The sequence below is a fragment of the Sciurus carolinensis genome, chromosome 11 (assembly GCF_902686445.1).
Source record: "Sciurus carolinensis chromosome 11, mSciCar1.2, whole genome shotgun sequence".
Lineage (NCBI taxonomy): Eukaryota > Metazoa > Chordata > Mammalia > Rodentia > Sciuridae > Sciurus > Sciurus carolinensis.
Genome location: NC_062223.1, coordinates 14,140,164 through 14,212,252, shown reverse-complemented (window position 1 = coordinate 14,212,252; position 72,089 = coordinate 14,140,164). Strand labels below are relative to the sequence as shown.

Sequence of the window (72,089 nt, the reverse complement as noted above, 5' to 3'; positions counted from 1 at the left end):
ATCTCTGCCCTTTTGACTTCCAAATCAGGAGCCTCTCTCACTGGAGGCATGGAGGACCTGTGTACCTATCTCAGAAAATTGTTCTGTATTGGGCAAATCAGGACCAGACATTGAAAGCTGTGTGCTTGCCATGTAGCTACAGGCACTGGGCTGGTGCAACAAGATGGTGACTATTAGCACACCTAGCAGGGATACCTCAGATGCAACCAAGCCTGCAGAGCCCTTGATGATGATTTTTGAGGACTTGGTTGATATCCTGATTGTAAGTGGCCATGTCCCAAGTTGGTGGCTGCAGCAGTGGCTAACCTATAGATACCTTGATAATGAGCTTCTAGTCTCTGGCAAGTGTCCAGGATGAAAGCTGCCCCAACTAAAGATGGTGACATCAGTGTGAGGAATAATCCAAGATGGCAGCAGAGGCATCCCAATATGCTGGTATATGGGGAACTGCAATGTGGTGCTGAGTCCACTGGGGCTGTCTGGTGCTAGAGATCCCCATGGGATGGCCCTGGGCCAGTGCTCGCCCCTGTTGAGAACAGGGTGACATCTGTGCAGCCATCTTGGGTAAACAGACCATTTCGTGAACTGGCCTGTAAACCCCACCCCCATAGGAAAGGGGCGCTCAAACACTAAGGAATGAAGAACTGTCTTAATCACCAGGATGCCGCTTACAGGACAAACAGGATGTGCTGGGGCCCTGGGTTTTGCATAAGTTCACCCCTTCCCTCCTCCCTTCTTCCTCCAGGACCTTTCAGTTCTGGTGGGACCCAATGAGATTCAAATAGATCAGCGGGACCCAACCAAAGGGGACAAATGTTTAGCTGTTCAAATGTTAACCAATTATGTATACAGGTCTTGTGTGTGAATGCTTGAAAATCTCTTAAATAGAGTGCTTTCTCACCCCTCTAGGCTGCTCCCCACTCAGCCATTGTAGTGGTCTGAGAGGCTGATTGCAGTCCAAGCTCAAGCTTGCAATAAAACCTTGTGTGTCTTGCATTACCGCGTGTACACTTTGACTCTCTGGGGATCAGTCGATATTGGACCCTAACATCCCCCATCTTTCTTGACCCAATAATTTATTACCTACAATGACTGTCTTTTTTTTCCCCTAGCCTCAATCCCCTCTCCGAAAATGCAGACATTATTGCTATAAGGGAAAGTGGATAGTGACCACTTTGGCTGCTTCAAGCTGAGAGGAGGTGACATGGGGCAAGTGGTTTGGGTTTTCTTTGTAGGAAAGTTTTGGGTCACTTGAGGGCTCCATGACAGAAGTCTGGTTCAGAAATAACAGGATATAAATTTATCTGTGGGGGGAGGGGTGAGTATTTCTATGAGAAAAACAATAATATATGAGCACTAGAATAAGATTAATACAAAATAAATGTTGCAACATCTAGAACTTGTCAATGAATATCATGAAGGTGATAGAAACCATTAATCTCTCACTAGGAGCTGCAAGAACTTGAACTTGTTCTCATAACTAGGCTGGTAAAGACATGGCTTTTATTTGGCAATGTAAGTCTTTAATGTTGCCAAAGTTACCACAACACTTAGTTTAGTAATATCACAAATGACCCCATAAGATGTAGTCAAGCTACCTAGTGTCATCTGATTTTTACAAAATACCTTTTTCTTGACATAACCTCTGTTCTTAGTAGAGATCCCTTTATTTCTGTTAAGTACGGCTAAATAAGTTTAGTTAGGACATTTATGTGCCACGTCACATCTTTTAGACCAACATGAGGGATAAATTTTGGGGCTAGATAATCATACTAGAAAAACATAGATACACAGATCAAGTTTGCCTATGTAGGAGGTTAGAAAGATTTATAGGTCTCAAATTCACTGGACTGCAGACTTGGGCTCAAGATGGGTCTTAAAGGATCAGTTAGTGGAAACATGGGCCTATTGCTCTGATTCACAGTCTTCTGGAATATTCTGTACTTTGATCAGCTCTGATTCAACTCTCCTCTTCCTCTCACTGTCCAGCCTCAGCTGGGTCTCTGGTTCAATGCTTAGCCACTCAGGACCTGCCCAGCCCTGTCACACATCTCCCAACCACTTCATCACTGATAATCTGGCTGTTTCTAGCCATGTTTGTACTATATTTATCCAATGATGGGTATTTTCTGTCTTGGCAATCATTTTCAATAGTTTGATCTGGAATGTTCCCCAAAGGCTCATGTGCTAAAGCTGAAACCAGTCTTGAAAATCAGAATTGGGTCCTTGTTCCCCAGTGTTGAAGATTAAACACCCAAGTAACTCTGAGGCAAGAAAACTAGTTTTATTTAAAGAATAACACAGAGAGAGGGGGTTGAGAGACCTGCCTCTTTCTCTTTTCAGATTTTACATTTCCTTTCTTCTCACCCCTCTTCTTTTCTCTTCCCTATGTGGTTACCAAAAGGCAGGAAGGGAGCTGCAGGAGGTGATTTCCTGTGTTGAAAAATGCGATCTTTCCCTTCCTCTTATTATCTTGACATTGTGACCAAAAGTCAGGAAAGGACCACCCAGGAGGTATTCATTAACAACTCCTTGCTGGGAAGAACAATTTCCTGGAGGCAGAGGTAACCTCGGTACCAGGTTGTGAGGACAGGAAGTGTTGTGGAGGTATTACCATTATATTTCCTTTCAAATTAAACCCCATGTTTCCAGCCCAATGGTTCATTACTGAAACTCTCTTTCCATTGCCTATCTCATTTCCCCCCTTTGATTAAGGGAAGCCTTAGTGCTGAAAGGGGAAATGGGCGATGACAACTCCGGCTGCTTCAAGTGAAGGAGGTGGTGATGTGGGGAAAGCAGCCTTGGTTTCCCTTTTATGCTTGTTTTGGGTCAGTTGAGGGGTCCATGGTAAAAGTCTGGTTCAGAAAGAAAAGTTGTCAAGTCATCTGGGAGTTGGGTGCTTCTATGAGACAAACGAAAAGATGAGAGTACTACTGGAATGAGATTAATAAAAAAAATAAGTGTTGTAGCATCTGGAACACGTCAGTGAATATCATGATGATGATAGAAACCAGTAATTTTCACCAACAGGTGCAAGAACTAAGAAGTTGTTCCCATGACAAGGCCATTGAGAACATGGCCTCTATTTGGGAATGTAAATCTGTAATGATATTAGTCACATTGCCAAAGTTATCAGGAATATAAACATAACACTTAGTTTTTCTTATGTCAAAGATGCCCCCATAAGATATATTTAAGCTATCTAAAGTAATCTGATTTCTGTAAAATACCTTTCTATTGGCATAACCACTGTGTTTAGCCAAAGATCCCTTTATTTCTTTTTTAAATCTGTTCTAATTAATTATAAATGACAGCAGAATGAATTTTGGCACATCATATATAGATGGAGTATAACTTTTCATTTGTCTGGTTGTACATGATGTAGAGTTACACTGGTCATGTAATCACATATGCACATAGGGTAATGTTCGATTCATTCTACTATTATTGCTACCTCCCATACTACACCCCCTCCATTCACGCCCTTCTGTCTAATCCAAAGTACATCTCTTTCCCTAGCCTCCTGCCCCTTTGTGAATTAACATCCATGTATTGGAGATAACATTTGGCTTTTGGTTTTGTGGAATTGGCTTATTTCACTTTGCATGATATTCTCCATTTCCATTCATTTACCAGCATATGCCATAATTTCATTCTTCTTTAAACCTGAATAATATTCCACTGTGTATATATGCCACAGTTTCACTATCAATTCATTCTTGAAGGGTATCTAGGTTGATTCCATAGTTTAGATATTGTAAATTGAGCTGCCATAAGCATTGATTTGACTGTGTGATTGTAGTATGCTGACTTTAAGTCCTCTGGGTAAAAACTGAGTAGGAGAACTGGGTCAAATGGTGGTTCCAAGTTTTCTGAGGAATACTGTTTTCCATAGTTGCACCATTTTGCAGTCCCACCACCAATGTATTAGCATTCCTTTTTCCCAGTACCCTTGCCAACATTTATTGTTGCTTGTATTCTTGACCATTTGCCATCCTGAATGGAGTGAGAGAGAATCTCAGTGTAGTGTGTGTGTGTGTGTGTGTGTGTGTGTGTGTGTACCACAGAATGAACTCAGGTGCACTCAACCACTGACCTTCATCCTCTGCTCCTTTTTATTTATTTATTTGTTTATTTGGTATTTTATTTATAGACAAGGTCTCCCTGAGTCTTTTAGCACCTCACTGTTGCTAAGGCTGGCTTTGAACTCATGATCCTAATGCCTCAGCCTCCTGAGCTTCTGGGACTGTGCACATGTGTCCCATGCCTGCTTCAGTGTAGTTTTGATTTGCATTTCTCTGGTTGCTAGAGATGTTGAATATTTTTTTATATATTTGTCGATGGATTGTATTTTTTCCTCTGTGAAGTGTCTGTTCAGTTTCTTAGCCCATTTATTGATTGGTTTACTTGATTTTTTGGTGTTGTTTTGAGTTCTTTATATGTCCTGGAGATTAATGCTCTGAGATGTGTGTGGAAAAGATTTTCTCACATTCTGTAGGTTTTCTCTTCATGTTATTGACTGTTCCCATTGCATCCCATTTATTGATTCTTGATTTTTCTTTTTGTGCTTTAGGAGTCATGTTAAGGAAGTCAGTTCCTAAGTCAACATGTGGAAATTTGGGCCTACATTTTCTCCTATTAGGTGAAGGGTCTCCACTCTAGTGCCAAAGTCCTTGATCCACTTTGAGTTTTGTGCAGGAATTGGAGTTTAATTTCATTTTGCTTCATATGGATTTGCAGTTTTCCCAGCATCGTTTGTTGAAGAGGTTATCATTTCTCCAATGTATGTTTTTGGTGCCTTTGATTAGTATGAGATAATTATATTCATGTGAGTTTGTCCCTGTGTTTTCTATTCTGTATCATTGGTCTGTGTTTCAGTTTTGGTGCCAATACCATGCCGTTTTTGTTACTATGGCTCTATAGTAGAATTCTTACATTCTTAAGGTCTGCATTGTGATGTCTCCTGCTTCACTTTTCTTGCTAAGGATTGTTTTGGCTATTCTGGGTCTCTTTCCAAGTGAATTTCATGATTGCTTTTTCTAGTTCTATGAAGAATGTCATTGGGATTTTAATAGGAATTGCATTAAATCTGGATAACTCTTTTGGTAGTATGGCCATTTTGACAATGTTAATTCTGCCTATCCAAGAGCCTGGGAGCTCTTTCCATCTTCTAAGGCCTTCTTCAATTTCTTACTGTAGTTTTCATTGTAGAGGTCTTTCACCTCTTTTGTTAGATTGATTCCCATTTCATAGAGGCTATTGTGAATGGGGCACTCTTCCTAATTTCTGCTTTAGTGGATCACTGATGTACAGTAATGCATTTGATTTATTGTTGTTACTTTTATATCCTGCTACTTTGTTGAATTCATTTCTTAGTTCAAGGAGTTTTCTGGTGAAATTTTTTGGATCTTTTAAATATAGAATCATGTCATCAGCAAATATTGATAACTTAAGTTCTTCTTTTCCTATTCCTTTTAATTTCTTTGGTCTGTATAATTGCTCTGGCTAATATTTCAAGCATGATGTTGAATATAAGTGGTGAGCAAGGGCAACCCTGCCTTGTACCAGTTTTTAAAGGGAATATTTTCAATTTTTATCCATTTAGAATGATGTTGGCCATGGGTTTAGCATAGATATCCTTTACAATGATGAGGTATGTTCCTACTCTCCCTATTTTTTCTAGTGTTTTGAGCATGAAGGCATGCTGCATTTTATCAAATTCTTTCTCAGCATCTATTGAAATAATCATATGATTCTTAACCTTCAGTCCATTGATGTGATGAATTGCATTTATTGATTTCTGGATATTGAATCAGCCTTACATCCCTGCAATGAACCCCACCTGATCATGGTGCACTATCTTTTTAATATGTTTTTGTATGCATTTTGCTGGAATTTTGTTAAGGATTTCTGTGTCTATGTTCATCAGAAATACTGGTGTAGGGGCTAGGATTGTGATAGTGGTAGAGCACTTGCCTTGCATGTGTGAGGCACTGGGTCGATTCTCAGGACTGCATGCAAATAAATAAAGGTTCATCAACAATTAATGAAAATGTTTTTTTTTTTTTTAAATAAGAAATATCGGTCTAAAAGTTTTCTTTCCTTGATGTATCTTTGTCTCGTTTGGTTGTCAGGGTGATACTGGCTTCATAAAATGAGTTTGTAAGGGTTTCCTGTTCTCTATTTCATGGAATACTTTGAGGAGTATTGATTTTAGTTCTTCTTTGAAGGTTGTGTAGAACTCAGCTGAGAATTCATCTGGTCTGGGGCTTTTCTTGGTTGGTAGGCTTTTGATGGTTTCTTCTATTTCATTGCTTGAAATTGATCTATTTTAATTGTGTATGTCCTCCTGGTTCAGTTTGGGAAGATCATATGTCTCTAAAATTTAATCAATGTCTTTGAGATTCTCTATTTTGTTGGAGTATAGATTTTCAAAGTAGCTTTTGGTTATGTTATGTATTTCAATGATGTCTATCATGATATTTCCTTTTTCATCATGAATTTTAGTAATTTGAGTTTTCTCTCTCCTCTTTTTTTAATGTGGCTAAGGGTTTATCTATTTTGTTTACTTTTTGAAAGAACCAACTTTTTGTTTGGTTAATTTTTTGAATTGTTTCTTTGTTTCAATTTCATTGATTTCAGCTCTAATTTTAAATACTTCCTGTCTTCTACTACTTTTGGTGTTGCTCTGTTTTTCTTTTTCTAAGGTTTTGAGATGTAATTTTAGGTCATTTACTTGTTGACTTTTTATTCTTCTCTTGAATGTGCTCCATGCAATGAATTTTCCTCTTAGTACTGCTTTCATAGAGACCCAGAGACTTTGATACATTGTATCGTCATTCTCTTTTACCTCTAAATATTTTTTATCTCCACCCTGATGTCTTCTGTTAGCCATGCTTCATTCAAAAGCAAAAGCAAAAATTATTTAGTCTCCAGGTGTTGTAGTAGTTTCTGTTTTTTATTTTATCGATTTCTAATTTTATTCCATTATGATCTGATAGAATACAAGGTAGTATCTATATTTTTTTGTATTTACTAAGTGCTGCTTTGTGGTATAACCTATGGTCTATTTTAGAGAAGGATCCATGTGCTGCTGAGAAGAAAGTGTATTGTTTGTTGATGGATGGAATATTCTATATATGTCTGTTAGGTCTAAGTTATTGTGTTATTGAGTTCAATGTTTTCTTTGTTCAGATTTTGTTTGGAAGATCTATCCAGTGGTGAGAGAGGTGTGTTAATGTCACTCAGAATTATTGTGTTGTTGTCTATTTGGTACCTGGAATTGATAAGGGTTTGTTTGACGTACACAGATGCTCCATTGTTTGGGGCATAACTGTTTACAATCACTATGTCTTGCTGATTATTCTCTCAGGCAATATGAAATGTCCTTCTCTATCCCCTCTAACTTTCGCTTGAAGTTCACCTTATCTGATATAAGGATGGAAACCCCCACTGTTTTTAATGAGTTCATGTGCATTGCATGTTTTTTCCCATCCCTTCACCTTTAGTCTGTGGATGTCTTTTTCTATGAGATGAGTCTCCTGAAGGAAGCATATTTCAATCCAATCTGCCAGACTATGTCTTTTGATGAATGAGTTTAGGCCATTCAATATTCAGGGTTATTATTGAGGTATGATTTGTATTCCTGTCCTAATAAACCTCCACTCCCCATTTCAAATTTCCCTCCATTTTCTCTGTTTCCACCATATAGAAGGGGGCACTTCACATCCTGCCAGTTCACCTGAAACACACCCCATTAATGGTTTGGGTTTTGCTGCCTCATTGCTATGTGTATCAGGTCCTTTGTTGGCAGTGGAGGCTTCCTCCTTCTAATCCTCTCCTCTCCAATTCCTCCCTGTTCTTAAGTATCTGGATCAGAGGCCACTTTTTTGCTCTTTTGCTTCTGCATGCAACACCAAACTCCTCATTCTTTGGAGAAGTAAGTTCCATTCAGGTCTCCTACAGAGACAAACTACTTAGATCCTGTGCCTTGTGGCTCATCTAGACTCCAGGTGTCCACCACCATTGAGATTGTAGAAGAGGACACCCCTCATTCTCTGGTGATACTCTCTCCAGTGACAGGAGACATCAAAGATGCTTCAACCTTGACCACTACTCTAGTCCACTTCTCCAACATGGGAGCTCCCCAGTCTATTCCACTGGACTCACCCTGGGTTGTCTTGTAAATAATAAGAAGAATCTCCACTTCCAACACAACCTCAAAATTAAACACCTCATTAGGCTTAGTACTCAGATCTGGCCGCCGTCCAAGTTATACAAATTAAGCCGATTACCTGAATTCAGAATTCGGGACCCAGAATTCTCCAAGACTTAGACAATTTCCTCCAACAAAATGGCAAATGGCTTGTGGTTCCTTTTCTCCAGGTTTTCTTCACCTTCACTCAAGGTCCTCATTATGCCAACCTGGCTCTTCTCTACAATAATTCTCACTGACTCCACTCCGTCAGTGGCCTAGATCAGGTCCTGATCTCCAGCCCTCTTCTTCATTTACTACCTCCCAAAAAGCAGGTGAACCTCCAACAAAAGTAAGGAAACCTGAAGGCAATAAAGGAAAGTTTCACAGACAGGAGTGTCTCATACCTATCAAATGAGACTGTTAGTGTCACAAGCATTTTTCAGACACAGTTTGAGACCTATAAATCTTCCTAACGTTTTGTGTAGGGAGGCTTGAAAATCTTCCTAAGTTAATTTGAGTAAAACTACCCCTCATCTGTCCTAGTTCAGGAATCAAATTAATCATTTTCTCGAGTGTTGGAGCCCTAGCCCCTTGTGTAGTCCCACTGGGTGCAGGTTATTTGGAGATAGGGGCGTCATTGAAGTCATTGAGTTAATAGGCAGTGATGAGGGTAGCTGTTCAACCAATATGACTGGAGTCCTTACATGAAAGGAAGTCTACACACAGGGACAGACGGGAACGTGGAGAGGGAGCATGATGTGACCATGAGAGCAGAGGTGGAGTGGTGGCCCTGTGAGCCAGGAGACCCAAATATCACCATGACTCAGCAGAATCCAGGAGAGAGGTGGGCCATGAATCCCCCAGCCTTCAGAGGGATCCAGCCCTGTTGATCTCTGGATCTCAGACTTCTGCCCTCCAGAGTGAAGAGAAGAAAATGAACACGCCAATCTGTCTGTGGTGCTTGCTGCGGCAGACCTGGGATGCTCAGAGCCCCTCCCTGGAGCTTCCTGGAGCTGGCCTCACAAAGCAGCTCTGTGTGGCAGAACTGTCTACACGTGGAGCTCCCGGGCCTCACAAAGGGTCAGGGCAGCCGAGCAGAGCAAGTCACCTATCCCTGAGCACTGGACACCTCTGAGCCTAGCCCGTTGCCTGCTCCTGCCACCAAGAACTGAAAGGAGTCCTCTCTTCCCAGGACCCCGGCCTTATTCCCCATTCCAGACCCCTGCCACATGCCCTCTCCATTCTGCCCATTCCAGGGCTTCCTGTGCCCCTGGAAAGCTGCCTCAGCATCTCCAGATGCTCCAACATAATTGGGGATAATAATCAGTTCCATTTCTTCTGGTAAATCTGGCCACTCTCTGGCATGGGGAAGGCTCATTTGTCAAATCCCAAAGATCCACAGAAGTTTTTCCCAATGATGACTTCCATGGCCCTTAGTTTCCCTCTCCCATTCTCTTCTCTGTTGGTTTTTTTCCATCTTTGTGAGGACTAATGGTCAGTGGTAGAAAGGCTGTTTATTACTACGTTGTATACCTACCATTTGGTTAATTTCCTGTGATTGTGTTTTGTAGAATAAAACTTTGCTGAAATCAGTTACTCAGTCCCATTAAGACTTGGAGACTGCAGTGCTGTTGACATTTATTTATTTACTAATCCAATTATTTATTTGTTGGTTGGTTTATTTATTCAAATTATTTTTATCTATTGCTGGTCAACCCCTACTTGCCTTGAAAGGAGCCCTCCCCTAGCCATGGTGGTCTGTGTCCAGTTTCCATCTCAATGGGTCTCATCAGTGAGCTCCAATCATTAGGAGTAAAATCAGGGTCAACATCAAGGGCAAAAGACCAACAGGTCAGTCATGGCAAATTTGCTCCCTCTGTGAGTGTGTAGCTTGGAACCTCATGATCCTGGGCCCCAAGGAACAACCTCATCACACCCATCAATGCATGCTTGCTTTGTGTCCTGTGCCCAGCACTGTAGCCATGACAGGATACAGGGGCAAAACCCCATGGGCTCTGGAGGAACAGCACGTGGATTCCAATCCAGGTTTGCACAAATGACTGCCACGGTGAATTTGGGCCAACTGATTCATCTCCCTGAGCTCAAGGTTCTTCAGATTTCTTCTTCCTCAAGAATAAGTAAAGCTCCTCTGCTCTGTTTGAATGTGACATAAGATAATTGATGGGGACCTTGCCGCCATGCTGGTGACAAGATCCGAGCATGGGAATGGGCTTGCCAAGGCCACCATTCCCGGAAACTGCCACTGTCATCTCTCCTAGGAATTGGGTGTTTTCTTGTAATTATCATACTCATAACTATGCAACTGCAAATCGTATTCCCTGGATCATTGTGATAATAATTTAACCTTAATGAGTCTGTGGAGCTTGGGGGAGGATGAGGAATGCTTTAAAAAATGTACCAACATCACACATAAGTTTGAAAGTACAGAGTTTGAGGAGTTCTTCAGAAAACTAGTTACAGGAACTGCTTGCTCCTCAGCTGACCACACCTGCCCCAGTTAATGCTTTACCAGTAAATAGCCTAACAAACAGAACAGGAGACTTGTCCCCATAGTACTAGAACCACCCTATTTAGCCTACAAGATTGGGGGACATTTGTAGTATCCACCTAGAGGGAAACAAGCAAATAAGGACAGGGACCCACTTCCCACAGATCCACCTCTTCCATATACAGGAGTGTACAATGAAAATGGTAAATAAATAATTAATATTTATGGTAAATGGACAAATGTCCAATATTTGTCCTTCCTTCAAAGGCTTGGATCTCAAGGGCCACCCTGGAAATGTAGGACTAAAGAACAAAGAATCAGCATATGCAAACAACTAGAAAAATGTTATCTTAAGATCAAATGCCCTCAGTGCATGTTAACTAGTTATGGGTAGTTTATGTGGCTTAAGTCTCACATATATACTACAATAGGTAGAGGACAAATCAATGACATAAAAACAACGGGATAAAATTAGGTACTCACATTGATTGTTTGGCAATATAATAACCTAACTTAGTCTTAACTGAGCTTGTTTAGATAGCAGAGTAGATCTTTAAGATTAAATCAAGAGCATAATAATATGAACTAAAGATTAAGTGCATGTTTTGCTTAGCAGTTTGGTAAAATTAGCTTAAAACAAAATAAAGTCATTATGCTGACAATAGGTCTGACACCAAAGGACAAACAAAGGCCAGTAAGATGAAATCAGGGAAATACCTTTCATTGTAATATGCTTATGTGAGTAACTTTAAGTAAATATACGAAGTTGACCCTAATGTACCCGCTCTGTGTTAGACACCTGCTGGAAAGTGTGGTTAAGGACAAATCTTGTGGTAATTTCTCTATGACTTGTATCTTGTTTAATCCTGCTTTACTTAATACTACAAAAGAAGAGCTAAAATAAATCTGAGCAGCACTTGCCTCAAGTCGCTCCAGGGGTTCCTGTTGTTCCTCTGGCTGACTCCACCCATCCTTCCGGAACCGGGAGTTGCTGGGGCTGCTCCCAGAAGATAATAGAGAGGGAACAGCCCTGAGCAGAATGAACAGGACAGATCTCAACTCAATAAACGTTAATTGCTCCCTTTTGTTTTCTGGAATACTGGGTTCATCGACAACTATTAATTGGACAGATTGGATAGAGTATGTTACCTGAAATTTCATGATCCAGAAACTTGCTGTGCAGGTAACTGTACTGAAAGGTTGAGGTGACCCTAAGAGGTGGGCCTGGTAGGAGGTGATGGTCATGGTTTCCTGTGTGAAGGGATTAGTGCTGGTCTCTCGGGTGGGTGAGGTCTCCCAGGAGTGGAGGAGCTCCTGAGAGGGTAGCTAGTTATTGAGATGTCCTCACAAGGCCCCTCTCCTAAAGATTCAGCACCTCCCAACAGTGCCACCCTGAGGTGGAAGCCTTTAACACACAGACTTTTGGGGGACACTTACCCAACCCAGAGTGGTGCTTAAATGTGATAAAACAATCATTTGGGAAGATACTAAGGAACAGTGGTTCTCCAACTTGAGTGCTTCAGAATGAGGTGAGAGGCTTGTGAAAGACAGATTGCTGAACCCCAGTGGGGTTGACTCGGTCCAGCTGGGGCCCACCAAACAGCTAAGGAGGGTGTGGCAATGGAGTCAAGGAAGAACCTCCAGAGGCCAGATTCAGAGAACTCGCTCTACTTGATTGTTACTAGGCAGGCTTATGTAGTCAAGCAGGCGCTGGGCAGAATATGTCTGAGAGTCGATTGACCCAATGGGCTTGCAACATGCACAGGGATCATAACCAAGGGGCAAAAGGTCACCTGCAGAAAAACAACAGGAAATGAACATGCTGAGGATGAACAGGGGGGCTGGCTTAGCATAGCGACGGGGCGAGGTGTGGTTAGGGTAGCAACCACAGTACCCGGGCTGTGTGCTGAGCGCTGAGCCTCAACACAAGCTTCCTTCCAGGTCTCGTTCCTGGTAGAGACGTACTCACTGCTGTTTGAGGAAGTAGCTCACTGCTGTTTGAGGAAGTAGCTCTAAGATGGCGGCTGGCATTGGGCCAAGAGGTGGCGCATAATTAGTGTTAACATGGCACGATCTCTCGTGACCTTTTGCCTGATTTGTTGATGTCTCTTCCGCGCTTGTGGTCAACATGTGTTCCTCATTCTTTTTTTTTTTTTTTTTTTTTTTTTTTGCGGTACTGGGGATCGAACTCAGGGCTTTGTGCTTGCCAGGCAAGCACTCTACCTGCTGAGCTCATTCTTTCAGCCCCCTCATTCTTTCTTAATTGGTACCTTGACTTGTGCTCCTATCGTGCTACTTAATCCTATGCTGATTGGCTGCCTCAGTGTATATAAGACATTCCCTTCCTCTGGGGAAGGAGAAGCCTCTCCAAAAAAGCAAAGCACCTCTGAGAAGAAGCCCCCCAGAGAAGAAGCCCCCCTGAGCAAGCAAGCATCACTGTGAAAAATAAAGAAGTAGTTCATTCCCAGTCCACCTCCTATTCTTTCCCGCAGGATCCTCGCTGCAGGCAGCAACAGTTCCCCACACCCCAGGACAGAGTCTGCTTCAGTAGGTCTGGGGGAGTCAACGAATTCTCATGTCCATCAGGCATGGGAAAAGCGGGAATGAAATGGGCAACTTTCCCACGTCCAGACACGAGTGCAACAGTGCATTTCACTCTGATGGATACCCACAAGGCACTCATTTTAAAAAGCTGTGAATAAATAGAAGAAAGATGAGTAGGATCGAGTGGGACTCAGCTTCCTTAGCTCCTGTGCCCTTTGCCATAGGAGGGCAGGACCCAGGAAGGGCCCAGAGTGCAAACACAGGTGGTAGACAGCTGAACCTGACCTTGGCCTGAACCCAACACCCAGAACCCAGAACTGACCCACAAACTCTTATTATGGGAACAAGAAATGAATTGTTGTAAGAATTAGTGACTAAACAAAGCCAGTCAGACCAGGGGGGCTTAACCTTGCATAAACTGGAAATGGAAGTGAAATTGAAGTTGGGCTGTTTCTATGAACTCTTCTGTTGGAGAAAACTTGGATACTCATAGACACAGAGTCAAACATAAAACTAGGGACTTTCCAAAAGAGGCAGCTGTGTTCGCGCAGCCAGTCAGGTGGTGTCTTCCTTCCACTTTCACATTTACCCTGATGTCAAAGGGTCCTGTCTCCACACTTCCCCTTGGCCGCTCCTCCCTGGAACACTCTGCCGATTTGGACCTGGTATTACACAGCTCATGAATTGCTTCTTCCTCAGGTGAACTTTTTAAAGATTTGATGTTATTTTAAACTGACATCTTTCTCAATTAATCATTTGTAAGCATACCGAAGACCACGTAGGAGATCAACACACCCCTGACTCCTCAGGATGCCTGTGGTAAGTGCCTCTTGAATTTCAGGGGAAATCTATGCTGGGTGACTGTCCATGGGAGGGGCTCAACCTGGTGGCTGGTGTCAGGAAGGACGAGCAGCAGTCTCAATTCTGAAAGCTGGAGCACACATTCTAATATCTCACAAAACTCAGTTTCCATGGGAACAGAGAGTTCTTGGCAGGGTGTGTCTCCCTGAGGGTCCACAGTGCTTGGGTGTGGGTTTGGGCTGTTGGGGGGAAGCATGAGAGTGACCTGGGAGAGGACCTGGGTCCTTGTTCTAGAAGGTGGGTCTGTACGTGACCCCTGTGTCCCTGTAACTTCCCTCTCTGGGCCAGCACAGCTCCTGCGTCCCCTCCCATCTCCTCCCGATCTCCTCCCTCCCCTCCCCCAGTCTCCTTCCCACACTGTCCACCTGCCCTTCAGGGGCATTATCCCACCAGCATGGACACTTGTGCCCCTGCCATGTCCCAAAGCCAGCAAACAGCCTTCTCCTGACCCTAAACCCTGCGTCAGCACCACCCTTATCTTTAGTCCTCTTGGAAGAAGAGAAGAAATGTTCCAAAGAACTCTCCAGCTCACCTCTCCAGTTCTCTCGCTCCTACTCCATCTTGAACCTGATTGTTGGGCAGAGGCTGAGGCTCAGGCCCACCGGGAGGCGGGTTCTGGGCTTGGCAGAGGAATGAGGATGGAGGCTTGGTGGGAACACCGCCCTCCTGTACTTGTAGGCAGCCCCCACGCAGCCCCAGCACTGCCACAGGCCCTGTTCCCATGCAGTCCCCCCAGAGAAGGTGCACTGCGCACAGCCTGCAGAAGGGGGCGCCACTCATAGTGAGTGTTCATGGCCCTGACCACACGCTGACCTTCACAGCTGACTCAAGCCCTTGGCTGCATATGGAGGCACAGCATCGTCCCCAGATGCCTGACCTGGGAGCCTTTTGGGCCTAGTCAGACCTTCAACCTCACTTCCTGCCCATCCCCTGCTCTGCCCCTGTCCCCCGTCATCCCCTCTCTGAGGACCTCACTTGGCTCCCCACCCCCTGGCCACTGCTCTCTGCTGGGTCTGCTCTGCTGGCCCTCCTCTCTCCCCAGCCTTAGGCTCCACTCTTGGTCCGTCCTCGTTTCTCTCTACTCACTGCCTCGTCAGTCTCATCCACTGTGGACACCTGAACACCTTCCTGTCCCAATGACACAGCAGTGCACAGCTGCAGCCACATCTGTCCCACCCCCGGGTCTGGCCCCTCCACTAGTCAACTCCTGTACCAAATCCCCACGTTCATGCTGGTGAGAGAATCAGGGCCGAGCGTCATTTCCCTCGTGTTGAGGATGGAACACCCAAGAAACACCACGGCAAGAGTAGAAAGAAAACTTTATTTAAAGGACAGAAGAGAGAGGGACTTCTCAGAAGGGGAGGGCCTGAGGACTGGTGTCCGAGGAGGTGGGGGTGTCTGAGAAAGTGGGGTGTCCTGCCCCTTTTGTACATTTTAGATTTCCTTCCTTCTCATGTCTTCTTCCCCCACATCCTGCCTGCCTGGCTAGTGACCAAATAGTGGCCCAGAGGTGGAGTGTCCAGGCAGGAAAGCAGCTGCCCAGGGCACAGGCAGGAAGGGAGTCGGCCAGGGGTGTCATTAACCATGGCTGGTAGGGAGGATCAGTTCCCTGGAGGCAGGTACGCTGACAGCAGGTGAAGGAGGGAAGGCACTGGAGGGGGTTATCTCCTTTTAAATCAGCCCCATCTCCCTGACCCAATCACTCATTACCCCACTGCCTGACCTTTGCCCCCTGCCCCCCACCTGCTTCTACACGCTGACCTGACCTCCAGGTTTCGTTTCCCAAACCTGCTCTACGTTGTTCTCCTGCTCCGGTCAAACCCAGAGCCATCCCTTCAGAGACGGGGCAAGACATAAAATCATCTTCACCTCTCTCTCTCTCTCTCTCTCTCTCTCTCTCTCTCTCTCTCACACACACACACACACACACACACACACACACACACACCTACACTCTCACACATACACACACATACACACACATACTCACAGACCAGAACTCAGGGAATCTTCTTGGTGCTCCTTTGAAAACGCATCCAGAATCCAGCCCTTTCCCCCACTTTCTCATGGCCATGCTGGACGGCTCCCCAGCATGTCCCATGTCAATCACTGAAGCAGCCTCCACTCTCCTCCCTCATGCTGGCACCTCTCAGCTGCGCTCAGTCAGCACCCAGCAGGAACACTTGGATGCACACGGTCACATCACTGCTCTGCTCAGAACCTTCCACTCTGATGTTTTCCTCAGGAAACTACCAACCTCCTCATGGAACCTGAAGACACTGGCCACCCATAGCCCTCCATCCCTGGTCACCACTGCCACCTTACACTACTTTTGCCCCTTTGAGGACCCTCACACACTCTACGTGTCTTTCTACCTCCAGGCCTGGAATGTTCCCTCTGACCTGCTGGCTCTTCCCTCAGGTACACAACAACAGTCCCCCTGCCTTCCTCCCCACTTCACATCATTGCCCAGCTCGCCTTTCTCCATGAGGCCACCTGAGAACTCCAACATCTGGACCCCAGATCCCAAGCACCCACCAGCACCCTGCTCCCTCTCCTCTGCTCTGTTTCTCACACACCTGAAGAGTCTTCCCACACCCAACATGGTGACTTCCTTCCTCCTGGTCCTGCTCGCCTCCTGCCTCCTCCACTAGGACTGAAGCCCCTGAAGGGCAGAGATGTCTTCTGTTTCATGCCCGATCCTTGAGCACATTCCCAGAGCCATGCCTGGCACAGGTTTGATGCCTCATAAATCTGCCTCGTCAGATGAATGACCTTGCCTGCTCTAGTGTGTCCGCCATTCATGGAACTCATTGGCTGCAGTTTGTATTCAATTGGATGGTCACCTGGGGACACTCTCCCTCCAAAATTCCTAGAAAAGCTCCTCCCCTAGGACAATTGCACCGAGTCCATGTCACTTCTCAGAAGCACGTGGAGCTCCTCCCATCCCAGAACATTCCATGGTGCCCTGGTTTAGGAGTCAAGTCACACCCACCCCCAGGGGCCCAGCTCTCTCCCACTGTGCCCGGGGCCAGCTCCTTGCAGTCTCTCACTCACCCTAACTTCAGTGACTCCCATCTACTGGGAGAGCAGGGCATGGAAGAGGCCTGGAACTTTCCTGCTGGGAAGGGACCACAGGGCTGCACCCATTGCCCATTGGGAGAAATAATGGACCAATACTGTTTGGGGAGAAGGAAGCAGGGGAGGTCAGGAAGGCAAGTCCCACCCAAGGCCAGGGTCACGGAATGCAGAGCAGGAAGACGGAAGCAGAAAACTGGGCTTCTCATGTCACTTCTGCCATTGCCTGATCTTGGAAAGGGAGCGTCCCCAAGCCCCACCTTACACCTCAGTCCTCATCTGAGCACAGGGTGCCCTGCATGACAGCTTTGCAAAGGCACCTGAGAGTAGGGCTCTAGGACTGTGTCAGCCATGACTTATTTGCCATCTCAGAAGACCTCAGAGGGCGGGAGGAGCCTATTCCCAGGAGGCCTTTATGAATGGAAGAATTTTCTTTAAAAAAAAAAAAGATGTTTGTTTAACACTCATGTAATTGACTAGGTCCTTCTACTCCAACCTTGTTGCTTGGTTTAGACATGTTTGTGTGCCTTCCAGTTCCCTGTGGATTCTCTCTCTCCTTTCCGTGGAGTAGGCCTGGCCTTGAGGGATTAAGGAGCAACTCTCCACCCCACTTGGCCTCATGAAGTCCCGGGAGTCATTCTCCCATAAGCCTGGGAGGGGATGGGGGATTTGACAGAAGCCAAGGATGATGCATCTTGGGACCGACTCACGCTGAGCTGTGAGGACTATCTCAACAGCACTCACGTTCTCTCCATCCATTCTGCTTCCAGCTGCCTGGGATGCTCATTTATGGAACGGTGCTCGCCGTCTGTTTGGTAATCACAGTCTATATCAAGAAGACTTATACCAACGTGAGTCGTGGGACTCCTGAATGGTGGAAAGATGCCCCAGCTAGGCGGACTCTAGAGGTTCTTCTGGAGCCTCACTCCCTGCCCAGAGGCTGGAGGGGTCTGGTGGCCCACTGGCCCTGCACCTGCCTGTCTCCTCATGCTTATTGGTGTGTCTCGTGTGTGTCTGTTTTCAGAGGAACCAGCGTGCCCAAGAGGACTTTAGAGGAGGCCAGAACCCATGCCAGGACCTGGTACTCAGACGCAGAATGTGAGGTCCAGTGTGCAGATCAGCAAAATGAAAGATTCTAGAAGATTCTAGAAGAATCTTTCACTGCAACAAAAGGAAGACCTCCCCCTTCTCTGCTTCTACAACGCGGGTCCTTCCTTTCCTGACAAGCTGAGGGCAAAGTCCGTCCCTGCTCACCTCCACACTTCATGCTTCAGTTCAGCCCCACGAATCCTGCTGTCCTTCTGTTGAATGGAGAGGAGTTTTTCATGTATGTCAGCACTGAGTCCCTCCCTGGGGGTGTGCCCTGTGTGCTTGTGGATGGGCGTCTTTGCACAGGCTTTGTGCACAAGTCCACCTGCACTTCTCTGCCTGTGGGCTTGTGGGTGGGGGGAATATCGAGGCAGCATCTTCTTCTTTCCATCACCCCTTCATTAATAAATGTGGATTAAGCATCTACTGATGTGCTGCATGGTCTGTTCATGGCAGGAAGTGGGTAGCATCATGAACATGACGCCGTCCTTGACCTCCAGGCAGGTCTGGCCTCAGGAAGACACAAGAGCACACACCATGTGTATTCGTCACTTCTTCATCAGTGTGAGGAATGCCTGAGACAGGCCACCTTTGGAGAAGGGAGAGCTACTCAGCTAATGGTGTTGAAGGTTGGAGGGCCTGGCACCCACATGGGCTCTGTTGTAACAAGTAGTCATGGCAACCATGGGAGCACTTGTGGAAGGCAGGGGTCACTTCTGAACCAGGTGCAGATGGGACTGTGTGGGGTCAGGTTTGCTTCCTACAGTAACTACCATTTTGTAAGAATCCCCAAAGGAGTGGGTTAAATATATCCTTTTGTCCCAAAGGGACTGAGGCTCTCCCACCAGAACCCACCACCACAGATTCCACCACCTCCCAACAGCACCAAGCTGGGGACCCAGCCTTTATTCCCAGTCCGTGCATGGGGGGCCCTCACCCCTCCCAAGCCATAGCAGCCTGTCAGCAAGCTTCTCCAACAGGCCACAGCTGGCAGATGTGCAAGAGGACACAGTGGTGGGTGTGAGTGGTTCTGGCAGTGATGGGGGAGGGGGAGGAAAGCAGGGAGCGGATGGAGCTGGGGGAGGGGGCAGCGTACCCTGGGCACCAAGGCCAGTGGGGTCCCTCAGGGTGATATGGAGCCGCGTGACAACACTCGTTCACCCTGAAAATGCTCAGTGCTCCCTGTGCTGTTACCACTGATGCCACAGAACCCAGGCCTGGGAAATGGCCTTGGGTAAGGAAGCTTCCAGAGTCAGGAGGCTGCTCCATGGTCACTCAGGGGAGGAGGAGGACTGAGTCCAAGGAGCAGAAGCGCCTGTTTCCAAACTTCTACGTTTACAAAACAACAGCATATGTGCGGGTGTCCATGGTGACCCCCTGACATCTGGAAGGTGACATTCTGATGGTTGTAGGCAGATCTCTAATGTGCCACTGTCATCAGACTCTCCTGCCACAGACACGCTGCAAGGAAGTTTTCATTTCTGTTTTTTGGGGGGGTCACTGAGCACATTTGTCCTTCCATTCTCCTAAGTTATCTTAGCCTCTGAATTCCTTAGAGAAGGAGTTTCTGGGTGTCATGGTGTCTAGCATGCTGTCCCCTCTGCATCTGCATCCTCTCTGACGAGTGACCCTGGGGGGCCATCACCTAGTTGGGATCCATGGAGATGCAAGACCTCAGGTGGACTTCCTCTTCTTCATTTCCCTGCCAATCCTCATTTAGAGGGGTGTGAAATGAGGACATTGTAAGTGTCCTGGCTACGGTTTCATGACCTTAGAAAGAACTCTTGGGAGGAGTCTTTAAGAAGGGACATAGTCCACCAAGAAACAACAAGATATTAGGAAATAAAATGAACTGCAGCATAATACATCATGAAGAACGTGAGAACACCATGGTAGATGAACGGAGGCACAGAGGGCCATGTACTGTGTGATTCTGCCACCAGGGGCTCCCTTGACATTGTCCCTTAGTATTGCGTGCGTTTTCAGTTCCAGATTTGAATGTTCCTTCTGAAATCCCAGACATAAAAATAGAGTTTGATACAAGAAACATGGGGCCCATAGTTTCTTAAGTCTAGCCCAGTCCTTCCTGAATCTGTTTTGTAAACCAGGATGCAAGTACCCTCAACTCCCAAAGGGGTCCACTCTCAGGACACTCTCTGCCCGCTGTGTGATCAGGGCCCTTTACCCTCTCTCAACATTGTTTGTCATGCTGTCATCTGGTTCTCCTTCTAGAGAACCTTGACCCTCAGTCCTGACTTCCCACTGTGGTCCCATAGCTCTTTCCTGCCAATTTTGACCTAGAATTCCTTGAGATTCTGCCAAGATGGCTCACCTCTGAAAGCAAATGAAACAGAATACAGAACGAAAAACAGATGGAGACAGGTATCAATGGTTCAGCCATGCTTTATTAAGCAGTGGAGGGGCACATTTTCAGGAGGGAAAATGGCAACTGGCTACATTAAGGGTCTGAGTTTTGTATGGTTCAGAGGGACTGAGTCCCAGCAGGAAATGTCTTGGTTAATGCTGAAGGAACCTTGGACCATCAGTGGAATGGTTATACATGAGGAAAATTGCAACCATTTTAGAGCACATTACTCTCCTTTTCTCCTTGGGGGTTGTGATTTTCCATATCCTTCATTGTGGACTCTGAAATGGGGCAAGGAATAGGGGCATCAGTGTCCTGTCTGGCTCTCTCCTGCTGAAAAGGGGCCATGTAGAAGGACTTAACCCACTTCTGAGATCCTGGAGAGAATACAGAGTTTTGTGGTGTTTCATACTCTTGTAGGATCCTAGTGGTTGACGCTGAAGAGAAGCATATACAGAAGGAGCCCTGAGATCATCATAGGTGCCTTTTCCTTTTTGTGGTTTCAGGAACTCAAATTGTGAGTGCAGGAAGAGATTGGCTTTGATACGTTCCTGGGGAGCCTCATCAGATGAGGCCTATTACCTTAAATAAACTCAGGATGTTATACTAGAAGTTGTACTTTTGTAAGGCACCAACAGATAATCATTAAATTTATAAGGAATGCAAAATAAAATTAACCAGAGTGAAACAGGTTTAATTAGTATAATAGCTGTGAACCAAGAAACATAATTTTTATAATCTCAAACCTTTACGTTAAACCTTAGTTTGAAGAACATCAGCTAGCAGAAATGTTCTTCCTAACCTTAGACTCTAAAGTCTTGTATACTTGGAAGATATGAATACATAAAGAAAAAAATCAGAATCTGTACTGTAGTGTAATACTCTAAAAAATCAGTTTTTGTTTAATCAGAGTTGGAAAAACACTAATTTAAGACTAGTTTCTCTAAATAATAATACTTAACAGAAACAAGAAATTATCTTTATAGATAACTGCAGTTAAGTATCTTAAGAAATCCTCGTTACTCCAATTTATAGAAAATTAAATTTCGGTTTGTATTCATACATGAATGTTTGACCTTAGGAAAAAGCCTTAAGTAACCTTAACTGATGGTGCTAATCATATGTAACCACTTTAGTTACACACAAACTTTTTGAAACTTACCCTTCACGATCCTGTTACTGACTTAGACATTCTGCAAGTTGTTCTTAGTTTTCTCTTACCTTTCATCTTGGACTTTGGCACAAGAATATGGCTCTATCAGACAAAACACTTTCCTATCAAGAACATTCCCTTTACCTTTTAATTTACTATTCCAGTAACTATATTTTTATACCTATAACTTTCCTTGTCTTTTTCAGTTTTAGACCATTTTAAAGATTCATATTTTAAAACAGTCCTTATGTATGTTATCTGTGTAGATTTTTAAAGAACCTACTGGTAAGACCCGTGTAATAGGTCCCATGTCTTAAAGGGGCAGTAACGGATACAAACCCAGACAGACAGGAGAGGATCATCAACACCAGGGCTGACAGGCAGAGACCTTTAGAACAGACAACCTTGCACATTCCATTTTCCTCAGCTTGGATAGTGAAAGACGCAGGGCAGGTGGAGGAGTGGGTCCCGAGTGGCCAGCTCTGACCCTTCTCCCCTCACTGCTGATGTCCCTCCTGGAGTCACAAGTCCAGGACTGTTGGCCTTGCGGGGGCCTCAAGCCTGATTCAGAAAACGGAAGTTCTCTTGGGTCCAAATAAAGCAGCAGTATTTTATCATCCTTTGTGGATTTTTTTCCTTTTTTAAATCCATGTTTGTAGAACAGTATATGAAAGTAGAATTTTAAGCCTTAGTCATCTTGTTTTTAGTGAAGACCCAGAAACAAAGCAATAACAAGTTTTTTTCATTTATCAATTTATGAACACACAGATAACGTTTAATTATATTACATTATGGAATTTAAGAAGTTAAGAGTACTTGGTGTTATATTTAGCAGTTGATATTTTAGCACTTTAACATTGTAAGTTAATTAGGAGTGTCCTCTAACAAGCCCATTCATAATTAATCCCATTCATGTTGATGTTAAATCTAATTGACTCATTTTAACTGTACATAACAAATATCAGATAAGTGCCTCATCCCTGTTGAAGAAAAATCTGAGAAAAATTTGATATTACATTCTGGACATTTATAGAAACCAATACTCTGTTAATTGTCTGATCACATCGAAAAACTTGTGAGTTAGTATCTTAAAAAGTCTTTATTTTTGTCTGTTTACCCAATTTAAACTGGACTTAATTGTAAGTCATGTAAACTGAAAGATATTTGGATCCATTTCTTATTTAAATTTCAATGTAGGAGTACTCATTTGTCTATTTGCCAATTTTTTTTTCATTTACAAATACGTTTAATAGCATTTTTAATAGTAAAGAAAAACAAAGTTCAAATGCCCAACAATAGTTATGTTTAACATTTGGTATACATATGAATAAAGATAAAAGGCTGCTGAGTAAACACTGGAGTTAAATAAAGGCATATACATATAATTAACTATAATTTATTTTATGAATAAATAAGAAAAAGTCACTGGCTAAAAAGGATTTGGTTTCTAATATTATTTAATTTGGAGTCCCCCACTCCCCAGCAAATTTCCCATTAGGCCAAAATGACAACTCTCCCTGCCAGGCATCACAACAAACCATACCACTGGCCCCACAGATTTGGAGGAAAATGTTTTGTCTGCGGTTCTACAATCTTTATTCTAACTTGGTTCCAACTTGAGGAGCAAACCCTTGCTTTTGGTCACCTGACTTCTTCTGGTACTGGTGATTAAATCCAGGGGTTATTAACCACTGAGCCATGCCCCTAGTCCTTTTCAAATTTTGAGGCAGGTTCTCACTAAGTTGCTGAGGATGGTCTCAAACTTGTGATTCTCCTGCCTCAGTCTGCTGGATCACTGGGATTACAGGCTTGAGCCACAGTGACCAGCTTGCTTTTCAATTTAAAAGAGAGAGGGAGGGAGAGAAGAAACTTATCAGAATTAAGGCCACCCTAGGAATGTTCTTAACCTCTTTATTCAGCTTTTGGCTGATTTTTGCAACCATAAATATAACCTTCCCACAAAATGGCAGGCTAAACCAGCAGGTTCTGGAAAGATGTGTTGCCTAAAGGGTAGGGCTAGTGATGTGGCTCCAGTGGCCTCTGCAAATGAGGCCTTGCCAACAACCAGTGGGTAGACACATAGTATCCAGCACCGTCCTTGGGTCCTTCTGATTTTCACGGGCAGGACCTGTGTGAGGGGAGTGACCCGTACTTCTGTTGGAGAATGGCTGCAGTGCTTTCCAGGGCACAGCCTGGACGAATGATGCCAAACCTTCCAGACACAGATAAGTCAACCACAGTAGAACCGAGGCGACACTCGGGGCTCTGACCATCCCCAATTGGTCCCCCATCAATGACTAGGGACAAATGAGGCCAGAGATCTTGGAACTCCTCAACATTCAGAGAACTGGCTTGGGAGCTGAGGTTGGCACTGGTGAGAGCAAGAGGTCCCCCAAACATCTGGGCCAAGTCCTGCATGAAGGCGTGATCAGGAATCCGGATACCTGTAGACGTGGGCCACGCGGCCCAGGCATACGGCCAGTGGCTTGGCCTCCCTGCGGCCCTTGAGGTGGCACACTGCGTCCAGTGCCGTCGAACAGCTCGCCGAGCATGCCAGGCCGTACAACTTGTCGGTGGGGACAGCCACCACGGCGCCGGCGCGCAGCTCAGCCACGGCGGACCACAGCGCCTGGGTCCAGCCAGCGCGCTCGGGCTTGCGGCCTGCACGGCCCCCTTTCCCCGAGGCGAAGCCGCAACAGCCCGGCCCGCGGCGCCGCTAGAGCCCGGCTCGGCGGGCAGAGGAGGCGTTCCCTGCAAGCGGAGCCCGTCGGCCCCTCGCCCAACCCTATGCTGGCAGCCACTGCCTATTTTGCCAATTTTGATACCATGTACATGATCTGTGGACACAAACACGTATGTAGACACGAGAATACAATCCACAGGTGTGCACACATACAAAAACAGACAAGATACAAAGATTTTGTAACTTTTTGTAAGTGGAGCTCCACAAGCAGGAGGCAATGTTACAGATGTCTATTAAATCACTCAATTTAACCTTTTAAAAATTAAAATGCAGCTCATCCGACTTTACCATGCTACTTAAATATAGAACAGTCTGGTAGAAGTGGAAATTATAGGTGTAAATCTAACAACTGTGACAGACACTGAAGTCAAAGATTTCAGGAGGCTTGCTATTTGTCCTCGATGGCCACCAGATTTATTCCCAATACCACCAGGTCTATGTCCTTCCTAGGATCTTGTAAAAGGAGTTTTTCCAATGTAGTTGAGAGTTAACCCTTGAAGGACTGGCCTCTGAACCCACAGAGTACAAAAACCTTTATAGGTAAATTTAAAAAAAACTGATCAGAAAAACACATTAATTTAGGTGCACAGGATCAAATGTGAATTTACCACAAAATCATAAGCTCAAAAATGTAGGATTATTTTAAAAATAGAAGTTCAAAAAAAGTTACATGGTCATAGTATTTTAGTAAAAGATCATGCAGAACATCTTTATCAAATCAGAGTGCAATTTTAGCTTAGATTTGGGTCAGTTGATTCCATTTTTCTCTTTCTGTGCTGTAGCAGTTTGGGAGGAACTTGTTAAGAAAGTAGACTGGTCGAGTGTGAAAGCAGATAAGAAAGACAGTCAAGCCAGAAGTGGCTTGGATTTAAGTGACACTTTTTCCCTGATGTCTTTGCTGCATCTATTTTCTGCCACTCCAACATTTGACAAGGTTCTGTTGGAGTAGAGGACTCAACACTTGACGGTTCTGTGGATTATCCTCCCTCTTAGAGGCCATAGGTATGGCATGTCTCCACATGTAGTTGCTTTTAAATATTAATAATCAATATATCATTAGAAACTTATTGGAAAAACATTGGGAAGGTTTTACTGCATTGGGACACAATATAGTGCATAATAAAAATTTAGCAGTAATACATAGATAAAATATATAAAAATAAACAATTGTAGCTGTGCTCCATTTAAAAGGAGCCTGTGATTGCTTTAGTATAATAATTTCTAAATATAGATGGATAAAGAGGCGTTCCTCTGAGCTTGGATGCGCTGTTTAGCCTTTGTTGCTTTCCTAGTTTAATAGTTGATTCTAGAGATACTTTACATAATAAAAACATTTAGGTTAGTCATAAATATAATTTGTGTTTCTCCTATGTTTAGTCTAATTCTTTAAGAATCAGAATAAGATTGTAGGCCACCATTATATGAAATAGAATAGACTAAATATTAACTATAATATGATTCCTTTGCCCTTTAATAATAGTAAAAACTTTTCACTGTTAAACACTGGAGTTCATGGTGGGGGTGGTTTCTCAGAAAATCTAGTGACGTGTTTGTTCTGAAGGTTGAAGGCTGGCAGATCATGGTGCCCTCAGTTTAGCTGGGAAATAAGGTTGTTTTAATCTAACTGGAAAATAAGGTTGTTTTGGTCTGGGCTGTCATACAGAGAGAATGTGTACTTTCAGAAGAAGCATAGATTGTACTTTTGAAGGTTTTTCTTACTTTAACCATAAAATGATATAATCATTACTAAAGAAAAATATCTATAACAAGGCTGGCAGAAAAATAAAGATTCAGATTCATCCTCAGAACACTTGGTGTCTGTGTGTGCTGTTTCTCCATCGCGATGATGCCTCCCATCCACCTGGGACCACCGAACCGTGCTAGGGCTGGATCCTAATGGGTTCTCTGAATGCCTTGTAAATCTAGCAGGTTCTGGAGACCTTTGCAATTTAATATTTTGAATGTAAGTTTAGGAGAGGGAGAGAGATCTAGCACAAGTTAAGAAGTAAGGAGGAGATCCAAGATGGTGGACTAGAGGTAGGCTGCGTTCCTTGTCGCTCTGTAACGCCGGTTTCAAGCAGAGGATATCTGTTTCTTGGTGAGGCAGTTTTTGCTGCTTATCGATCCCCTGGTGTTTACCCATTTGTCTGCTGTGATCACCTGCAGTCTGCCAGCATATTGACGCCTTTTTTGAGTGCAGATTGCTCACTGTCAGGCGTCTACCATCCGCCATTTGCCTGCTTCTCGCCTGTCCATCACCTGCCTTACACCTATCCATCACCCAACACTCGAGGTTCACCTCCCTGATCATCCAACAACAGTCAGCAAACTGATCGCCAACCACCAGTGGAGCACCAGCTGCCTGCTGTTGCCTGGAAGTTCACTGTCAAAGTACCTGCAGGTTTGATTACATGTGGCTGCGCCATTTTGAGACAACAGCCAGGCCCCATAGAACCCCTGGCCGGACTGACTGAGCCCCGTCTCAAGGATCCCTCAGCCCGACTGATCACTCCCTGCCTTTGGGGCCCTCACATCGACTGCCTGCTCCCTACCGCCAGGACCCCCAGACCAACTGACTGTGCCCTATCACCGGGACCCCAGACCGACTGATTGCACCCTGCCTCCAGGATCCCACAAACACACCAAACACACTGGACCTCCAGGACCCCTGCCAGACCAACCGCATCCCATCTCCAGGACCTCCAGCTGACCACATCCACCCCTGAGCTGCAGCTCCCCATTTGCCAACACATTTGGAAGCCAGAGCGGCCATCTTGGATAATCCTGGAAGCCCTAGCTCCAATCTTTAGGTGGGGCAAATCCCATCCTGCAACGCCTGCTGGAGGCTTGAAGCTCATTGTCAGGTACCTCTCATGCATCAGGCTACAGAACTCTGGAAGGTTTCATTAGTATATGACTGTTATACAGATTTTCTTTTTTCTCCTTTTTAAAAAAATTTAAGTTTTTATTTCTTTACTTTTCTTGCTTTCTTTTCCTTTTGTTTACCTGTTCTCTCAGAGTCTCTTTCTCCCTTTTTTGCATGCTAACATCTGATTTCTTTTGATTACACTCTCACCCTTTCTATTTTCAAGAACTTCTGTATATTCTTTTCTTATCCCATTAACAGCCACATTCTACATCCCTCTTCATCCTCTTTGTCCTCCATTAGAAACTTCAGACCTTGTTGCAAACCTGTTTGTTTTACAGAAGATAATATTTGAACTCATTTTGTTTATTATGACAATTTTGTTATTGTCCCCATAGGGCTATTTTGTCTAGGATTGTATAGTGTCTGATTTGGGCACTGCTGATATTGATCTCCCCTTAAAGAAGGGCTTTGGAAACCTATAGGGCCACTATAAGCCTATAGGGGGAAATTTGCAGTACCCCAGATCTGTACTGCTAGAGGGGAAGATACATGAACAACATGAAAAAACAAGGGAAGGAAATGATCCAAACAAATCTAGATTCTATAGTAATAGAATCCAATGACAGTATGTTAGGAGAAATGCCAGAAAAGGACTTCAGATTATACATGATTAAGATGATTTGTGAAGCAAAGGATGAGATAAGAGAGCAAATGCAGGCAATGAATGATAACACCAATAAACTGAAAGAGCACCTGCAGGAAGCAAAAGATCATTTCAACAAAGAGATAGAGATTCTCAAAAAAAGCCAAATAGAAATCCTTGAAATGAAGGAGACAATAAACCAAATAAAAAACTCAATGGAAAGCATCACCAACAGACTAGACTACTTGGAAGACAGAACCTCAGACAATGAAGACAAAATATTTAATCTTGAAAATAAAGTGGCCCAAACACAGAAGATGGTAAGAAATCATGAACAGAATCTCCAAGAACTATGGGACATCATGAAAAGACCAAATTTAAGAATTATTGGGATTGAGGAAGGCACAGAGATACAAACCAAAGGAATGAACACCTATTCAATGAAATAATATCAGAAAATTTCCCAAACCTCAAGAATGAAATGGAAAATCAAATACAAGAGGTTTACAGAACACCAAATGCACAGAATCACAACAGATTCACACCAAGGCACATTATAATGAAAATGCCTAACATTCAAAATAAAGATAGGATTTTGAAGGCCACGAGAGAAAAGCATCAGATTACATATAGGGGGAGACCAATATGGATAGTAGCTGACTTCTCAACCCAGACTCTAAAAGCTAGAAGGGCCTGGACCAACATATTTCAAGCTCTGAAAGAACATGGTTGCCAACCAAGAATCCTATACCCAGCAAAACTAACCTTCAGATTTGAAGATGAAATAAAATCCTTCCATGATAAACAAGAGTTAAAAGAATTTACAAATAGAAAGCCTGCACTACAGAATGTTCTCAACAAAATATTCCATGAGGAGGAAATGAAAAACAACAATGTAAGTCAGCAAAGGGAGGAACTATCTTAGAGAAAAAACTACTCAAATGAGAAACCAAGCCAACTTAAAAACCAAAAATAAGCCAAATGACTGGGCTACAAATCATTTCTCATTAATAACCCTGAATGTTAATGGCCTAAACACATCAATCAAAAGACATAGACTGGCAGAATGGATTAAAAAGAAAGACCCAACAATATGCTGCCTGCAAGAGACTCATCTCATAGAAAAAGACATCCACAGACTAAAGGTGAAAGGATGGGAAAAAACCTATCATGCACATGGACTCAGTAAAAAAGCGGGGGTTTCCATCCTTATATCAGATAAAGTGGACTTCAAGCCAAAGTTAGTCAGAGGGGATAAAGAAGGACATTTCATACTGCTTAAGGGAACCATAAATCAGAAAGATATAATGATTGTAAATATTTATGCCCCAAACAATGGTGCATCCCTGTACATCAAACAAATCCTTCTCAATTTCAAGAATCACATAGACCACAATACAATAATTCTGGGTGACTTTAATGCACTGCTGTCACCACTAGATAGATCTTCCAAACAAAATCCAACCAAAGAAACCATAGAACTCAATAACACAATCAATAACCTAGATTTAATAGACATATATAGAATTCCATCCATCCATCAACGAGCGGATTCACTTTCTTCTCATCAGCACGTGGAACCTTCTCAAAAATAGACTATGTGTTATGCCACAAAGCAGCCCTTAGGAAATGCAAAAAAATAGAGATACTGCCTTGTGTTCTATCAGATCATAATGGACTGAGAGTAGACATCAATGACAAAATAAAAAAGGGAAATATTGCATTTCCCTGCCCGCAGAGAGACACAACACGTATCCTGGTTCAAGGCTTTATTGTTAAAAGGAGTCCATCATACTTCTTCTATTGTCCTTTGTTTTCTTCCTCCTCTCTAAGGGCTACAGCGAAGCATATATACACAACATCAGCCAATCAGAGCACTGTCCATGAGGGAAAAGCGTGGACAATATAGTAAGTTACCTGGGGCACAATGTGATCATGCACAGAGCATGCATAGGTGCAAACCAATCATAGAAACTTCTGTATATGATGCCATTTGTTTTTCACAATAGAGCCTTACTGGAACTTTACTGGCAACTTGCCAGCCGCCATCATAAAATGAACAGCCTAAAAAGGGTCTGGGGTCCCGGATACCCCAACAGGGAAATTACTCCAACACTTGGAGACTAAATAACATGCTATTGAATGAAACATGGATAACAAAACACATCAGGGAGGAGATTTAAAAATTTTTAGAAGTCAATGAAAACGATGACACAACATATCAAAATCTCTGGGACACTATGAAAGCGGTACTAAGAGGAAAATTCATTGCATGGAGCACATTCCAGAAAAGAATGAAAAGTCAACAATTAAATGACCTAACATTACAGCTCAAAGCCCTAGAAAAGAAAATAGAATAACAGCAAAAGTAGTAGAAGACAGGAAATAATTAAAATCAGAGCTGAAATCAATGAAATTGAAACAAAAGAAACTATTCAAAAAATTGACAAAACAAAAAGTTGGTTCTTGGAGAAAGTAAACAAAATAGACAAGCCCTTAGCCACACTAACAAAGAGAAGGAGAGAGAAGAGTCAAATTACTAGAATACATGATGCAAAAGGAAATATCACGACAGACACCACTGAGATACAGAACATAATGAGAAGCTACTTTGAAAATCTGTATTCCAACAAAACAAAAACTACCGAAGACATTGACAAATTTCTAGACATATGCTGCTCCCAAACTTAACCAGGAGGACATACACGATTTAAACAGATCAATATCAAGCAATGAAATAGAAGAAGCCATTAAAAATCTACCATCCAAGGAAAGTCCAGGACCAGACGGATTTCCAGCCAAGTTCTACAAGACCCTCAAAGAAGAACTCATTCCAATACTTCTCAAAGTATTCCAGGAAATAGAAAAGGAGGGTACCCTGCCGAATCATTCTATGAAGCTAATATCACCCTCATACCCAAACCAGGCAAAGATACATCAAGGAAAGAAAATTTTAGACCAATATCCTTGATGAATAGAGATGCAAAGATCCTTAACAAAATATTGGCAAATCGTATCGAAAAACATATTAAGAAAATTGTGCACCACAATCAAGTGGGGTTCATCCCTGGAATGCAAGGATGGTTCAACATTCATAAATCAATAAACGTAATCCACCATGTCAATAGACTTAAGGATAAGAATCATATGGTTATTTCAATTGATGCAGAAAAAGCGTTCGACAAAACACAACACCCCTTCATGCTCAAAACACTAGAAAAAATAGGGATAGTAGGAACATACCTGAACATTGTAAAAGCTATTTATGCTAAGCCCATGGCCAACATCATTCTTAATGGAGAAAAACTAAAACCATTCCCTTTAAAAACGGGAACAAGACAGGGATGTCCTCTTTCACCACTTCTATTCAACATTGTCCTCGAAACTCTAACTAGAGCAATTAGGCAGACTAAAGAAATTAAAGCGATACAAATAGGAAAAGAAGAACTTAAGCTGTCACTATTTGCGGATGACATGATTCTATATTTAGAGGATCCAAAAACCTCCTCCAGAAAACTTCTAGACCTCATCAATGAATTCAGCAAAATAGCAGGCTATAAATCAGCACGCATAAATCTAAAGCATATTTATATGCAAGCGACGAAACAGCTGAAAGGGAAATGAGGAAAACAATTCCATTTGCAACAACCTCAAAAAGAATAAAACACTTGGGCATCAATATAACCAAAGAGGTAAAAGATCTCTACAATGAAAACTACAAAACATTGAAGAAAGAAATTGAGGAAGACCTTAGAAGATGGAAAGATCTCCCATGTTCTTGGATAGGCAGAATTAATATTGTCAAAATGGCCATACTACCAAAAGCGCTATACAGATTCAATGCAATTCCAATTAAAATCCCAATGACGTACCTTACAGAAATAGAGCAAGCAATCATGAAATTCATCTGGAAGAATAAGAAACCCAGAATAGCTAAAGCAATCCTTAGCAGGAAGAATCAAACAGGGGGTATCGCAATACCAGAACTTCAACTATACTACAAAGCAATAGTAACAAAAACAGCATGGTATTGGCACCAAAATAGACAGGTGGATCAATGGTACACAATAGAGGACATGGACACAAACCCAAATACATACAATTTTCTAATACTAGACAAAGGTGCCAAAAATATGCAATAGAGAAAAGATAGCCTCTTCAACAAATGGTGCTGGGAAAACTGGAAATCCATATGCAACAGAATGAAACTAAACCCCTATCTCTCACCCTGCACAAAACTCAACTCACAATGGATCAAGGACCTTGAAATCAGACCAGAGACCCTGCATCTTATAGAAGAAAAAGTAGGTCCAAATCTTTACCTTGTCAGCTTAGGACCAGACTTCCTTAACAGGACTCCCATAGCGCAAGAAATAAAAGCAAGAATCAATAACTGGGATAGATTCAAACTAAATAGCTTTCTCTCAGCAAAGGAAACTGTCAGCAATGTGAAGAGAGAGCCTACAGAGTGGGAGAATATCTTTGCCACTCATACTTCAGATAGAGCACTAATTTCCAGAATATATAAAGAACTCAAAAAACTCTACACCAAGAATACAAATAACCCAATCAACAAATGTGCTAAGGATATGAACAGACACTTCACAGAAGAAGATCTACAAGCAACCAACAAACATATGAAAAAATGTTCACCATCTTTAGTAATAAGAGAAATGCAAATCAAAACTACACTAAGATTCCATCTCACGCCAATTAGAGTGGCTATTATCAAGAACACAAGCAACAATAGGTGTTGGTGAGGATGTGGGAAAAAGGTGCACTCATACATTGTTGGTAGGGCTGCAAATTAGTGCAGCCACTCTGGAAAGCAGTGTGGAGATTCCTTAGAAAACTTGGAATGACCCACCATTTGACCCAGCTATCCCACTCCTCGGCCTATACCCAAAGGACTTAAAATCAGCATACTACAGAGATACAGCCACATCAATGTTCATAGCTGCTCAATTCACAATAGCCAGACTGTGGAACCAACCTAGATGTCCTTCAATTGATGAATGGATAAAGAAACTGTGATATATATATATATATATATATATATATATATACATATATACAATGGAATATTACTCAGCTATAAAGAATATTAAAATTCTGGCATTTGCAAGCAAATGGATGAAATTGGAGAATATCGTGTTAAGTGAGATAAGCCAATCTCAAAAATCCAAAAGACGAATGATCTCACTGATAAGCAGATGATGACCCGTAATGGGGGTTGGGAGGGGGGCAAAAATGGAGGAAAGAGGGACTGTATAGAGTGAAAAAAGAGGTGGGAGGGGTGGGGGGGAGAAAAAAAATAACGGAATGAATCAAACATCATTACTCTATGTAAATGTATGAATATGCAAATGATATGCTGTTACTCCATGTACAAACAGAAACAACATGTATCCCATTTGTTTACAATAAAAATAAATTGAAAAAAAAAAAGAAGTAAGGAAAGCTGCTGTTTTGAACTTCAGGGACAAAAACTCCTATACAGAGCATTTTTAAAAGTTTTTATTTCCCCAGTTGTTCATGAAACTTGCTTTGGATGCAGAAAATTATTAGGCATCTCCTTTCTGTCAACTGTGATGAGGTCATGCCCCACTATTACTTTTGAGGATGAGGCTCCCCTCTGAACTAATGAAAGAACAGAACGTGGGACCTGTGCAGTTAAAACTGTGTTCTTTGGCTAGGGGACATCTCCCAGATCCTGGAAACTCTAGGGGTCAGCTTCTCTGCCTTTCCTTCCAAGACATCTGGCTGTGCTTCACTCACAATGGAGGTTACTAATACCTTGATCACTAATTTAATTTTAGGGAGAATATTTGGCAGGCACTTGTGCCCTTAAAATTCCATACATGTCCCCTTTGTGCTTGTGGGTCCTCATGCACCCAGGACCACGATTTTATATTGTGCTCCTCAGTTTGAGGTGGGAGGCAAGCCTGTTAGTGCTCTGAGTGATGTCTCCACCAGAGAAAATAAATAATTGAGATTCCTGAACTAGGACAGATGAGGGGTAGTTTTACTTTAATTAACTTTGGCAACTGTGTGACAGTCACTTACTGAGATGGAAACTGCCTGGAGTAGGAAGTTCTCAGGAGAAAAGCTGGGATTTCATTGATCTCTCCCTGATGAACTTATAGGAGCAAGAGTCTCAAAAGTGGTCAAGAACTTAGAGATGATTTAGTCTCATGTCCTTTTGATGCAATCCTCTAGACTTGACCCTGAATTGGCCTTATCAACCTTACCCAGAAGCCTGATAGACATGAGAATTCCTTGGCCCCCAAGACCTACTGAAGCAAACTGTGTCCTGGGGTGTGGGGAATGAGAACTGGAAGAAAACTTGTGTTGAGGCTCAGCGCTCAGCACACAGCCTGGGTACTGTGGTTGCTACACTAACCACACCTCCTCCCGTCGCTATGCTAAGCCAGCCCCCCTGTTCACCCTCAGCATGTTCATTTCCTGTTGTTTTTCTGCAGGTGACCTTTTGCCCCTTGGTTATGATCCCTGTGCATGTTGCAAGCCCATTGGGTCAATCGACTCTCAGACGTATTCTGCCCAGCGACTGCTTGACTACATAAGCCTGCCTAGTAACAATCAAGTAGATCGAGTTCTCTGAATCTGGCCTCTGGAGGTTCTTCCTTGACTCCATTGCCACACCCTCCTTAGCTGTTTGGTGGGCCCCAGCTGGACCGAGTCAACCCCACTGGGGTTCAGCAATCTGTCTTTCACAAGCCTCTCACCTCATTCTGAAGCACTCAAGTTGGAGAACTGCTGGGGGCTATGCCGTGCGGTCGGCCCCGGGATGGCGCTTAGCAGCCAGCCAGAGGTTGCTATGATCACATCGGTGGTGAGGAGGTTGATTGGCATAAGCACACTCAGGTGATTTATCACTGGCCGTATTCAGTTAAGTCCACGCACACAACGCGTGCACAGGTGTTCCCAAGCGCGCCTGCTGGGGTCTGCTTGTTTTAACCCTTGCCATGATAGGGCAGCTGGCTCCTCGCCTGATTGCAACTGGCGTGGCCCTGCCCTCCGCCTCCTGGAGGGAATATAAGAGGGCAGTAGGCAGGTGCGCCACAGTAAGGAGCACCAGCAAGCAGAGAAAAGCAGTAGCAGCCAGCAGCAAGAGGCAGAGAGAAGCCACTAGCAGAAAGGAAGAAGAAGAAGCGGCAAGCAGATAGAAGCAGCTCACAGAGAGAAGCAGCAGGCAGCGGGGGAAGGCAGATCACAGAGCAGAGAATTGAGAACACACCTCTAGATCACAGATAGGCAGATCGCAGTACGCAGGACGCATCACTAAGAAGCACCTCAGATAGACACACCCTTAGTTCACAGGATGCAGGATGCACCTTTAAGAAGGAGCAGAACTAAGAAGATATAGATCTCTGAAAGTGTAGTCTCTCTCTCTTAAGCAAAGTCTCTCTTTCTCTCTTATGCAAAGCCTCTCTCTCTCTCTCCTCTCAAAGCAAGTAAGCCTCAGTTCCTCTATCCTCTATAAACAAGCAAGTAAGGAAGCAGCTCGGAAATAGAAGTAGCTCAGTTTTCAGACCACCACCTATTAGACCCGCACAAATTGTTGCTACAGGCGGTGACAAATACCGGCGGATTTGGCACCACAAAGAGCCAGTGACAGAGAACCACTGTTCCTTAGTATCTTCCCAAATGACTGTTTTATCGCATTTAAGCACCACTCTGGGTTGGGTAAGTGTCCCCCAAGTACCATGTGTTAAAGGCTTCCACCTCAGGGTGGCACTGTTGGGAAGTGGTTGAACCTTTAGGAAGAGGGGCCCTGTGAGGACATCTCAATAACTAGCTACCCTTTCAGGAGCTCCTCCACTCCTGTGAGACCTCACCCACCCGAGAGACCAGCACTAATCCCTTCACACAGGAAACCATGACCATCACCTCCTACCAGGCCCACCTCTTAGGGTCACCTCAACCTTTCAGTACAGTTACCTGCACAGCAAGTTTCTGGATCATGAAATTTCAGGTAACACACTCTATCCAATCTGTCCAATTAATATTGTCGATGAACCTAGTATTCCAGAAAACAAAAGGAAACAATTAACGTTTATTGAGTTGAGAACTGTCCTGTTCATTCTGTAAGGGCTCTTCCATATATATTGTATTATGTCAGATTCAAACAGAGAGGAGGAGCTTTATTTATTCTTGAGGAAGAGGAAATCTGAAGAACCTTGAGCTCAGGGAGATGTATCCTTTGGCCCAAATTCACCGTGGCAGTCATTTGTGCAAACCTGGATTGGAATCCACGTGCTGTTCCTCCAGAGCCCATGGGGTTTTGCCCCTGTATCCTGTCATGGCTACAGGGCTAGGCACAGGACACAAAGCAAGCATGCAATGATGGATGTGATGAGGTTGTTCCTTGGGGCCCAGGATAATGAGGTTCCAAGCTACACACTCACAGGGAGAAAATTTGCCATGACTAACCTGTTGGTCTTTTGCCCTTGATGTTGACCCTGATTTTACTCCTAATGATTGGAGCTCACTGATGAGACCCATTGAGATGGAAACTGGACACAGACCACCATGGCTAGGGGAGGGCTCCTTTCAAGGCAAGTAGGGGTTGACCAGCAATAGATAAAAATAATTTGAATAAATAAACCAACCAACAAATAAATAATTGGATTAGTAAATAAATAAATGTCAACAGCACTGCAGTCTCCAAGTCTTAATGGGACTGAGTAACTGATTTCAGCAAAGTTTTATTCTACAAAACACAATCACAGGAAATTAACCAAATGGTAGGTATACAACGTAGTAATAAACAGCCTTTCTACCACTGACCATCAGTCCTCACAAAGATGGAAAAAAACCAACAGAGAAGAGAATGGGAGAGGGAAACTAAGGGCCATGGAAGTCATCATTGGAAAAAACTTCTGTGGATCTTTGGGATTTGACAAATGAGCCTTCCCCATGCCAGAGAGCGGCCAGATTTACCAGAAGAAATGGAGCTGATTATTATCCCCAATTATGTTGGAGCATCTGGAGATGCTGAGGCAGCTTTCCAGGGGCACAGGAAGCCCTGGAATGGGCAGAATGGAGAGGGCATGTGGCAGGGGTCTGGAATGGGGAATAAGGCCGGGGTCCTGGGAAGAGAGGGCTCGTTTCAGTTCTTGGTGGCAGGAGAGGCAACAGGCTAGGCTCAGAGGTGTCCAGTGCTCAGGGATAGGTGACTTGCTCTGCTCGGCTGCCCTGACCCTTTGTGAGGCCCGGGAGCTCCACGTGTAGACAGTTCTGCCACACAGAGCTGCTTTGTGAGGCCAGCTCCAGGAAGCTCCAGGGAGGGGCTCTGAGCATCCCAGGTCAGCCACAGCAAGCACCACAGACAGATTGGCGTGTTCATTTTCTTCTCTTCACTCTGGAGGGCGGAAGTCTGAGATCCAGAGGTCAACAGGGCTGGATCCCTCTGAAGGCTGGGGGATTCTCGGCCACCTCTCTCCTGGATTCTGCTGAGTCATGGTGATATTTGGGTCTCCTGGCTCACAGGGCCACCACTCCACCTCTGCTCTCATGGTCACATCAGGTTGAACAGCTACCCTCATCACTGCCTATTAACTCAATGACTTCAATGACGCCCCCATCTCCAAATAACCTGCACCCAGTGGGACTACACAAGGGGCTAGGGCTCCAACACTTGAGAAAATGATTAATTTGCTTCCTGAACTAGGACAGATGAGGGGTAGTTTTACTCAAATTAACTTAGGAAGATTTTCAAGCCTCCTTACACAGGACGTTAGGAAGATTTATAGGTCTCAAACTGTCTCGGAAAAATGCTTGTGACACTAACAGTCTCATTTGATAGGTATGAGACACTCCTGTCTGTGAAACTTTCCTTTATTGCCTTCAGGTTTCCTTACTTTTGTTGGAGGTTCACCTGCTTTTGGGGAGGTAGTAAATGAAGAAGAGGGCTGGAGATCAGGACCTGATCTAGGCCGCTGACGGAGTGGAGTCAGTGAGAATTATTGTAGAGAAGAGCCAGGTTGGCATAATGAGGACCTTGAGTGAAGGTGAAGAAAACCTGGAGGAAAGGAACCACAAGCCATTTGCCATTTTGTTGGAGGAAACTGTCTAAGTCTTGGAGAATTCTGGGTCCCGAATTCTGAATTCAGGTAATCGGCTTAATTTGTGTAACTTGGACGGCGGCCAGATCTGAGTACTAAGCCTAATGAGGTGTTTAATTTTGAGGTTGTGTTGGAAGTGGAGAGTCTTCTAATTATTTACGAGACAACCCAGGGTGAGTCCAGTGGAATAGACTGGGGAGCTCCCATGTTGGAGAAGTGGACTAGAGTAGTGGTCAAGATCAAAGCATCTTTGATGTCTCCTGTCACTGGAGAGAGTATCACCAGAGAATAAGGGGTTGTCCTCTTCTACAATCTCAATGGTGGTGGACACCTGGGGTCTAGATGAGCCACAAGGCACAGGATCTAAGTAGTTTGTCTCTGTAAGAGACCTGAATGGAACTTACCTCTCCAAAGAATGAGGAGGTTGGTGTTGCATGCAGAAGCAAAAGAGCAAAAAGTGGCCTCTGAACCAGATACTTAAGAACAGGGAGGAATTGGAGGGGAGAGGATTAGAAGGAGGAAGCCTCCACTGCCAACAAAGGACCCGATACACATAGCAATGAGGCAGCAAAACCCAAACCAGTAATGGGGTGTGTTTCAGGTCATGTTCCAGCCACCCTGTAGTGAACTGGCAGGATGTGAAGAGCCCGCTTCTATACGGTGGAAACAGAGAGAGAAAATGGAGGGAAATTTGAAATGGGGAGTGGAGGTTCATTAGGACAGGGAGGGTAAAGAGCCCTGAACCCCCATCCTGAACTTCAGCACCAACTGAAAGCAAGTGAAAGAGAATACAGAAAGAAAAGACGTGGAGCCAGACCTCAACGGATCAGCATGCTTGATTTAGCAGCGGGAGGTGGAGCACCCATTTACAGCAGGGAAAATGGCACCTGGCTACTCTAAGGGTTGAGAGTTATAGGTTTCACAGGGGCTGAGTAGTAGCAGGAAGTGTGCTGGTTACAGGTGGAGGATGTTGAGAGATGTGACAGGGGATGGGGAAGCAGTTACTGAGATCAGGGTTCTCTGATGCCCTCACGGCTGTGACATGCTGGGTTCCTGGGAATGTTTCTGTGCAAGGGCACAGGATGCCTAGCTACTGCAGCAATGCCCTGCATGAGGAGGTGCTGTGAAAGAGTCCTATCAGTTCTTACCTTGATCTCAGGCACACAGCTCCCGGGAAGAAAGGAATTCTTATGCTAGACAAGTAAGTTTTCACCAGCTCCTCTTCTCTGGTTCCTGCCCACCTTATAGCGACTTTTAACAATGGACTTTCTTGAGAGCTACACAAAGCTCCTAACATTGCACTTTGCAACTGTGGATTGCTACTGTGTAAGAGCTACACAGATGTTCTAGTTTCTATAACATTCCTCAATACAAAGAATAATGCTTGCATAGTCTTTAACCTCATAAGAAGACATATAAATAAAGATTGCTGGTATAAATCTTTAGACCTGCATCTCCATCACAGAGCAGGCTCCACCTGATTCCAGCCTGATCTTCAAGATCTGTGTCTGTCAATCTTTATTTTCCAATCCCCCTTTGCCTCTCCCTGGACCCCAGAGTTTGCCCACTGGCCGCAAATAACTGACTTCACCCTGTCTCCAGGTCCCCTGGCCAGACCAACTGTGCCCCCCCTGCAGGATCCAGCCCAACAGACCTTGCCCCACCTTCAGGACCCCTGATCCACTGACACCTTGGCTGCACCCCCTGCTGTGGCTCCCCATCTGCCAACATGTTTGGAAGCCAGTGCAGCCATCTTGGATTAGCCTGGAAGCAGAAGATGCCATGTTTAGGTCAGAAAAAGCCCATCTTGAGATGCCTGCTAGACAGTGGAAACTCCTTGTCAGGTGCCTCTAATGCATCTGACTACTAACGTTGGAAGGTTTGCATAGTATATGACTGTTGGAGTGTAGATTTTTTTCCCCATTTTGAAAAATTTTGTTTTTGTTTCTTTGTTTTTCTTGCTGTCTCTATTTTCTTTTTCTTTACCATTTTCTTCAGTCTTTTTCTCCCTTTTCTCATGCTAACAACCAACTTCTTTTGATTCTGCTTTCACTCTTCCTACGATCTAATACTTCTATATATACTCTTTTCTTATGCCATTAACAGTTATAACCTACACCCCTCCCCATCCTCTTTGTCCACCATTAGAAACTGTAGACCTCATTGCAAATCTATTGGTTATGCTGTAGGTAACAATCAAACTCATCCTCTCTGTTTATTATGACAATAGTATTATACCTTCCTGGAGACTATTTTCCCTCAGGCTGCATGTTTTCTGTACCAGGTGCTGCTAATATTGATCTCCCCTTTAAAGGAGAAGTTTTGGAAACCTACAGAGTCACTATAGGCCTATGGGGGAAACTACAACACCCCAGAATATTCTCAGCAAAATGTTCCATGAGGATGAAATGAAAAACAACAATGCAAGTCAGCAAAGGGAGGAATTACCCTAAAGGAAAAGCCAATCAAAGGAGAAACCAAGCCAAGTTAAACACCAAAAATAAGCCAATATGACCAGGAATACAAATAAAAATCCTATCTCAATAATAACCTGAATATTAATGGCCTAAACTCATTCATCAAAAGACATTTATTGCTAGAGGGGAAGATACAAGAACAACAGGAAAAAACAAGGGAAGGAAGTGTTCCAAGCAAGCCAAGATTCTTTATCAACATAATTCATGACAGCATGGTTGAAGAAATACCAGAAAAGAAGTTCAGAGTATACAAAATTAAAAGGATTCACGAAGCAAAGAATGAGATAAGAGAGCAAATGCAGACAATGAACAATCATTCCATAAACAGTTGAAAGAGCAAAAGCAGGAAGTAAAAGATCATTTCAATGAAGAGTTAGAGATTCTGAAAAAATAAAAAAACAAATAGAAATCCTTGAAATGAAAGAAACAATAAACCAAATTAAAAACTCAATAGAAAGCATCACCAACAGACTTGATCACTTGGAATATAGAATCTCAAACAATGAAGATAAAATATTTCTTCTTGAAAATAAAGTTGACCAAACTGAGAAGATGGTACAAAATCAGAAATGCAACATCCAAGAATTATGGGGTATCATGAAAAGAACAAATTTAAGAATTATCAGTATTGAGGAAGGCACAGAGATACAAACCAAAGGAATAAACAATCTATTCAATGAAATAATATCAGAAAATTTTCCAACCTGAAGAATGAAATGGGAAATCAAATACAAGAGACTTCCAGAACACCAAATGTACAAAATTACAACATATCCACACCAAGCACATTATAATGAAAATGCCCAATATATAAAATAAATCTGGAAAAGTACCAGATTATATTATATCATGGAAAACCAACATATGTCAGCAGATACCTCAGTTTAGTCCCTAAAAGCTAGGGCCTGGAACAATATACCAAGCTCTGAAAGAAAATGGATGCCAACTATGAATCTTATATCCAGAAAAACTAACCTTCAGATTTCATGATGAAATGAAATCCTTCCATGATAAACAAGAGTTAAAAGAATTTACTAATAGAAAGCCTGTGCTCCAGAACATTCTCAGCAAAATGTTTCATGAGGATGAAATGAAAAACAACAATGCAAGTCAGCAAAGGGAGGAATTACCCTAAAGGAAAAGCCAATCAAAGGAGAAACCAAGCCAAGTTAAACACCAAAAATAAGCCAATATGACCAGGAATACAAATAAAAATCCTATCTCAATAATAACCTGAATATTAATGGCCTAAACTCATTCATCAAAAGACATAGTCTGGCAGATTGGATTGAAATATGCTTCCTTCAGGAGACTCATCTCATAGAAAAAGACATCCACAGACTAAAGGTGAAAGGATGGGAAAAAACATATCATGCACATGGACTCAGTCAAAAAAAATGGGGGTTTCCATCCTTATATCAGATAAAGTGAACTTCAAGCTAAAGTTAGTCAGAGGTGATAAAGAAGGACATTTCATATTGCTCAAGAGAATAATCAGCAAGACATAATGATTGTAAATAATTATGCCCCAAACAATGGAGTATCTATGTACATCAAACAAACCCTTATCAATTCCAGGTACCAAACAAACAACAACACAATAATTCTGAGTGACATTAACACACCTCTCTCACCACTGGATAGATCTTCCAAACAAAATCTGAACAAAGAAAACACTGAACTCAATAACACAATCAATAACTTAGGCCTAACAGACATATATAGAATATTCGATCCATCAACAAGCAATACACCTTCTTCTCAGCAGCACATAGATCCTTCTCTAAATTAGACCATATGTTATACCACAAAGCTACTCTTAGCAAATACAAAAAGATAGAGATACTACCTTGTATTCTATCAGATCATAATGGAATGAAATTAGAAATCAGTGACAAAATAAAAAAGAAACTACTACAACACCTGGAGATTAAATAATATGCTATTCAATGAAGCAGGGATAACAGAAGACATCAGGGGGGAAAGAAAAACTTCTTAGAGGTAAACGAGAACAAAGATACAACATATCAAAATCTCTGGGACACTATGAAAGCAGTGCTAAAAGGAAAAATTCATTTCATGGAGCACATTCAATAGAAGAAAAAAATCAACAAATAAATAACCTAACACTACAGTTCAAATCCTAGAAAAAGAAGAACAGATCAATACCAAAATGTGGTGGGCGAGACCCGGGACCCAGGGTTACACCACATGCATCCAAAGATGGCGACTGGCAGAGAGTCAAAGGACGTGCTGAATGCGCCTTGAGAAAAACAGAAAGCGTTTACCATCGGCTGTATGATAATTAGTTCAGCTGCCTAGCGTGTGGACAGATATATCTTACATGTATGCTTGAGCTCGCTTGACCTTTAATAGGATTGGATGGACATATCTGGTTGCAATTGCTTATGCATGAGACTGCTTATATACTGAGGGTGTTATCCGAATAAAGCGGAAGCTGCTTCATGAACTTCTGAAGAGTACGTTTCATTTGTCCCACTGGTCAGTGGCAAGTGGCAAGCGGCGGAAAGTGGCACCAAAAGAAGTAGAAGACAGGAAATAGTTAAAATCTGAGCTGAAATCAATGAAGTTGAAACAAAAGAAACAATTGAAAGAATTGACAAAATAAAAAATTGGTTCTTCGAAAAAATTAAAAAATTGATAAACCCTTAGCCACACTAACAAAGAGAAGGAGAGAGAAAACTCAAATTACTAAAATTCAGGATGAAATAGGAACTTTCACGACAGACACTAGTGAAATACAAAACATAATTAGAAGTATTTTGAAAATCTATACTCCAACAAAATAGAAAATCTCGAAGACATCAATGTTAGGTCGGAATTTAGGCGACTATAGGGGTCAGTGCTGAGCAGCTGGAACAAAGGCCAGCCCCCCAAAGGTGACCATCAAGTGGGCTAGAAAATTCTACTGAACCTTCACATCCACCTGTCACTCAGCAGCACCCCCTCCCATCCTGGCCTATAAAAACCCTGGGCAGCCAGGGTCTCGTGTGATTTTCTCCGAGTCCCTACTTGAGCTGTACCCCGGCAGTCTGGGAATTTCGCCGAGAGCCAGATTCCAATAAAGCTTGCTCCGGCCGCTTTCTGTCCGATTTTACTTGGCTGAGCTTACAATCAACAGGTTTCTAGAGACATACGAGCCACCCAACTGAACCAGGAGGACATACACAATTTAAATAGATCAATTTCAAGCAATGAAATAGAAGTAGTCATCAAAAGCCTACCAACCAAGAAAAGTCCAGGACCACATTGATTCTCCACCCAGTCTACAAAACCTTCAAAGAAGAGCTCATTCCAATACTCCTCAAAGTATTGCATGAAAGAGAAGAGGGAACCCTTCCAAAGGGGGGATTTTAAGAGAGCCCTGTGAGCAGAATCACACAGTACATGGCCCTCTGTGCCTCCGTTCTTCTACCATGGTGTTCTCACGTTCTTCATGACGTATTATGCAGCAGTTCTTTTTATTTCCTATTATCTTGTTGCTTCTTGGTGGACTATGTCCCTTCTTGAAGACTCCTCCCAAGCGTTCTTTCTAAGGTCATGAAACTGTAGCCAGGACACTTACAATGTCCTCATTTCACACCCTCTAAATGGAGGATTGGCAGGGAAATGAAGAAGAGGAGGTCCACCTGAGGTCTTGCATCTCCATGGATCCCAACTAGGTGATTGCCATCCAGGGTCCCTCGTCAGAGAGGGGACAGCATGCTAGACACCAGGACACCCAGAAGATCCATCTCCAAGGAACTCAGAGGTAAAATGACTTGGGAGAGTGAAAGGACGTTCATATTCAGGGACCTTAAAACAAACTAAAACTTCCTTACAGCGTGTCACTGGTAGGAAGGACTGATGATAGTGTGGCATGTTAGAGATCTGCCTACAACCATGTCACCTTCCAGATGTCAGGGGGTCACCACGGACACCAGCATGTACGCTGTTGTCTTGTAAACGTAGAAGTTTGGAAACAGGCGCTTCTGGTCCTTAGAATCAGTCCTCCTCCCCTGAGTGACCATGCAGCAGCCTCCTGACTCTGGAAGCTTCCTTACCCAAGGCCATTTCCCAGGCCTGGGTTCTGTGGCATCAGTGGTAACAGCACAGGGAGGACTGAGCATTTTCAGGGTGAATGAGTGTTGTCACGCAGCTCCGCATCACCCTGAGGGACCCCACTGGCCTCGGTGCCCAGGGGAGGCTGCCTCCTCCCCCAGCTCCATCCGCTCCCTGCTTTCCTCCCCCTCCCCCATCACTGCCAGAACCACTCACACCCACCACTGTGTCCTCCTGCACATCTGCCAGCTGTGGCCTGTTGGAGAAGCTTGCTGACAGGCTGCTATGGCTTGGGAGGGGTTAGGCCCCCCATGCACGGACTGGGAATAAAGGCTGGGTCCCCAGCGTGGTGCTGTTGGGAGGTGGTGGAATCTGTGGTGGTGGGTTCTGGTGGGAGAGCCTCAGTCCCTTTGGGACAAAAGGATTTACTTAGTCACTCCTTTGGGGGTTCTTACAAGAGGGTGGTTATTAAAGAAGCAAGCCTGTCCCCACCCAGGCCCATCTGCACCTGGTTCAGAAGTGACCCCTGCCTTCCACAAGTGCTCCCATGGTTGCCATGACTACTTGTTACAACAGAGCCCATGTGGGTGCCAGGCCCTCCAACCTTCAACACCATTAGCTGAGTAGCTCTCCCTTCTCCAAAGGTGGCCTGTCTCAGGCATTCCTTACACTGATGAAGAAGTGACGAATACACGTGGTGTGTGCTCTTGTGTGTTCCTGAGGCCAGACCTGCCTGGAGGTCAAGGACAGCGTCATGTTCATGATGCTACCCACTTCCTGCCATGAACAGACCGTGCAGCACATCAGTAGATGCTTAATCCACATTTATTAATGAAGGGGTGATGGAAAGAAGAAGATGCTGCCTCGATATTCCCCCCACCCACAAGCCCACAGGCAGAGAAGTGCAGGTGGACTTGTGCACAAAGCCTGTGCAAAGACGCTCATCCACAAACACACAGGGCTCACCCCAGGGAGGGACTCAGTGCTGACATACATGAAAAACTCCTCTCCATTCAACAGAAGGACAGCAGGATTCGTGGGGCTGAAGTGAAGCATGGAGTGCGGAGGTGAGCAGGGACGGACTTTGCCCTTAGATTATCAGGAAAAGAAGGACCTGGGTTGTAGAGCAGAGAAGGGGGAGGTCTTCTTTTTGTTGCAGTGAAAGATTCTTCTAGAATCTTTCATTTTGCTGATCTGCACACTGGATCTCACTTTTTGCCTCTAACTATAGGAGCCTTGAATGAGGGCAGGTCTCTTGAAAACTTATTTACGACAATCACGTTCACCTGACAAATAGGCACACACAGGACACACCAGTAAGCATGAAGGAGACAGGCAGGTGCAGGGCCAGGGCCACCAGACCCTCCAGTGGCTGGAGGAGTGAGGGAGTGAGGCTCCTGCTGGCCCTCTAGAGTCCACCCAGCTGGGGCATCTTTCCACACATTCAGGAGTCCTACGACTCACCTTAGTGGAAGAACTCATGGTGATACAGATTGTAACAGCTGCACACAGAAGCAAAGTTCCATAAATGAGCATCCCAGGCAGCTGGAAGCAGAATGGATGGAGAGGACGTGAGTGCTGTCGAGACAGTCCACAGCTCAGCGTGAGTCGGGTCCCAAGATGCATCATCCTTGGCTTCTGTCAAATCCCCCATCCCCTCCCAGGCTTATGGGAGAATGACTCCCGGGACTTCATGAGGCCAAGTGGGGTGGAGAGTTGCTCCTTAATCCCTCAAGGCCAGGCCTACTCCACGGAAAGGAGAGAAATCATCCACAGGGAACTGGAAGGCACACAAACATGTCTAAACCAAGCAACAAGGTTGGAGTAGAAGGACCTAGTCAATTACACGAGTATTAAACAAACATCTATTTTTTTTTTTTAAGAAAATTCTTCCATTCATAAAGGCCTCCTGGGAATAGGCTCCTCCCGCCCTCTGAGGTCTTCTGAGATGGCGAATAAGTCATGGCTGACACAGTCCTGGAGCCCCATTCTCAGGTGCCTTTGCAAAGCTGTCATGCAGGGCACCCTGTGCTCAGATGAGGACTGAGGTGTAAGGTGGGGCTTGGGGACGCTCCCTTTCCAAGATCAGGCAATGGCAGAAGTGACACGCGAAGCCCAGTTTTCTGCTTCCGTCTTCCTGCTCTGCATTCCGTGGCCCTGGCCTTGGGTGGGACTTGCCTTCCTGACCTCCCCTGCTTCCTTCTCCCCGACCAGCATTGGTCCATTATTCTCCCAATGGGCAGTGGGTGCAGCCCTGTGGTCCCTTCCCAGCGGGAAAGTCCCAGGGGTCTTCCATGCCCTGCTCTCCAGCAGATCGAGTCACAAATTAGGGCAAGTGGGAGAGAGCCAGGCACTGGTGGGTGAGGGGAGGACATGGATAGTCAGGGTAGGTAGTAAGTGATTGGGTCAGAAAGACGGGGACTGGTTCAAGAGAGTTAAACCCCTCCAGTGCCTTCCCTCCTTCACCTGCTGTCAGCGTACCTGCCTCCAGGGAACTGATCCTCCCTACCAGCTATGGTTAATGACGCCCCCGGCCGGCTCCCTTCCTGCCTGTGCCCCTGGGCAGCTGCATTCCTGCCTGGGACACTCCACCTCTGGGCCACCATTTGGTCACTAGCCAGGCAGGCAGGATGTGGGGGAGGAGAAGACATGAGAAGGAAGGAAATCTAAAATGTACAAAAGGGGCAGGACACCCCACTTTCTCAGACACCCCCACCTCCTCGGACACCAGTCCTCAGGCCCTCCCCTTCCGAGAAGTCCATCTCTCTTCTGTCCTTTAAATAAAGTTTTCTTTCTACTCTGCCGTGGTGTTTCTTGGGTGTTCCGTCTTCAACACCAGGGAAATGACGCTCGGCCCTGATTCTCTCACCAGCATCAACGTGGGGATTTGGTGCAGGAGTTGACTAGTGGAGGGGCCAGACCCGGGGGCAGGACAGATGTGGCTGCAGCTGTGCACTGTGTGTCATTGGAACAGGAAGGTGTTCAGGTGTCCACAGTGGGTGAGACTGACGAGGCAGTGAGTAGAGAGAAACGGGGACGGACCAAGAGTGGAGCCTAAGGCTGGGGAGAGAGGAGGGCCAGCAGAGCAGACCCAGCAGAGAGCAGTGGCCAGGGGGTGGGGAGCCAAGTGAGGTCCTCAGAGAGGGGATGACGGGGGACAGGAGCAGAGCAGGGGATGGGCAGGAAGTGAGGCTGAAGGTCTGACTAGGCCCAAAAGGCTCCCAGGTCAGGCATCTGGGGACGATGCTGTGCCTCCATATGCAGCCAAGGGCATGAGTCAGCTGTGAAGGTCAGCGTGTGGTCAGGGCCATGAACTCTCACTGTGAGTGGCGCCCCCTTCTGCAGGCTGTGGGCAGTGCGCCTTCTCTGGGGGGACTGCATGGGAACAGGGCCTGTGGCAGTGCTGGGGCTGCGTGGGGGCTGCCTACAAGTACAGGAGGGCGGTGTTCCCACCAAGCCTCCATCCTCATTCCTCTGCCAAGCCCAGAACCCGCCTCCCGGTGGGCCTGAGCCTCAGCCTCTGCCCAACAATCAGGTTCAAGATGGAGTAGGAGCGAGAGAACTGGAGAGGTGAGCTGGAGAGTTCTTTGGAACATTTCTTCTCTTCTTCCAAGAGGACTAAAGATAAGGGTGGTACTGATGTAGGGTTTAGGGTCAGGAGAAGGCTGTTTGCTGGCTTTGGGACATGGCAGGGGCACAGCAAGTGTCCATGCTGGTGGGAAAGTGCCCCTGAAGGGCAGGTGGACAGTGTGGGAAGGAGGCTGGGGGAGGGGAGGGAGGAGAGCGGGAGGAGATGGGAGGGGACACGGGAGCTGTGCTGGCCCAGAGAGGGAAGTTACAGGGACACAGGGGTCACGTACAGACCCACCTTCTAGAACAAGGACCCAGGTCCTCTCCCAGGTCACTCTCATGCTTCCCCCCAACAGCCCAAACCCACACCCAAGCTCCGTGGACCCCCAGGGAGACACCCTGCCAAGAACTCTCTGTTCCCATGGAAACTGAGTTTTGTGAGATATTAGAATGTGTGCTCCAGCTTTCAGAATTGAGGCTGCTGCTCGCCCTTCCTGACACCAGCCACCAGGTTGAGCCCCTCCCATGGACAGTCACCCAGCCTAGATTTCCCCTGAAATTCAAGAGGCACTTACCACAGGCATCCTGAGGAGTTGGGTGTGTGTCAGGCGCCTGCTGATCTCCTTCCTGGCCTTTGGTATGCTTACAAAAGATTAATTGAGAAAGATGTCAGTTTAAAATAACATCAAATCTTTAAAAAGTTCACCTGAGGAAGAAGCAATTCATGAGCTGTGTAATACCAGGTCCAAAACGGCAGAGTGTTCCAGGGAGGAACGGCCAAGGGGAAGCGTGGACACAGGACTGTGGCGCGCGAGACCCGGGCCCAGGGTTACTCCACATGCATCCAAGATGGTGACTGGCAGAGAGCCAAAGGGCGTGCTGAATGCGCCTTGAGGAAAACAGGAAGCGTTTACCATCAGCTGTATGATAATTGGCTCAGCCGCCTAGCGCGTGGACAGATATATCTTACATGTGTGCTTGAGCTCGTGATCGCTTGACCTTTAATAGGATTGGATGGACATATCTGGTTACAATTGTTTATGCATGAGACTGCTTATATACTGAGGGTGTTATCTGAATAAAGCGGAAGCTGCTTCATGAACTTCTGAAGAGTACGTGTCGTTTGTCCCGCTGGTCGGTGGCAAGCGGCACAGGACCCTTTGACATCCGCGTAAATGTAAAAGTGGAAGGCAGACACCACCTGACTGGCTGCAGGAACACAGCTGCCTCTTTTGGATAGTCCCTAGTTTTATGTTTGACTTTGTGGCTACAATTTCTCCAACAGAAGAGTTCAACGAAACAGCCCAAGTTCAACTTCACTTCCATTTCCAGTTTATGCAAAGTTAAGGCCCTTTGGCCTGACTGGCTTCCTTTACTCAAGAGTTCTCCAGGACAGTGTGTTTGAAATTTATTTTAAAAATGCGATTCTGAGAATTTCAGTCTCAGTTCCTTTCTGCCTCCTCAGTCCATTACAGACCCATTGAGCACTGATCACCAATGGAAGCCTGAGAAACAGATCACCATGGTAATCTGTTGGGCCATCACACATGAAAACAGGCAGAGAAGTACCCATACCGAGTGACCTCAGACATTCCTTGAACATCCGTCCTTGACCTGGGCGGGGCCACTCTGGGGTCAGTGCAATACCCCCAAACATCACCTGGATCATTGGGTCAGCTTTTGCTGTGGTAACAAGAAAATCTGATATCTCAGACTCCCAACAATTTATTTCAGGACAGAAGAGCCGCGATCCGTAAACAGCCTCTGGGATTAGGGCAGGGCAGTCAGAGACCTCTTCAGGCGGCTCTGCCCACTCCGGCTGCGGGCTCTCTTCACGGGGCGATCCAAGATGGTGGCCTAGAGGGAGACTGCACCCCCAGTCGCTCCAGAACCCTGGAGTTAAGAAGGGGAGGCATTGAAAGACTTGGACTGAAATAGAGCCACGGGTGAGTCTGCCCATTGGGTAAAGCTCGGCCCGGGGGACAGGCCCAGATAGAGGTGGCTTATTGGAGCCGGGCAGGGCAGCTAGAGTCTTCCCAAGGTAGCCTTCCACACTCTGGCAGTGGGCTCCTCCCACACGGCCAGCGGCACGGTGCAGGCCCACAGTGAGGGCATTTCCGCACAGAACCAGTTCCAAACCGTGGAACCAGTAGGGGGCTAGGGGCAGTTTTCTTCGGATGTGCTGCTTTATCAGATTCCTCCAAGACATCAGGCTACTGAAGGCTGGGAGGTGATACACTGGAAATCTACCGGAACACTATAAGCCAATAGCGGAAAACTGCAATATCTCAGGGTCCCACTGACAGCTGACCAATATGAGAAAACAAGGGAAGAAAATGTCCCAAACAAACCTAGATACTACATCAATAAAACCCAATGACAGCACAGCAGAAGAAATGTCAGAAAGGGAGTTCAGAATGTACGTAATTAAAACGATCAGGGAAGCTAATGAGGAGATGAAAGAGCAAATGCAGGCATTGAAGGAGGAGATGAAAGAGCAAATGCAGGCATTAAATGATCGCACCAATCAACAGTTAAAAGACCAAATACGGGAAGCAAGAGATCATTTCAATAAAGAGTTAGAGATACTCAAAAAAAAACAAACTGAAATACTTGAAATGAAGGAAACAATAAACCAAGTTAAAAACTCCATAGAAAGCATAACCAATAGGATAGAACACCTGGAAGACAGAACCTCAGACATTGAAGACAAATTATTTAATCTTGAAAGCAAAGTTGGCCAAACAGAAAAGATGGTAAGAAATCATGAACAGAATCTACAAGAATTATGGGATATCATGAAAAGGCCAAATTTAAGAATTATTGGGATTGAGGAAGGCTTAGAGAAACAAACCAAAGGAATGAACAATCTATTCAATGAAATAATATCAGAAAATTTCCCAAATCTGAAGAATGAAATGGAAAACCAAGTACAAGAGGCTTATAGAACTCCAAATACACAAAATTACAACAGACCCACACCAAGGCACATTATTATGAAAATACCTAACATACAAAATAAAGACAGAATTTTAAAGGCCGCGAGAGAAAAGAATCAAATTACATTCAGAGGGAAACCAATAAGATTATCAGCAGATTTTTCAATCCAGACCCTAAAAGCTAGAAGGGCCTGGAACAACATATACCAAGCCCTGAAAGAAAACGGATGCCAACCAAGAATCTTATACCCAGCAAAACTTACCTTCAAATTTGACGATGAAATAAGATCCTTCCATGATAAACAAAAGCTAAAGGAATTTACAAAAAGAAAGCCAGCATTACAGAACATTCTCAGCAAAATATTCCATGAGGAAGAGATGAAAAACAACGATGAAAATCAGCAACAGGAGGCGCTAGCCTAAAGGAATAGCCAAATAAAGGAGAAACCAAATCATGTCAAAAACAAATATGAGTCAATTGACTGGGAATACAAATCATATCACAATAATAACCCTGAATGTCAATGGCCTGAATTCATCAATCAAAAGACACAGACTGGCAGATTGGATTAAAAAGAAAAATCCAACAATATGCTGCCTGCAAGAGACTCACCTCATAGAAAGAGACACCCATAGACTAAAGGTGAAAGGATGGGGAAAAACATACCATGCACACGGACACAGCAAAAAAGCTGGAGTATCCATCCTCATTTCAGATAATGTGGACTTCAAACCAAAACTAGTCAGAAGGGATAAAGAAGGACATTACATGCTGCTTAAGGGAAGCATAAATCAGCAAGACATAACAATCATAAATATCTATGCCCCGAACATTGGCTCATCCGCGTACGTCAAACAAATCCTTCTCAATTACAGAATTCAAATAGACCACAACACAATAATACTAGGCGATTTTAACACACCTCTCTCACCACTGGATAGATCGTCCAAACAAAAATTGAATAAAGAAACTATAGATCTCAACAACACAATCAACAATTTAGACTTAACGGACATATATAGAATATACCATCCAACAAAGAACGAATACACTTTCTTCTCAGCAGCACATGGATCCTTCTCTAAAATAGACCATATTTTATGCCACAAAGCTACTGTTAGCAAATACAAGAAGATAGAGATACTACCTTGTACTCTATCAGATCATAATGGATTGAAATTAGAAATAAATGACAGAATAAAAAACAGAAACTTCTCCAATACCTGGAGATTAAATAATACACTATTATATGATGAATGGATAACAGAAGACATCAGGAGGGAAATAAAAAAATTCTTAGAAGTAAACGAGAACAAAGACACATCATATCAAAATCTCTGGGACACTATGAAAGCAGTACTTAGAGGAAGATTTATTTCATGGGGTGCATTCAAAAAAAGAAGTAGAAATCAACAAATAAACGACTTAACACTACAGCTCAAAGCACTAGAAAAAGAAGAGCAGACCAATACCAAAAGTGGTAGAAGACAGGAAATAGTTAAAATCAGAGCCGAAATCAACGAAATTGAAACAAAAGAAACAATTGGAAAAATTAACAAAATAAATAGTTGGTTCTTTGAAAAAATAAATAAAATTGATAAACCCTTAGCCACACTAACAAAGAGAAAGAGGGAGAAAACTCAAATTACTAAAATTCGGAATGAACAAGGAAACATCACAACAGACACGAGTGAAATACAAAACATAATTAGAAGCTATTTCGAAAATCTATACTCCAACAAAACAGAAAACCTTGAAGACATCAACAAATTTCTAGAGACATATGAATTACCTAAACTGAACGAGGAGGACATACACAACTTAAATAAACCAATTTCAAGCAATGAAATAGAAGAGGTCATCAAAAGCCTACCAACAAAGAAAAGTCCAGGACCAGATGGGTTCTCAGCTGAGTTCTACAAAACCTTTAAAGAAGAGCTCATTCCAATACTCCTCAAACTATTCCATGAAATAGAAGAGGAGGGAACCCTCCCAAACTCGTTCTATGAAGCCAATATCACCCTGATACCTAAACCAGACAGAGACACATCGAGGAAAGAAAATTTCAGACCAATATCCTTAATGAACATTGATGCAAAAATTCTCAACAAAATTTTAGCAAATTGCATACAAATATATATTAAAAAGATAGTGCACCACGATCAAGTGGGTTTTATCCCAGGGATGCAAGGTTGGTTCAACATTCGGAAATCAATAAATGTCATTCACCATATCAACAGACTTAAAGTTAAGAATCACATGATTATTTCAATAGATGCAGAAAAAACATTCGATAAAATACAGCATCCCTTCATGCTGAAAACACTAGAAAAAATTGGGGTAGTGGGAACATTCCTTAACATTATAAAGGCAATCTACGCTAAGCCCATGGCTAATATCATTCTAAATGGTGAAAAACTGAAAGCGTTCCCCCTAAAAACTGGAACAAGGCAGGGATGCCCTCTTTCACCACTTCTATTCAACATCGTCCTTGAGACTCTAGCCAGAGCAATCAGACAAACCAAAGAAATTAAAGGGATACGAATAGGAAAGGAAGAACTCAAACTATCCCTGTTCGCTGATGACATGATTATATATTTAGAGGAACCTGGAAATTCCACCAGAAAACTTTTAGAACTCATAAGTGAATTCAGTAAAGTAGCAGGTTACAAGATCAATGCTCATAAATCCAATGCATTTTTATACATAAGTGATGAATCTTCAGAAAGAGAAATTAGGAAAACTACCCCATTCACAATAGCATCGAACAAAATAAAATACTTGGGAATCAATCTCACAAAAGAGGTGAAAGACCTCTACAATGAGAACTACAGAACACTAAAGAAAGAAATTAAAGAAAACCTTAGAAAATGGAAAGATCTCCCATGTTCCTGGATAGGCAGAATTAATATTGTCAAAATGGCTATACTACCTAAAGTGCTGTACAGATTCAATGCAATTCCAATTAAAATCCCAATGATGTACCTTGCAGAAATAGAGCAAGCAATTATGAAATTCATCTGGAAGAATAAAAAACCTAGAATAGCTAAAGCAATCCTCAGTAGCAAGAGCGAAGCAGGGGGTATTGCAATACCAGATCTTCAACTCTACTACAAAGCAATAGTAACAAAAACGGCATGGTATGGGTACCAAAATAGACAGGTAGACCAATGGTACAGAATGGAGGACATGGACACAAACCCAAATAAATACAATTTTCTCATACTAGACAAAGGTTCCAAAAATATGCAATAGAGGAAAGATAGCCTCTTCAACAAATGGTGCTGGGAAAACTGGAAAACCATAAGCAATAGAATGAAATTAAACCCCTATCTCTCACCCTACACAAAACTCAACTCAAAATGGATCAAGGACCTCGGAATCAGACCAGAGACCCTGCATCTTATAGAAGAAAAAGTAGGTCCAAATCTTCAACTTGTTGGCTTAGGATCAGACTTCCTTAACAGGACTCCCATAGCACAAGAAATAAAAGCAAGAATCAACAACTGGGATAGATTCAAACTAAAAAGCTTTCTCTCAGCAAAGGAAACTATCAGAAATGTGAAGAGAGAGCCTACGGAGTGGGAGAATATCTTTGCCAACCATACCTCAGATAGAGCGCTAATTTCCAGAATCTATAAAGAACTCAAAAAACTCTACACGAAGAATACAAATAATCCAATCAACAAATGGGCTAAGGAAATGAACAGACACTTCACAGAAGAAGATGTACAAGTAATCAACAGATATATGAAGAAATGTTCAACATCCCTAGTAATAAGGGAAATGCAAATCAAAACTACCCTAAGATTTCATCTCACCCCAATTAGAATGGCGATTATCAAGAATACAAGCAACAATAGGTGTTGGTGAGGATGTGGTGAAAAAGGAACACTCATACATTGCTGGTGGGGTTGCAAATTAGTGCAGCCACTCTGGAAAGCAGTGTGGAGATTCCTCAGAATACTTGGAATGGAAACACCATTTGACCCAGCTATCCCACTCCTTGGCCTATACCCAAAGGACTTAAAATCAGCATACTACAGAGATACAGCCACATCAATGTTCATTGCTGCTCAATTCACCATAGCCAGATTGTGGAACCAACCTAGATGCCCTTCAGTTGATGAATGGATAAAGAAACTGTGGCATATTTATACAATGGAATATTACTCCGCAATGAAGAATGATAAAATTATGGCATTTGTAGGCAAATGGTCGAAATTGGAGAATATCATGCTAAGTGAGATAAGCCAATCTCAAAAAACTAAAGGACGAATGATCTCGCTGATAAGCAGATGAGGACATATAATGGGGGGTGGGAGGGGTTAGCATTAGGTTTAGGGTTAGGTTTAGGGTTAGGGATAAGGAGAGCGGTAAGAATGAAGGAAAGAAGGACTGTATAGAGGGAAAAGAGGGGTGGGAGGGGTGGGGGGGAAGGGAAAAAAAATAAACATCATTGCTCTATGTAAAGAAAAAAAAAAAAAAAAAAAAAAGCTGTGAATAAATACAAGAAAGATGAGTAAGATCGAGTGGGACTCAGCTTCCTTAGCTCCTGTGCCCTTTGCCATAGGAGGGCAGGACCCAGGAAGGGCCCAGAGTGCAAACCCAGGTGGTAGACGGCTGAACTTGACCTCGGCCTGAACCCAACACCCAGAACCCAGAACTGACCCACACACTTCTATTATGGGAGCAAGAAATGAATTGTTGTGAGAATTTTGAGTGGACAAACCTAGTCAGGCCAGGGAGTCTTAACCTTGCATAAACTGGAAATGCAGGAAGATGGAAGCAGAAAACTGGGCTTCTCATGTCACTTCTGCCATTGCCTGATCTTGGAAAGGGAGCGTCCCCAAGCCCCACCTTACACCTCAGTCCTCATCTGAGCACAGGGTGCCTTGCATGACAGCTTTGCAAAGGCACCTGAGAATGGGGCTCCAGGACTGTGTCAGCCATGATTTATTTGCCATCTCAGAAGACCTCAGAGGGCGGGAGGACCCCCTTTCCATGGAAGCCTTTATGTATAGAAGAACTTCATTTTAAGAAAGACACCATCCTAATTTGCAAGAGTCCTTCCAATCTACACCTCGTTGCTTGATTTAGACTTCGTCGCCTACCTCTCCCGGTGCCCTGGGGGTTCTTTCTCTCTCTTCTTTTTAGCGCTTTCTCTCAGCTGTGAAATACAGTGATCTGCACCTGCTCCTGTCTCCCTCACTAGCTTGAGCTTCTCTGGATGCTCTTCCTCACCATCTCTCCCACACAGATGTTCTAATTCCTTGCTGAGTGGAGATGGTGGATTAGCAGGAGCTCAGGACGGAGTTCTGCCAAATGGAGCCATCCTGAGCTCCTGGCCATTGGCAATGCCCTTGGATCTATTTGCCATTGAGGAGCCCTGGACTGGCACCTGCCCTGCGCCACACCGGGTTTCTTCCTACTTATCACCTCACATAAGCGGAACCCAAATGGCACTTGTGACCGTTCCTTGGCCTCTCAGAGGAAAATGGGTTCCAAGCAAACTCTCTTCCCAGGTGCTGGGGGAGACCCCATGCTCCCGGGGCTCCTGGGAACAGCAGTCAGAGGGCTCCTGTTTCCCTGGGTTCCTCTGCTGCTGCTCAGTTAGCTCAATTTGGGGACCACGTCACTGCGTCTTTTCCAAAGGCAGAGCATGGCCCTAATCCCTTAACCCTACAAAATGTCACTGTCACACGCTAGAAGGTAGTCTCAGGAGCCCACTTTCCCTAAAGGTTCAGAGTGACAGGGGAGGTTGACATTGGAGCCAGATTCTGCCCGTTCCTGAACACCAGCCTTCCCTAATCAGTGCCCCCTCCCCGTTCCTCCCAGCATGTCTGTTTCTGCAGTCTCCACCCTCCCGTGCTGCTGGGGGGGCCCTCTCTGCTCCTGCCATCTCACTGTTCTCATGTCACTTGTCCAAATGCTCAGGTTCCTGTTCACTGCCCACATAGGACCTTCTAACTGTCCACCATCCGGCTCCCTGAGGCCGCCCTCACCTGAAGCCACTGTCCAGGTGTTGGCCTCAGGGGCCGCTCTCCTCTCTTTACAATAGCCCTGGCCTTGAGATTAAAATTGCAACTCTTGCACCCAGTTGGCCTCACAAAGCCCTGGGAGATATCCTCCATGAGGCTGGGAGTGACAGGAGAGGACGGGAGATTTGACAGAGCCAGAGATGGTCCATCATGAGACCCAGTCAAGCTGAGGTGTGTGACTCCCACAATGGCACTCACGTCCTCTCCATCCATTCTGCTTCCAGCTCCCTGGAATGCTCATTTACGGAATGGTGCTCGCTGTGGTCTGGTGGCCCACGGGCTGGGCACCTGCCTGTCTCCTCATGCTAATTGGCGTGTCTCGTGTGTGTCTGTTTTCAGAGGAACCAGCGTGCCCAAGAGGACTTTAGAGGAGGCCAGAACCCATGCCAGGACCTGGTACTTAGATGCAGAAAGTGAGGTCCAGTGTGCAGATCAGCAAAAGAAAGATTCTAGAAGAATCTCTCACTGCAACAAAAGGAAGACCTCCACCTTCTCTGCTTCTACAACGCGGGTCCTTCCTTTCCTGACAAGCTGAGGGCAAAGTCCGTCCCTGCTCACCTCCGCACTCCATGCTTCACTTCAGCCCCACGAATCCTGCTGTCCTTCTGTTGAATGGAGAGGAGTTTTTCATGTATGTCAGCACCGAGTCCCTCCCTGGGGTGAGTCCTGTGTGTTTGTGGATGAGAGTCTTTGCACAGGCTTTGTGCACAAGTCCACCTGCACTTCTCTGCCTGTGGGCTTGTGGGTGGGGGGAATATCTAGGCAGCATCTTCTTCTTTCCATCACCCCTTCATTAATAAATGTGGATTAAGCATCTACTGATGTGCTGCATGGTCTGTTCATGGCAGGAAGTGGGTAGCATCATGAACATGACGCCGTCCTTGACCTCCAGGCAGGTCTGGCCTCAGGAACACACAAGAGCACACACCACGTGTATTCGTCACCTCTTCATCAGTGTGAGGAATGCCTGAGACAGGCCACCTTTGGAGAAGGGAGAGCTACTCAGCTAATGGTGTTGAAGGTTGGAGGGCCTGGCACCCACATGGGCTCTGTTGTAACAAGTAGTCATGGCAACCATGGGAGCACTTGTGGAAGGCAGTGGTCACTTCTGAACCAGGTGCAGATGGGACTGGGTGGGGACAGGTTTGCTCCTTTAACAACCACATTCTTGTAAGAATCCCCAAAGAAGTGGGTTAAATAAATCCATTTGCCCCCTTTTGGGGGACTGAGGCTCTCCCACCAGAACCCAAAACTCACAAATTCCACTACCTCCCAACAGCACCAAGCTGGGGACCCAGCCTTTATTCCCAGTCCGTGCATGGGGGGCCTAACCCCTCCCAAGCCATAGCAGCCTGTCAGCAAGCTTCTCCAACAGGCCACAGCTGGCAGATGTGCAGGAGGACACAGTGGTGGGTGTGAGTGGTTCTGGCAGTGATGGGGGAGGGGGAGGAAAGCAGGGAGTGGATGGAGCTGGGGGAGGGGGCAGCCTCCCCTGGACACCAAGGCCAGTGGGGTCCCTCAGGGTGATGCGGAGCCACGTGACAACGCTCGTTCATCCTGAAAATGCTCAGTCCTCCCTGTGCTGTTACCACTGATGCCACAGAACCCAGGCCTGGGAAATGGCCTTGGGTAAGGAAGCTTCCAGAGTCAGGAGGCTGCTCCATGGTCACTCAGGGGAGGAGGAGGACTGAGTCCAAGGAGCAGAAGTGCCTGTTTCCAAACTTCTACATTTACAAAACAACAGCATATGTGCTGGTGTCCATGGTGACCCCCTGACATCTGGAAGGTGACATTCTGATGGTTGTAGGCAGATCTCTAATGTGCCACTGTCATCAGACTCTCCTGCCACAGACATGCTGCAAGGAAGTTTTCATTTCTGTTTTTGGGAGGTCAGTGAATACAGTTGTCCTTTCACTCTCCCAAGTTATCTTAGCCTCTGAGTTCCTCTGAGAAGGGGCTTCTGGGTGTCCTGGTGTCTAGCATGCTGTCCCCTCTCTGTCGAGGGATCCTGGGGTTCATCTCCTAGTTGGGATCCATGGAGATGCAAGACCTCAGGTGGACTTCCTCTTCTTCATTTCCCTGCCAATCTTCCATTTAGAGGGGTGTGAAATGAGGACATTGTAAGTGTCCTGGCTACAGTTTCATGACCTTAGAAAGAACGCTTTGGAGGAGTCTTCAAGAAGGGACATAGTCCACCAAGAAGCAACAAGATATTAGGAAATAAAAAGAACTGTAGCATAATACGTCATGAAGAACGTGAGAACACCATGGTAGATGAACGGAGGCACAGAGGGCCACGTACCGTGTGATTCTGCTCACAGGGCTCTCTTCACATTGTCCCCTTGTATTGGGTGGATTTCCAATCCCAGAATTGAATGGGCCTTATGAAATCTCAGACAATAAAAATAGATTTTTGTGCCGGGTTTGATGGCGCACGCCTATAATCCCAGAATCAAGGGAGGCTAAGGCCAGAAGATCGCCAGCTGCAAGCCAGCCTCAGCAACAGCGAGGTGCTAAGCAACTCAGTGAGACCCTGTCTCTAAATATAGTACAGAACAGGTCTGGGGATATGACTCAGTGACCCAGTGCCCCTGAGTTCAATCTAAGGTACCCCTCCCATAAAAATAGATTTTGATAAAAGAAATATGGGACACATGGTGTCCTAGCTCTAGCCCAGTTCTTCCTGGATCTGTTTTGTAATCCAGGATGCAAATGCCCTGAGCTTCCAAAAGAGCCAGTGATCAGGCCATTCTCTGAGGGCCAGGTGACACCACTCTTCACCCCTCTCTCCACATCCTTCCTCATTGTTGTTTGTAGGGATCCGTCAGATTCCACACTTGCTCCTTCTACAGAACCCTAGCCCTCAGCCCAGACCCCTGATTCTGTCCCCAAAGCCTCCTTCCTGACAATTTGGTCCTAGACTTCACTTGAGTTTCTGCCAACATGGCTCAGCTCTGTAGCTGGGTCCCCTCAGAGGAAGCACCTGGGGCTATGATTTCCCCATCCACAAATAAAAGCACATTCTGAGGTACTACATAAGGGGCGAGGACTCTGACCCACAATGGGAGCTCTGTCACGTAACTGTGACCTTGTGGAGCAGACAAACAGCTCTTAACGGTGAGAGGAATGTGAAGTAAGCAGGAAACTGGAGTCAAAGGCGATGAAGGAAACAATCCACAACAAAAACTCCTCCCAGTTACTGGGAATGAGCGGGGTCACCATAGGTAGGATGGGGGCTTTCGCCTGGGAAACTAAAGGAAACGGGAATCCCATAAACCTGGAAGAAATAGGGACACAGTGTTCCCAGGTAGCACACATTTGACACATTTCAGTTTTGAAGAGACTCCACTAGAGACTGCAGGAAAGACCTCGTGGGAACTGGCCTCCAGATGGGTCTTGAAGGATCAGTTAGGTGGGAACTTGGGGCTGTTGCTCTGATCCACAATCTTCTGGAATATTCTGTGTGCTTTGAGCAGCTCTAGTTCAACCCTCCTCTCACTGTCCGGCCTCAGCTGGGTGTCTGGTTCAATGCTCAGCCACTCAACCAACCTCTCAGGACCTGCCCAACCCTGTCACACATCTCCCACCACCTCAACACTGGCGATCTGGCTGACTCCCTAGCCGAGCTTGTTCTGTAATTACCCAGTGGTGGTATGTTCTGTCTTGCAGTCACTGTCAAGTCCAGAGCACTGCTGTAGTTTGAGCTAGAATGTCCACCAAAGGCTCATGGGCTGAAGGCTGTGTCAGCAAGGCAGCCATGTTCAGAGTTGGGACTTTTGAGTCATGATTGGATCATGAGACCTCTGATCTCATTGATGGATTAACCCATTGATGGCTTACAACTAAATGGACAACTGGGGAGTGATGCAAACCACAGGAGATGGGTCCGGAGGAAGTAGTAGGGGAGTGTCCTCTTCTCCTGTGGCCCTTTCTGCCCACCTCTTGCAACCTGGCCACCATGAGGCGAGAAGCTCTGCTCCTCCATGTTCTCCCGCCATGATGTTCTGCCTCACTAAAGGTCTAAAGATATTGGGACAAAATGACCTTGGATGGAAACCTCTGCAACTGTGGGCCCAAATAAATCTGTCCTCTTCTCAGGCATTGTGTCACAGCAGTGGAAAGCTAACCCAAGGGCCTTGTATGCTGGCACCCAGCACACAAACCTGCACACAGCAGCAACTGGACAAATGCTTGCTGATCGCTTAATTAGTGTAATCAGTTGGCTCACACAAATTTAATGACCCATGTCTTAATCTCTCCCTTTCTCACAGACAGACTTTGGAAGGAGCTCCCATGGAATCCTACTGCAACCAAGATCATAAATACTCTCAGGGGTAAATAAACTCACCCTGGGTGCTAGACAATGGACTCATTGATAAGAAAAGAAACTAAAAAAAGGACTTTAGTACTTGAAAAAGAAACCTAATATATGTTCCTTTATCAGGAATTCCTAGACCAGCTGTAGAAACCATCAGTCTGAAGAAGGAACTCCAAAGACTCACCAGGAACACAAGGTAAGCCTCCCATGAGTTCCTCTGACAAGTCTCCACTGACACTGGGTCACCCCAGGAGAGACCTGGGCCCTAGACAGGCCCTGGGAAGTGCCCCTTGGGAGCTGCAGGGAGTCAGGACCCACCTGTAGGCGAGCACACTCGGGCAGGACGAGGCCTCTCAGCAGCCAGGCCTTGGAGATGGGGAGCCAGGTCACCTAGGAAGCAACTAAAGAGTCAGAACAGGTCCCTGCAACTAGTTCCCATCTCTACAAGGACAAGGGCATCTCCCCACAGAAGGTTGGACATCCTGCACCTTCTGGGGCCCTCTGAGCCCAAACCTGGGTGCAGTGTGATCAGGATTATTTCAGGCCTGGCTCCAGAGCTGCTGGAAGGGCTTCTGGCAGGACCTCCTCCTTCCCTCCTGAGCTTTTCCTGGTGGGAGGCAGAACTGAACGGGTCCCGGGGCCCATCACGAGGCCCAGTCCTCTGCGCCAGCTGTCAGGTCTACGGTGTGTTGTTTTCCACACAAAGAGAACGAAGCCTGCTCTGAAAGGAGGAGAGAACCGACCATTTCCTCACATCGCGAAGCAGAGCCTGGCGTTGGGCCCGGCATTTGTCATGAACTGACAGGCGGAGCTCATGCTCGTCATCCAAGCCTCGGCTCCTGCATGCCCCGCTGTGTGTCTGGGCTCCAGTTACTCCACCTCTCTTAGCCTCCAGCACCTCATCTGCAAAGTGGTCACAGTGATGACGTATCCCTGGGGGAATCGCCTCCACCTGCAGGCCTGTGAGGCACAAGCACCCCTTGTCGCTGGGGTTGTTGTCATAACCCCTCCTCCAGAAAACCTGTCCTTCCTTCAAGAAAGCCAGAGCGCTCAGTCTCAGGGATGGTGTCGCTGCCTGCCAAGCCTCAGCTGCACTGTGGGACCTGCTGCCATCTGTGTCTCCTGCTGGGTCCACGAGCCCTTTAGAGCAACGCAAGCACCATGACGTGAGGCGGCAGCAGGAAGGATGCGTCTCCCCACAGGGAGAGCCGCACGCGCACAGGAAGGCCACTGCAGCCTCAAGCCCCTGTCCCCCTGCTTTGCGGATCTGTGGGTAGGAGCCACCTGGGCAAGAAGTCGTGCTGAATGGCTCAGCTCTCAGGGAGGACACAGGGACGGTGTCTGTCTTGAGCCCCTGCAGGGTTGCACAGACCTGGGAAACCAGCTAGATGGCAGAGTAGGGGAAAGCTAGGGATTTCCTGGACCCTGCACAGCCAGTATTGTTGATGTTTGGGATCCAAGGAAGGGGGAGTAAAGGCACAAGGAGAGATGGGGGTGTTTCTGCATGTCATGGGGCTCTGACTTTACCAGCACCAGGGTCGGCTGGAGAGCCTGTTAAATCAGAGTGCTCATTCCCTCCCTGGATTTCCTGATCCAGGAGGACTATGGAGTGGACCAAGATTTGCATTTCTAAGATGTTCCCAGGTGATACAGAAACAGGTCTTGACAATCAAGATTGGGTCCTTGTTCCCCTGATGTTGAAGATTAAACTCCTGAGAAACGCTGAAACAAGAGCAAGAAGTAACTTTATTTAAGACAGGAGAGAGAGGGGAGAGAGGGAGAGACAGAGAGAGAGAGAGAGAGAGAGAGAGAGAGAGAGAGAGAGAGAGAAGGAAGAAGAAGAAGAGGAAGAGAAGAGAAGAGAAGAGAAGAGAAGAGAAGAGAAGAGAAGAGAAGAGAAGAGAAGAAAGAAAAAAGAAAGTCCTGTAGAAGGGAGTCTAGAGGGGAGGGAACCAGCAGAGCTTTTGCCCTTGGGAGAGGCTTTACCACCACTTTATGGATTTCAGGTTTCCTTTCTTCTCATGCCCTTCTTCCCATCCTGCCTGGGTGACCAACAGTGGGAATGACCAAAGACAGGACAGGAGCCACCGAGGATTTGTACATTAATAAGTCTTTGCATTGGGAGGAACAATTTCCTGGAGGGACTTTCCAAAAATAGCAGCTGTGTTCGCACAGCCAGTCAGGTGGTGTCTGCCTTCCACTTTCACATTTACCCTGATGTCAAAGGATCCTGTCTCCACACTTCCCCTCGGCTGTTCCTCCCTGGAACACTCTGCTGTTTTGGACCTGGTATTACACAGCTCATGACTTGCTTCTTCCTCAGGTGAATGTTTTAGAGATCTGATGTTAATTTAAACTGACATCTTTCTCAATTAATCTTTTGTAAGCACAACAAAGTCCAGGCAGGAGATCAGCAGGCACCTAACACACCCCTGACTCCTCAGGATGCCTGTGGTAAGTGCCTCTTGAATTTCAGGGGAAATCTAGGCTGGGTGACTGTCCATGGGAGGGGCTCAACCTGGTGGCTGGTGTCAGGAAGGGCGAGCAGCAGCCTCAATTCTGAAAGCTGGAGCACACATTCTAATATCTCACAAAACTCAGTTTCCATGGGAACAGAGAGTTCTTGGCAGGGTGTGTCTCCCTGGGGGTCCACAGTGCTTGGGTGTGGGTTTGGGCTGTTGGGGGGGAAGCATGAGAGTGACCTGGGAGAGGACCTGGGTCCTTGTTCTAGAAGGTGGGTCTGTACGTGACCCCTGTGTCCCTGTAACTTCCCTCTCTGGGCCAGCACAGCTCCCGCGTCCCCTCCCATCTCCTCCCGCTCTCCTCCCTCCCCTCCCCCAGCCTCCTTCCCACACTGTCCACCTGCCCTTCAGGGGCACTTTCCCACCAGCATGGACACTTGCTGTGCCCCTGCCATGTCCCAAAGCCAGCAAACAGCCTTCTCCTGACCCTAAACCCTGCGTCAGTACCACCCTTGTTTTTAGTCCTCTTGGAAGAAGAGAAGAAATGTTCCAAAGAACTCTCCAGCTCACCTCTCCAGTTCTCTCGCTCCTACTCCATCTTGAACCTGATTGTTGGGCAGAGGCTGAGGCTCAGGCCCACCGGGAGGCGGGTTCTGGGCTTGGCAGAGGAATGAGGATGGAGGCTTGGTGGGAACACCGCCCTCCTGTACTTGTAGGCAGCCCCCACGCAGCCCCAGCACTGCCACAGGCCCTGTTCCCATGAGTCCCCCCAGAGAAGGTGCACTGCGCACAGCCTGCAGAAGGGGGCGCCACTCACAGTGAGTGTTCATGGCCCTGACCACACGCTGACCTTCACAGCTGACTCAAGTCCTTGGCTGCATATGGAGGCACAGCATCGTCCCCAGATGCCTGGCCTGGGAGCCTTTTGGGCCTAGTCAGACCTTCAGCCTCACTTCCTGCCCATCCCCTGCTCTGCTCCTGTCCCCCGTCATCCCCTCTCTGAGGACCTCACTTGGCTCCCCACCCCCTGGCCACTGCTCTCTGCTGGGTCTGCTCTGCTGGCCCTCCCCTCTCCCCAGCCTTAGGCTCCACTCTTGGTCCGTCCCCGTTTCTCTCTACTCACTGCCTCGTCAGTCTCATCCACTGTGGGCACCTGAACACCTTCCTGTTCCAATGACACAGCAGTGCACAGCTGCAGCCACATCTGTCCTGCCCCCGGGTCTGGCCCCTCCACTAGTCAACTCCTGTACCAAATCCCCACGTTCATGCTGGTGAGAGAATCAGGGCCGAGCGTCATTTCCCTGGTGTTGAGGACAGAACACCCAAGAAACACCACGGCAGAGTAGAAAGAAAACTTTATTTAAAGGACAGAAGAGAGAGGGACTTCTCAGAAGGGGAGGGCCTGAGGACTGGTGTCCGAGGAGGTGGGGTGTCTGAGAAAGTGGGGTGTCCTGCCCCTTTTGTACATTTTAGATTTCCTTCCTTCTCATGTCTTCTCCTCCCCTACATCCTGCCTGCCTGGCTAGTGACCAAATGGTGGCCCAGAGGTGGAGTGTCCCAGGCAGGAATGCAGCTGCCCAGGGGCACAGGCAGGAAGGGAGCCGGCCAGGGGCGTCATTAACCATGGCTGGTAGGGAGGATCAGTTCCCTGGAGGCAGGTGCGCTGACAGCAGGTGAAGGAGGGAAGGCACTGGAGGGGTTTATCTCCTTTAAATCAGCCCCATCTCCCTGACACAATCACTCATTACCCCACTGCCTGACCTTTGCCCCCTGCCCCCCACCTGCACTCTACACGCTGACCTGACCTCCAGGTTTCACTGACCAAACCTCTACATTTTTCTCCTATTCCAGTCAAAGGCAATGCCATCCCTTTAGAGATGGGGGCAAGACATAAAATCATCTTCACTTCTCTCTGTCTCTCAGTCTCTCTCTGTCTCTCTCTGTCTCTCTCTGTCTCTCAGTCACACACACACACACACACACACACACACACACACACACAAACACTCACAGACCAGAACTCAGGGAATCTTGTTGGTGCTTCCTTGAAACCCCATCCAGAATCCAGCCCTTTCCCCACTTTCTCATGGTCATGCTGGACGGCTCCCCAGCATGTCCCATGTCAATCCCTGAAGCAGCCTCCACTCTCCTCCCTCATGCTGGCTCCTCTCAGCTGCGCTCAGTCAGCACCCAGCAGGAACACTTGGATGCACACGGTCACATCACTGCTCTGCTCAGAACCTTCCACTCTGATGTTTTCCTTAAGAAACAACCAGCCTCCTCATGGAACCTGAAGGCACTGGCCACAAATGGCCCTCCCTCCCGGGTCACCACTGCCACCTTACACTGCTTTTGTCCCTTTGAGGCCCCTCACGCGCAGTAGCGTCATTCCACCTTCAGGCCTGGAATGCTTCCTCTGATGAGCAGGCGCTTCCCTCAGGTACATATGACCACCTCCCTCCCTCCCTCCCTCCTTCACATGGTTGCCGGGCACTCCCCTTCTCAAGGAGGCCACCTGAGAACTCCAACATCTGGACCCCAGATCCCAAGCACCCACCAGCACCCTGCTCCCTCTCCTCTGCTCTGTTTCTCACACACCTGAAGAGTCTTCCCACACCCAACATGGTGACTTCCTTCCTCCTGGTCCTGCTCGCCTCCTGCCTCCTCCACTAGGACTGAAGCCCCTGAAGGGCAGAGATGTCTTCTGTTTCGTGCCCGATCCTTGAGCACATTCCCAGAGCCATGCCTGGCACAGGTTTGATGCCTCATAAATCTGCCTCGTCAGATGAATGACCTTGCCTGCTCTAGTGTGTCCGCCATTCATGGAAATCATTGGCTGCAGTTTGTATTCAATTGGATGGTCACCTCGGGACACGCTCACTCCAAAATTCCTAGAAAAGCTCCTCCCCTAGGACAATGGCGCCGAGTCCATGTCACTTCTCAGAAGCACGTGGAGCTCCTCCCATCCCAGAACATTCCATGGTGCCCTGGTTTAGGAGTCAAGTCACACCCACCCCCAGGGGCCCGGCTCTCTCCCACAGTGCCCGGGGCCAGCTCCTTGCAGTCTCTCACTCACCCTAACTTCAGTGACTCCCATCAACTGGGAGAGCAGGGCAAGGAGGAGCCCTGGGACTTTCCTGCTGGGAAGGGACCACAGGGCTGCACCCACTGCCCATTGGGAGAAATAATGGACCAATGCTGGTTGAGGAGAAGGAAGCAGGGGAGGTCAGGAAGGCAAGTCCCACCCAAGGCCAGGGCCACGGAATGCAGAGCAGGAAGACGGAAGCAGAAAACTGGGCTTCTAATGTCACTTATGCCATTGCCTGATCTTGGAAAGGGAGCGTCCCCAAGCCCCACCTTACACCTCAGTCCTCATCTGAGCACAGGGTGCCCTGCATGACAGCTTTGCAAAGGCACCTGAGAATGGGGCTCCAGGACTGTGTCAGCCATGACTTATTTCCCATCTCAGAAGACCTCAGAGGGCGGGAGGAGCCTATTCCCAGGAGGCCTTTATGAATGGAAGAGTTTCCTTTAAAAAAGACATTTGTTTAACACTCGTGTAATTGACTAGGTCCTTCTACTCCAGCCTTGTTGCTTGATTTAGACATATTTGTGTGACTTTCCCCTTTCCATGTGGATTCTCTCTCTCCTTTCCATGGAGTAGCCCTGGACTTGAGGGCTTAAAGGGCAACTCTCCATCCCAGGTGGTCTCATGAATCCCCAGGAGACACTCTTCCATGAGCCTGGGAGGGGATGGGGGATTTGACAGAAGCCAGAGATGGTCCATCTTGGGACCCGACTCACGCTGAGCTGTGTGGACGATCTCAACAGCACTCACGTCCTCTCTATCCATTCTGCTTCCAGCTCCCTGGGATGGTCATTTATGGAGCGGTGCTTCTGTGTGCAGCTCTTACACTCTGTGTCACCATAAGTTCTTCCACTAAGGTGAGTCGTGGGACTCCTGAAAGGGTGGAAAGATGCCCCAGCTGGGTGGACTCTAGAGGGCCTTCAGGAACCTCACTCCCTGCCCAGAGCCTGAAGGGTCTGGTGGCCCTGGTCTCGCACCTGCCTGTCTCCTTTATGCTTACTGGCGTGTCCTGTGTGTGCCTATTTTTCAGGTGAACGTGAATGTCGTAAATAAGTTTACAGGAGACCCACCCTCATCCAAGGGTCCTGGAGGTAGAGGCAAGAAGTGAGATCCAGTGTGCAGATCAGCAAAATGAAAGAGTCTATAAGAATCTAGAAGAATTCTGGAAGATTCTAGAAGAATCTTTCATTGCAACAAAAGAAGACCTCCCCCGTCTCTGCTCTACAACCCAGGTCCTTCTTTTCCTGACAATCTAAGGGCAAAGTCCCTCCTTGGTCACACCCTGCACTCCATGCTTCACTTCAGCCCCATGAATCCTGCTGTCCTTCTGTTGAATGGAGAGGAGTTTTTCATGTATGTCAGCACTGAGTCCCTCCCTCGGGGTGTGCCCTGTGTGCTTGTGGATGGGTGTCTTTGCACAGGCTTTGTGCACAAGTCCACCTGCACTTCTCTGCCTGTGGGCTTGTGGGTGGGGGGAATATCGAGGCAGCATCTTCTTCTTTCCATCACCCCTTCAGTAATAAATGTGGATTAAGCATCTACTGATGTGCTGCACGGTCTGTTCATGGCAAGAAGTGGGTAGCATCATGAACATGACGCTGTCCTTGACCTCCAGGCAGGTCTGGCCTCAGGAAGACACAAGAGCACACACCACGTGTATTCGTCACCTCTTCATCAGTGTGAGGAATGCCTGAGACAGGCCACCTTTGGAGAAAGGAGAGCTACTCAGCTAATGGTGTTGAAGGTTGGAGGGCCTGGAACCCACATGGGCTCTGTTGTAACAAGTAGTCATGGCAACCTTGGGAGCACTTGTGGAAGGCAGTGGTCACTTCTGAACCAGGTGCAGATGGGACTGGGTGGGGACAGGCTTGCTTCCTACAGTAACTACGTTTTGTAAGAATCCCCAAAGGAGTGGGTTAAATATATCCTTTTGCCCCAAAGGGACTGAGAGTCTCCCACCAGAACCCACCACCACAGATTCCACCACCTCCCAACAGCACCACGCTGGGGACCCAGCCTTTATTCCCAGTCCGTGCATGGGGGGCCCTCACCCCTCCCAAGCCATAGCAGCCTGTCAGCAAGCTCCTCCAACAGGCCACAGCTGGCAGATGTGCACGGGGACACAGTGGTGGGTGTGAGTGGTTCTGGCAGTGATGGGGGAGGGTGAGGAAAGCAGGGAGCGGATGGAGCTGGGGGAGGGGCAGCGTCCCCTGGACACCAAGGCCAGTGGGGTCCCTCAGGGTGATGCGGAGCCACGTGACAACACTGGTTCACCCTGAAAATGCTCAGTCCTCCCTGTGCTGTTACCACTGATGCCACAGAACCCAGGCCTGGGAAATGGCCTTGGGTAAGGAAGCTTCCAGAGTCAGGAGGCTGCTGCATGGTCACTCAGGGGAGGAGGAGGACTGATTCCAAGGAGCAGAAGCACCTGTTTCCAAACTTCTACATTTACAAAACAACAGCATATGTGCTGGTGTCCATGGTGACCCCCTGACATCTGGAAGGTGACATTCTGATGGTCGTAGGCAGATCTCTAACATGCCATCATCAGTCCTTCCTACCAGTGACACGCTGCAAGGAAGTTTTCATTTCTGTCTTATGGGTCACTGAATGCAAATGACTATTCACTCTCCCAAGTCATTTTAGCCTCTGAGTTCCTCTGAGAAGGTGCTCCTGGGTGTCTTGGTGTCAAGCATGCTGTCCCCTCTCTAAGATCAGGTGGAGGTAACCAAAGGACATATAGGCCAGATGTAATTATAAAAGGAGTTCATTGGACTGGCACTCGACGAGGTTCCCAGGTCCCCCAGGGTCAGGGCTGGGGTGGAGGGCCAGGGAAGTTGTGTGCAGCCCTGGCTGGGCAGTGTGTTAATAATCTGGGGTGGACAGGGGAAGCTGGAGGGCCTTGTGTCCTTCTGGGATTGACTGGGGACTCTGCTGCCTGCCAGGCAATTGCGAGGCACCATTAGGGTTCTGTCAGTGCCGGGTACATTGTTCCTTTGTGCCTGCGCGGGCTGGTGCCCATTCATGGCCTGCCCTGCCCCCCACCCGGCCGCCTCGGACTGCCCTAAGATTCTGGCCTTTTTGATGATATAGGGCCCAGAGTCCATCTGGCTACGTCCTGTTTATTAGGGGGTGTTTGGGGGAGAAGGCTCAGATGTGGGAACGGTAGGGAGGTGGGTACGGGTGCAGAAGCATTTGGATGACAGTGACTCTAGCAACCGTGCTGATCCCATTTCGGGTGTTCTGAGGAGACAGGGAGCAATCATCAGTAGGAGTTCTATCACTAATATAGGAGTAAGGATGGGGGTTAGCCAGGTGGCAAGAGTGGAGTTCAGCCAACTTGGCCAGGGGCCATCTAATTGCTGCTGTTTTAGGTCTTTCACTGAGACACCTGAGGGTTTTCAATTTCTTTTTTCTACCAGCCCAGTTTCACTGATGTAGTAGCAACATTTTTCTCTTAGGAATATGCATGTTCCCTGCTTTGTCTGCTGTCAGGAGATTTAGTGCTCTGTGGTTCTGTAAGGAAACTTGGGCAACAGAATTTATTTGCCTTTTAGGGAGGCTAAAGAGGCAGCAGATGCTTCTACTGCTTCTTGGAGTTGCTATTCTAGTCTCTGGGTGGTGGTGACTGCATAACCAAGTTCCCCTGCCCCAAACCCAGAAGCAGTGACTGAGGAGAGTTTGACCACCACTGGTAGGAAAATGACCTGTTGTATCATCTGAGAGAGAAACAAAAAGACATGAGTCCTGAAATGAGATTAATGCAGAATAAATGTTGCAGCATCTGGAACAAGTCAAGAAATATCATGAAGATGAGAGAAGTCAATCTCTCACCAGGAGGTGGAAGAACTGAGAAGTTGTTCCCATTACAAGGCCTAACAAAGGCTGGAGAGGACACACACAGCCTTTATTTGGTAACTTTAACATTGTCAGAGTTATCAGGAATTAAACATAACAGTTACTTTTTAAAGTCACTGATGTCCCCAGAAAATATAGTTAAGCTTAATGTCATCTGAGTTTTGTAAAATATTCTTTTATTTGTATAACCTGTGTTTAGTAGAGATCTCTATATTGTTTCTGTGACTTAGGGCTAGATAATCATACTAGCAAACGTAAATTAAGCCTACCTGTGTAGCTTAGGAAGATCGGTAGGCCTAAACAGACTAAAAATTTCTGACTCTTTAACAGCTTCTCTTGATAGTTATCAGACACATCTGCCCAGGAATCTCTCTTTTGTAGTCCAGTCTTTACTTATTCTAGGGGGCTAACACAAGTGTACATCTTAAGTTATATTTAACTATTGTTTCTGTTTGTAAATGCCCAAGAATGGTTATGTTTTGGTTTTTACTGTTTTGCTAGGTATTAAAGATCAAGCTGGTCAAATTGACCTTTTCTTGTCTCTTAAGAGTTAGCTGAGTTCCCACAGGGGTCATTCGTTGGAAACTTGAGAGCAGCTTCTTAGCTCCTTTAGTGCCATTCACCAGGTAGTGTCTCCTTGATGAGGTGGCTTCCCTTGGAAGCATCAGGTGTGTCTCCCTTTTTCAATGACCCTCCTCTGCAGCAGGTGCACTGATTGATTTTTCATCCTCTAGTGGTCTCATCAATCTCCCTGATCAGAGTTGCAAGCTGCTTAGAGAAGTTCTCTTGTTCTCTGGATTCAGGCTGACTCTGAGGGCAAGAGTCAAATACTGGTTTTTCTTGGTCCCTTTGTTTACATCTCAATCTCTAAGCTTTATCTTATACATCCAGGAAGCCAGTCTCACCAGTCATAAAGTAAGGGTATTGGGCTTTAACTTTATTGTTTATGACCTTATAGTTTTTCACCCCATTTTATGTAATTGGGGTCTATGTTATCTGTCCTATAGGTGATGGTTTATTATATGAAATTAATTTAGGTTTTTTTTTTTTTGAAGTAGTAGTTCTGCAAAACATTAATCAAGCAACAGTTACACAGTTTACAAGGAAAATATGAAGTGGAATTAACTACAGTAA

General features: G+C 45.8%; 1 long non-coding RNA gene and 1 pseudogene across 2 annotated transcripts; both read right to left on the bottom strand.

Moving 5' to 3' along the window:
* Nucleotides 1-22,552: 22,552 nt before the first annotated feature.
* Nucleotides 22,553-44,075, bottom strand: LOC124958459 (yrdC domain-containing protein, mitochondrial-like; annotated as a pseudogene).
* Nucleotides 44,076-45,491: 1,416 nt separating this feature from the next.
* LOC124960423 (uncharacterized) lies at nt 45,492-49,138 on the bottom strand. 2 transcript variants are annotated; one of them, XR_007104074.1, is made up of 4 exons: nt 48,989-49,138; nt 48,824-48,890; nt 46,143-46,223; nt 45,492-45,964 (listed from the first exon to the last, which is right to left on the bottom strand). It is a non-coding gene; the product is annotated as an uncharacterized LOC124960423 (long non-coding RNA). The 2 variants fall into 2 exon arrangements; XR_007104075.1 differs by having other exon boundaries at nt 45,492-45,792.
* Nucleotides 49,139-72,089: the final 22,951 nt, after the last annotated feature.